The following is a 72,089-nucleotide window of genomic DNA, read 5'->3' as shown; positions in this document are numbered from 1 at the left end:
GAAATCATGTTTATCTTTTGGATTTCTAATTCTTGTTTTTGTCTGATTTCTAGTTGTGAATTTATTTTGACATTTTTTTCCTGTATTATTTTCCTGAATTCTTCCTCCTGTTTTTATCTGTGTTTTCCATGAATTTGTCTGCCTTTTCTATGAATTTGTCTATTTTTTCCTCATTTTTGTCTGCTTTTTGCTTCAATTCTTGGGTTGCTCTGAATATTAGAGATTTGAATCCCCTATCAGGTAGTTCTAGTGCTTTTTCTTCTACTGGAAAGTCATCTGGTGTTTTATTTTGAATGTCTACTGGAATTATCCTGTCCTTTTTTTAAAAAATATTTTTGGATATTTTCCGCTGTCTTTGGGACATTCAGTAGTTATTTTCTTCATTTATTGATTATAGATTTGCTTGTTTCATCCTGCTTTTTTGTTTTAGTTGGTTATGTCTGAGCAGGCAGTCTGAGTGTTCTTTGTTGTTTGCTCATCTGTGGGCTCAATACTTTTCACCCCCTTGTCCAATGGGCAAGGCCTGTCACTCAGCTGTGGTGCAGCAGTGCAGGTCTAGCTGAAGGGGAGGGGCTGAGGTGGGTAGTTTGTGGCATGTAATGGGGCCGACAGAGCAGGCTGGGAGGCAGTTCAGTGAAGGTTCCGGTAGGCTGTAGCTGTGCTGCTTGGGGGTGTGATTTTCAGTGCATGGTGCTTGTAGGCAGGAAGGAGGGGAGATGTTGTGGTTATGTGGAGCTAGGATGGATATGGGAAAGAGGAGAGAGAAATAGGAGCCAAAAACAAACAAACAAACAAACAAACAAACAAAAACTGCTGAGGCAGCTTGCTCTTGGAGTGGAAAGATGAGAAACCAAGAAATGGAGAAAAAGAGAAAAGCAATAAATAAATAAAAATTAAAAAAGAAAGAAAGAAATGCTCTCAGGAATCCCACCCACAACTGAGGAAGTGGATCCCAGGCCTTGAGGCACATAGAATGATGGAGATGGTACAGAGCACAAGGTATTCAGGAGACAGGAAAACAAGGAAAGCAGAGAGAGATGAGAAACTGATAAATGAATAAAAACAAAAAGCAAAAAGAGAAAAGAAAAAATAAATAAATAAATGAAAAGAGGAAAGGCTCCCAGGGATCCCACTGACACAGCTGTGCAGACTGGGATGTGGCTCCTAAGCTGTGCAGTACAGCGTGGCTAGATGGGGAAGAGAAGGTACACAGTGCCAGGTGTTCAGGAGACAGGAAAAGAAGGTAAGTAGAGAGATGAGAAACTGAGAAATGAAGAAAAACAAAAAGCAGAAAAAGAAAAGAGAAAAGAAAAAAAAAAAGAAATGCCTCCAGGGATCTCACCAATGTGGCTGTAAAGACGAGGGAAGAGGCTCCCAAACCACGCAGTACAGCCAGGCTGGAAGGGGCTCCCGAGCCATGAAAAGAAAAAGAAAACAAACAAAACAAAACCAAAACACAAACAAACAAGAAAAGACTCCTGGGAATCCCACCAGTGTGGTGACACAGACTGGGGAAGTAGTTCCCCAGTGCAGCAGCTCTTCACAGCCTGTCAAGAAGAAGCAAAGATGGCATACGGAGCCAGGTGTTCAAGATAAAGGAGAGGGAGGAGGTGAGAGGCAGGGAACAGACCAAAAGAAGAGGAAAAAAGCTATACCAGAAACAAAGAAATGGCACTGAGGGAGCTGCTCAGTGTGGGTGGGGTGAATCCGAGTGGCACGGAGTGGTGCCTCCTTTTTGAGAGACTGAAGCCAGCTGGGAAGCAGTGGTGGCTGAGCAGGGGGAAGAATCACGGGGGCTAGGAAAGCATATATCACCAGTTACCAGGTGCTCTGTTTTGTGCTGGAAGCTCCATGCAGCTGCTTTCCCATACTCCCTGCCTGCTGATCTGTGACAGAAGTCCGAGATGGCAAATTTTTTTCTGCATTAGCTGATAGGGGAACTCAGCTCGTTTTCTCTCCTTGTTCTCTGTTCTCTGTCAGTTTCTTCATTTGGTGCTTGGCTGAGTTCTTTATCTCTTCATTTGATGGTTAGGGTTTCAAGACTGATATTTGTTCCTGTTTTACCTGTTTTTTCAGATCTTTGCTGTGGAGGGACAGTGTGGTGCTTCTGTCTATAGTGTCATGTTGGCTCCACCTCTCACTTGTGGTATTTATGCTATAGCAGCACTAGATATCTAAGACAGTCACCCTTGGTGGGCAGGTTTCAGTGGAGCTTCCAGACTAAGATGGACTAGAAAGAAGGATCTGGCTGTCTACTTCTGAAAAAATTGGCTAGTGAAAACCTTATCAATAGCAGTGGAACACTGTCTGATATAGTGCTGGAAGATGAGCCTCTCAGGTCAGAAGGCTCTCAAAATATGACTGGAGAAGAGCTGCCTCCTCAAAGTAGAGTTGACCTTAATGACAGGGATGGAGTCAAGCTTTCGGGACCTTCATTTGCTGATATGGCATGACTCAAAATGAGAAGAAACAGCTACAAACATCCATAAATAATTGGAACATGGAATGTACAAAGTATGAATTTATGAAAATTGGAACTTGTCAAAAATGAAATTGAATGCAAAAAGATTGATATCCTAGGCATTAGTGAGCTGAAATGGACTCGTATTGGCCATTTTGAATCAGACAATCATATAGTCTACTATGCTGGAAATGACAAGTTGAAGAAGAATGGAGTCTCATTCATCATCAAAAAGAATATTTCAAGATACATCATAAAGTACAATGCTGTCAGTGATAGGGTAATGTCCATGCACATATAAGGAAGACCACTTAATACGACTATTATTCAAATTTATGCATCAAACACTAAGGTCAAAGACAAAGAAATTGAAGATTTTTACCAACTCCTGCAGTCTGAAATTGATCAAACATGCAATCAAGATGCAAAGATAATTACTGATGATTGGGATGCAAAAGTTGGAAACAAAGAAGAAGGATGGGTAGTTGGAAAATACGGCCTCGGTGATAGAAACTATGCCAGAGACTGCATGATAGAATTTTGCAGACTAATGACTGCTTCATTGAAAATACCTTTTTTCAACAACATAAATGGTGACTATACAAGTGGACCTCACCTGATGGAAAACACAGGAATCAAATCAAATACATCTGTGGAAAGAGACAACAGAAAAGCTCAGTATCATCAGTCAGAGCAAGGTCAGGGGCCAACTGTGGAACAGACCATCAATTGCTCATATGCAAGTTCATGTTGAAGATGAAGAAAATTAGAACAAGTCCAAAAGAGCCAAAAGACAACCTTGAGTATATCCCACTTGAATTTAGAGACCATCTCAAGAATAGATTTGACGCGTTGAATACTAATGACCAAAGACCAGACAAGTTGTGGAAAGACATCAAGGACGTCATACATGAAGAAAGTAAAAGATCATTAAAAAGATAGGAAAGAAAGAAAAGACCAATACGGATGTCAGAAGAGACTCTGAATATTGCTCTCGAATGTAAACTAGTTAAAGCAAATGGAAGAAATGATGAAGTAAAAAAGCTGAACAGAAGATTTTAAAGGGCAACTCAAAAAAACAAAGTAGAATATAATGAAATGTGCAAAGAGTTAGGAAATCAAAAGGGAAGAACACGCTCAGCATTTTTCAAGCTGAAAGAACTGAAGAAAAAAGCCTGAAGTTGCAATTTTGAAGGACTCTGTGAGGAAAATATTCAATGATGGAAGAAGTACACAGAGTCACTACACCAAAAAGAATTTGTCAACATTCAACCATTCAGGAGGTCACATATGATTAAGAATCAATGGTATTGAAGGAAAAAGTCCAAACTGCATTGAAGACATTAGCAAAAAACAAGGCTCTAGGAATTGATGGAATACCAATTGAGATGTTTCAACAAAGGTATGCAGTGCTGGAGGTGCTTACTTGTGTATGCCAAGAAATTAGGAAGAAAGCTACCTCACCAACCAACTGGAAGAGTTTCATATTTGTGCCCATTCCAAAGGAAGGTGATCCAACAGAATGCAGAAATTATCCAACAATATTATTAATATCACATGTAAGTAAAATTTTGCTGAAGATCCTTCAAAAGTGGTTGCAGAAGTACATTGACAGGAAATTGCCAGAAATTCAAGCCACATTCAGAAGAGGACACAGAACCAGGGATGTCATTGCTAATGTTAGATGGATCTTGGCTGAAAGCAGAGACTACCAGAAAGATGTTTACCTGTGTTTTACTAACTAGGCAAAGGCATTCGACAGTGTGGATCATAACAAATTATGGATAACATTACAAAGAATGGGAATTGCAGAAACACTTAATTGTGGCCATGAAGAACCTGTACATAGACCAAGAGGCAGGTGTTGGAGGAGAGCAAGGGGATACTGCATGGTTTAATATCAGGAAAGGTGTGTGTCAGGATTGTATTCTTTCACCATGCTTATTCAATCTGTATGCTAAGCAAACAATCCGAGAAGCTGGACTATATGAAGGAAGTGGCATCAGTATTGGTGGAAGACTCATTAACAACCTGTGTTATGCAGATGACATAACCTTGCTTGCTGAAAGCAAAGAGGGCTTGAAGTACTTAATGATGAAGATCAAAGACTACAGCCTTCAGTATGGGTTACACCTCAGTATAAACAAAACAAAAATCCTCACAACTGGACCAATAAGCAACATCGTGGTAAATGGAGAAAAGATTGAAGTGGTCAAGTATGTCATTTTACTTGAATCCACATACAACTTCCATGGAAGCAGCAATCAGGAGATCAAAGGACATATTGCTTTGGGCAAATCTGCTGCAAAAGACCTATTCAAAATGTTAAAAAGCAAAGATGTCACCTTAAGGAGTAGGGCATGCCTGACTCAAGCTATGATATTTTCAGTTGCCTCATATGCATGTGAAAACCGAACCATGAATAAGGAACCCAAAGAAAAATTGATGCCTTTTAATTATGGTGTTGGCAAAGAATACCGAATATACCATTGGCTGCCAGAACAATGAACAAGTTTGTTTTGGAAGAAGTACGGCCAGAGTTCTCACATACTTTGAACATGCTATCAGGAAGGACCAGTCCACACAGCAGGCTTGGTAAAGGAGAGGGATAGTGAAAAAGAGGAAGACTCTTGATGAGATCGATTGACACAGTGGCTGTAACAATGGGCTCAAGCATAACAACGATTGTGAGGACGTTCAAGGACTGAGCAATGTTTTGTTCTGTTGTACATAGGGTTGCTGTGAGTGGAATCTTACTTGACAGCACCTAACAACAACAACAACATCAATGGCTAATATTGTGGAGCATTTCCTCATGTGTCTGTTAGCCACATGTATGTCTTTTTTGGTGAACATCTTTTTCCGTTCATATCCTTTGCCCATTTTTTAAATTGGAATATTTGTCTTTCTGTTGTTGTGGTGTTGAAGTATTTTATAGATTTTAGAGATTATACCCTTGTTGGATATGTTGTAGCGAAGAATTTTTTCAGTCTGTAGGTTCTCTTTTTACTCTTTTGGTGAAGTCTTTTCATGAGCACAAATGTTGCAGTTTTTGGAGTTCCCAATTGTCTAGCTTACCTTCTGGTGCTTCTGCATTGTTAGTTATGGTTTATATTTTCTATGCCATACATTAGGGGCCTTGGAGTCTCTATGAGTCTGAATGGACTCAATGGCAATTAGTTTGGTTTTTGGTTTAGTGTTGTCCCTATTTTTTCCTCCATGATCTTTTTTTGTTTTAGGTTTTATATTTAGGTTTTTGATCCATTTTGAGTTTGTTTTTGTGTAGTGTGAGGTATGGGTCCTGTTTCATTTTTTAACAGATGGACATCCAGTTTTGCCAGCACCATTTGTTAAAAAAGACTCTTTTTTCTCTTTAATGGACTTTGCTCCTTGGTGAAAAATCAGCTGACCATAGGTGGAGGAATTTATGTCTGGGTTCTCGATACTGTTCCATTGGTCAATGTGTCTGTCATTATGCCAGTACCAGGCTGTTTTGACTACTGAGGCTGTATAGTAGTTTCTGAGATCAGGTAGTGTGAGGCCTCTGTCGTGGATTGAATTGTGTTCCCCCATAATATCTGTCAACTTGTCTAGGCCATGATTCCCTCGCATGATTGTCTACCATTTTATCTTCTCATGTGATTTTCCTGTGTGTTGTAAATCCTATCACTACGATGTAAAAAGATGGGTTAGTGGCACTTGTACTGATGAGGTGTACAAGATTAGGTAGTGTCTTAAGCCAATATCTTTTGAGATATAAAAAAGAGAAGTGAGTAGAAAGACAGGGGACCTCATACCACCGGGGAAGCATTGCCGGAAGCAGAGAGAATCCTTTGGACCTGAGGTTCCTGCACTGAGATGCTCCCAGACCAAGGGAAAACTGATGGAAAGGACCTTCCTCCAGAGCCAACAGACAGAGAAAGCCTTCCTCTGGAGCTGACGCCCTGGATTTGGACTTGTAGCCTACTAGACAGTGAGAGAATAAATTTCTCTTTCTTAAAGTCATTCACTGTGGTATTTCTGTTATAGCAGTACTAGATGACTAAGGCAGCCTCCTACTTTATTCTTTTTTTTCAATAATGCTTTGCTTATCTGGGATGTCTTCCCTTTCCATATGAAGTTGGTGATTACTTTTTTTCATCTCATTAAAGAATGTGGCTGGTATTTGAATTGGGATTGCATTATATCCATAGATCCCGTAGGTGGAATTGACATTTTCACAATGCTGAGTCTTCCTATCCATGAGCATCATATGTTTTTCCATTCATGTAGGTCTTTTTTGGTTTCTTGCAGTAGTGTTTTGTAGTTTTCTTTGTATAGATGTTTTACATTCCTGGTTAGATTTACTCTTTTTTTTTTCTTTTTTTTGTGCTTTAAGTGAAAGTTTACAAATCAAGTCAGTCTCTCATACAAAAATTTATATACACCTTGGTATAGACTCCTAGTTGCTCTCCCCCTAATGAGACAGCACACTCCTTCTCTCCATCCTGTATTCCTGTGTCCATTCAGCCAGCTTCTGTCCCCCTTTGCCCTCTCATCTCCCTTCCAGACAGGAGCTGCCCACATAGTCTCATGTGTCTACTTGATTCAGGAAGCTCGCTCCTCACCAAGATAATTTTCTATCTTATAGTCCAGTACAATCCCTGTCTGGAGAGTTGGCTTTGGGAATGGTTCCTGTCTTGGGCTAACAAAAGATCTGGGGACAATGACCTCTGGGGTCCTTCTAGTCTCAGTTAGACAATTAAGTCTGGTCTTTCTATAAGAATTTGAGGTCTGCATTCCACTGTTCTCCAGATCCCTCAAGAATTCTTTGTTGTGTTCCCTGTCAGGGCAGTCATCAGTTGTAGCTGGGCACTATCTAGTTCTGGTCTCAGGCTGATATAAAAAAAAAAAAAAAAACCCACTGCTGATATAGTCTGATATAGTCTCTGATTAATGTGGCCCTTTCTGTCTCTTGGTCTCATAATTACCTTGTGCCTTTGGTGTTCTTCATTCTCCTTTACTCCAGATGGGTTGAGACCAATTGATGCATCTTAAATGGCCACCTGCTAGAGTTTAAGACCCCAGATGTCACTCACCAAAGTGGGATGCAGAATGTTTTCTTTAATAGATTTTATTATGCCCATTGACCTAGATATCCCCTGAAACCATGGTCCCCAAACTCTCATCCCTGCTACTCTGGCCTTCAAAGCATTCAGTTTATTCAGGAAACTTCTTTGCTTTTGGTTTAGTCCAGTAGTGCTGACCTCTCCTGTATTGTGTGCTGTCTTTCCCTTCACCTAAAATATTTCTTGTCTACTATCTAATTAGTGGGAAACCCTGGTGGTGTAGTGGTTAAGTGCTGCTGCTGCTAACCAAAAGGTCAGCAGTTCAAATCCGCCAGACGCTTCTTGGAAACCCTGTGAGGCAGTTCTACTCTGTCCTGTAGTGTCGCTATGAGTCAGAATTGCCTTAATGGCAATGGGTTTGGTTTGGTTTTGGGTACCTAATTAGTGAATACCCCCTCCCTCCTTCTCTCGCCACACTCGTAGCCATCAAAGAATATATTCTTCTCTGTTTAAACTATTTCGCGAGTTCTTTTAACGGTGGTCTCATACAATATTTGTCCTTTTTCAACTGACAAATTTCACTCAGCATAATGCCTTCCAGATACCTCCATGCTATGAAATGTTTCACGAATTCATCATTGTTCTTTATTGTTGTGTAGTATTCCATTGTGTGACGGTACCATAATCTATTTATCCATTCATCTGTTTATGGGCACCTTGGTTGCTTCCATCTTTTTGCTGTTGTAAACAGTACTGAAATGAACATGGGTGTGCATATATCTGTTTGTGTAAAGGTTCTTATTTCTCTAGTATATATTCCAAGGAATGGGATTGCTGGATCGTATGGTAGTTCTATTTCTAGGCTTTTAAGGAAGCACCAAATTGATTTCCAAAATGGTTGTACCATTTTACATTCTCGCCAGCAGTGTATAAGTGTTCCAGTCTCTCCACGACCTCTGCAACATTTATTATTTTGTGTTTTTTGGATTAATGCCAGCCTTGTTGGAGTGAGATGGAATCTCATTGTAGTTTTGATTTGCATTTCTCTAATGGCTAATGATCATAAGCATTTCCTCCTGTATCTACCTGAATGTCATTTTTAGTGAAGTGCCTGTTCATATCCTTTGCCCATTTTTAAACTGGGTTATCTTTTTGTTGTTGAGTTTTTGCAGTATCATGCAGATTTTAGAGATCAGACACTGATTGCAAATGTCAGAGCTAAAAACTTTTTCCCAGTCTGTAGGTAATCTTTTCACTCTTTTGGTGAAGTTTTTGGATGAGCATAGTGTTTGATTTTTTGAAGCTCCCAGTTGTCTGGTTTCTCTTCTGGTGTTTGTGCATTGTTAGAAAAGTTTTGTGTACTGTTATGCCATGTATCAGGGCTCCTAGCATTGTCCCTATTTTTTCTTCCATGGTCTTTATTGTTTTAGATTTTATATTTACGTCTTTGATACATTTTGAGTTAGTTTTTGTGCATGGCGTGAGGTATGGGTCTTGATTCATTTTTTTGCAGATGGATATCCAGTTACGCCAGCATCATTTGTTAAAGAGACTGTCTTTTCCCCATTTAACTGACTGTGGGCCTTTGTCAAATATCAGCTGCTAATATGTGAGTAGATTTATGTCTGCATTCTCAATTCTGTTCCATTGGTCTATGTATCTGTTGTTGTACCAATACCAGGCTGTTTTGACTACTGTGGTGGTATGATTGGCTCTAAAACAAGGTAGTGTAGGGCCTCCCACTTTGTTCTTTTTCAGTAATGCTTTTTTTTTTTTTTTACTTTACTTATTTGGGGCCTCTTTCCCTTCCATATGAAGTTGGTGATTTGTTTTTGCATCTCATTAAAAAAGTCATTGGAATTTGGATTGGAATTGCATTGTATCTATAGATCGCTTTTGGTAGAATAGACATTTTTATAATGTTGAGTCTTCCCACTCATGAGCAAGGTATGTTTTTCCACTTATGTAGGTTTCTTGCCGTAGTGTCTTGTAGTTTTCTTTGTATAGCTCTTTTTCGTCTCTATTCAGATTTATTCCTAATTATTTTATCTTCTTGTGGGCTACTGTAAATGGTATTGATTTGGTGATTTCCTCCTCAATATTCTTTTTATTGGTGTACAGGAATCCAACTGATTTTTGTATGTTTATCTTGTATCCTGATACTCTGCTGAACTCTTCTATTAGTTTCAGTAGTTTTCTAGAGGATTCTTTAGGGTTTTCTGTGTATAAGATCATGTCATCTCCAAAAAGAGATACTTTTACTTCTTCCTTGCCAATTGGATGGCCTTTATTTCTTTTTCCAGCCTAATTGCTCTGGCTAGGACTTCCAGCACAATATTGAATAAGAGTGGTGATAAAGGGCGTCCTTGTCTGGTTCCTGTTCTCAAGGGGATTGCTTTCAGACTCTCTCCATTTAGGATGATGTTGGCTGTTGGCTTTGTATAAATGCCCTTTATTATGCTGAGGAATTTTCCTTCTATTCCTATTTTGCTGAGAGTTTTTATCATGAATTGGTGTTGGACTTTGTCAAATGCCTTTTCTGCATCAATTGATAAGATCATGTGGTTCTTGTCTTTTGTTTTATTTATGTGATGGATTACATTAATTGCTTTTCTAATGTTGAACCATCCTTGCATACCTGGTATGAATCCCACTTGGTCATGGTGAATTATTTTTTTGACAAGTGTTGAATTCTATTGGCTAGAATTTTGTTGAGGATTTTTGCATGTATGTTCATGAGGGCTAAAATGAGGGATATAGGTCTGTAATTTTCTTTTTTTGTGGTGTCTTTACCTGGTTTTGGTATCAGGGAAATGCTGGCTTCATAGAATGAGTTAAGGAGTATTCCATCCTTTTCCATGCTCTGAAGTATCTTTAGTACTAGTGGTATTAACTCTTCTCTGAAAGTTTAGTAGAACTCTGCAGTGGAGCTGTCAGGGCCAGGGTTTTTTTTTTGTTGGGAGTTTTTAATTTACCTTTTTGATCTCTTCTTTTGTTATGGGCCTATTTTGCTGTTCTACCTCTTTTTGTCTTAGTTTAGGTAGGTAGTGTGTTTCTAGGAATTCAATCATTTCTTCTAGGTTTTCAAATTCGTTAGAGTACAATTTTTCATAGTAATCTGACACGATTCTTTTAATTTCAGTTGGGTGTGTTGTAATATTGCCCATCTCATTTCTTATTTGGGTTATTTGCTTCGTCTCCTGTTTTTCTTTTGTCAGTTTGTTCAATGGTTTATCAATCTTGTTAATTTTTTTCAAAGAATCAGCTTTTGGTCTTGTTAATTCTTTCAGTTGGTCTTCTGTGCTGTGTTTCATTTAATTCCAGTCTAATTTTTATTGCATGCTATCTTCTGGTGCCTGAAGCTTCCTTTTGTTGCTCTCTTTGTATTTGTTCAAATTGTAGGGATAGTTCTTTGATTTTGACCCTGTCTTCTTTTTGTATGTGTGCGTTTATTGATATAAATATAAGCACTGCTTCAGCTAAAAAAAGAAAAAAAAAATTTTTTTTTTCAGCTGTGTCCCAAAGGTTCTGATAGGAAGTGTTTTCATTCTCATTGGATTCCAAGAACTTCTTGATTCCATCCTTCATGTCTTCTATAACCCAGTCATTTTTGAGTAAGGTATTGTTCAGTTTCCAAGTATTTGATTTCTTTTCCCTGGTTTTCCTGTTATTGATTTCTACTTTTATGGCCTTATGGTCAGAGAAGATGCTTTGTAATATTTTGATGTTTTGGATTCTGTTAAGGGTTGCTTTATGACCTAATATGTGGTCTGTTCTAGAGAATGTTCTGTGTGTTCTGGAAAAGAAAATGTACTTGGTTGCTTTTGGGTGGAGTGTTCTGTATATGTCTATGAGGTCAAGTCAGTTGATTGTGGCATTTAGATCTTCTGTGCCTTTATTGAACTTCTTTCTGGATGTTCTGTCCTTCACTGAAAGTGTTGTGTTGAAGTCTCCTACTATTATTGTGGAGCTGTCTATCTCACTTTTCAATGCTGTTAGAGTTTGTTTTCTGTATCTTGCAGCCCTGTCATTGGGTGCATAAATATTTAACATGGTTATATCCTCCTGGTTTATTGTTCCTTTAATCAAGTGTCCTTCTTTATCCTTTGTGGTAGATTTAGCTTTAAAGTCTATTTTGTCAGAAATTAATATTGCTACTCCTCTTTTTTGATTGTTGTTTGCTTGATATATATATATTTTTCCATCCTTTGAGTTTTAGTTTGTTTGTGTCTTTAAGTCTAATATGTGTCTCTTGTCGGCAACCGATAGATGGATCGTGTTTTTTTTTTCCATTCTTCCACTGTCTGTCTCTTTATTAGTGCATTTAGTCCATTTACATTCAGTGTAATTATGGTTAGGTATGAGTTTAGTGCTCTCACTTTGATGTCTTTTTTTTGTGTGTTGTTGACAATTTTCTTTTTCCCCACTTAATTTTTCTTCTGAGTAGTTTGTCTTTATTGTCTTTTCCTCTTATTTGTTGTTGTTGATTTTGTTTTTGCTGAGTTTTTATTCTTTTCTTGTATTTTATTTTGATGAGCAGGATTGTTAGTCTCCTCTGTGGTTACCTTAATATTTCCCACTATTTTTCTAAGTTTAAACCCAGCTTTTATTTCTTTATATTGCCTTGACTTTATCTCCATATCAAAAACGTCCCCCTTTATTGTTTTAATGTTGTCATCTTTTACATAATGACATCACTGTTTCCCTGTGTTAATCATCTTTTAATCTTGATTTGTTTTTATGATTTCCCTGTCTGGGTTGGCATCTGGTTGCTCTGTCCTGTGTTCTCGTCTTGTGTTGATATCTGATTTATTGATTTTCTAACCAGAGAATTCCCTTCAGTATTTCTTGTAGTTAGGGTTTGGTTTTTACAAATTCCCTAAACTCCTGTCTATCTGGAAGTGCCATAATTTCACCTTCATATTTGAGAGACAGTTTTGCTGGATATATGATTCTTGGCTGGCAATTTTTTCTTTCAATTCTTTATGTAAGTCATCCCATTGCCTTCTTGCCTGTGTGGTTTCTGCTGAGTAGTCTGAGCTTATTCTTATTGACTCTCCTTTGTAGGTGACTTTTCATTTATCCCTAGCTGCTCTTAAAATTCTATCTTTGGTTTTGGCAAGTTTGATTATAATATGTCTTGTTGACTTTCTTTTGATATCCACCTTATGTGGATTTTGATGAGCATCTTGGATAGATGTCTTTTCATCTTTCGTGATATTAGGGAGGTTTTCTGCCAACAAATCTTCAACAATTCTCTCTGTATTTTCTATTATCCCTCCCTGTTCTGTTACTCCAATCACTAGTAGGTTATTTCTCTTGGTAGAGCCCCACATGATTCTTAGAGTTTCTTCATTTTTATATTCTTTTATCTGATTTTTCTTTGAATATATTGGTGCCAAGTGTTTTATCTTCAGTCTCACTAATTTTGCCTTCCAGCTCCTCAATTCCACTCCTCTGACTTTCTATTGAGTTGTCTAATTCTGTAATTTTATTGTTAATCTTCTGAATTTCTGATTGCTGTCTCTCTATGGATTCTTGTAGTCTATTATATTTTTCATTTTGTTCTTGAATAACCTTTTTAATTTCTGCATATGCTTTATCTGTGTGTTCCTTGGCTTGTTCTGAATTTTGTCTGATCTTGTTCCTGATGTCTTGAAGAGTTCTGTATATTAATCTTTTGTATTCTGCATCTGGTAATTCCTGGAAGACACCTTCATCTGGAACAGTCCTTAATTCTTTGTTTTGAGAGCTTGTTGAAGTGATCATGGTCTGCTTCTTTATGTGATTTGACGTTGACTGCTGTTTCCGAGCCATCTGTAAGTTATTGTATTAATTTTTGCTTGCTTACTGTATCCTATCTTCTTGCTTTGTTTTGTTTTATTATGCTCAAATAGGCTGTTTGAGTGAGCTAGCTTAATTATTTTTGCCTTTTAAAATCTAACTTCCTGTTACCAGATGGCTAGATGTGTTACCAGGTGTAAGAGCCTAGGAATGCATTCACTTTTCTTGTATGGATTCAGCTCAGGTGTTCAGGTGGTTTGTTGTCCAATGTGTGTTACTTGCTGTGTCCTACAGTCTTAGAGGGGCAGGGGTAAGTTGTGTAGGCACAGGTATCTGGTTGGAGCAGGGGATCATGCTCTGAGCAAGACAGAGGGCTGACAACTGCCCCCTGAATGTTTGTGAGGAAACTGCATACCTGTTCCCTGCAGCACACAGGGAAAAAATGAGGTGAGTTCTGCAGCTGGACTATGGGCATCCAATGCTTTTGGTTGCAAGGACTGGGACAGACCACTTATCCTTGGACCCCTGTCATGGGTGGCTAGGTGATGTGGGTGGAACCACCAGTCCTTAGGCCCCTGATGTGTGTAGGTGAGGACCCTGTTTAATAGGCAAATTGGTGTCAAACATCAAAAACCCACCTCTCCACCACACAGCTAAAACAGTTGCAGTCTGTCAACAAGGGCTTATTCTCCTGAAATGGACACATACTGGTCCATGCAGGGGTGAAAAGTATACAAAGTCTGTGGACTGTTTGTATGTGGACAGGAGCAGCTTCTGTCCTGAGCTCCCCAGCTTAGTGGAAATGGTAGTTTATCTTTTCATCCAATTGTTAGTTTATTCCTTCTCCAAGGCCAGGAGAATGGCTCAGGGTGTGCAGCAGGACTTATCTCAGGCCCAGGGAAATCGACAGCCACTGAAGCTGCCTTGGGGGTGGGGGTGCGGTAAAATAAACACAAATAGTTAGGTTTCGCTGAGAGTACTGTTCTTCTCTGGTTCTGGAATTGTCAGTAGGCTGTGTGTCTTGCTGTCTCTCCCTGAGGAAACAGCATCCCTAACACTACCGCCAGCCCTGCCATGTTTGCCCCAGGGGAACATGCCTGAGAGTTGCCATTTTCCACTGATTCAAGTCTGGCAGCTCCTCGGTGCTTCTGAACTGTCTCTCCTTCCCTCTGCCACTCAGTCCGTTTTCTAACTTTGCCTTTGATGTGCAGGGCTCCTAGCTTGTCATATATATACTCGTTTCACTTTTTTGGGGGGGTCTTTGTTGTAAGAGGGATCACTGGAAGCATCTGACTACTTGCTATCTTGGCCCCACCTAGTATTTTATGTTTTTAATGGCTCTTACAAATTATATTGTTTTCCTGAGTTCCTTTTCAAAGTTCTCTTTGTTGGTGTTTAGGAATCCAGTTGATTTTTGTATGCTGATCTTGCATCCTGCTACTATGCTGAATCTTTTTATTAGTTCTGGTGGTTTTCTTGTGGAATCTTTGGTGTTCGGTATGTATAGCATCATATCAAAAGTGAATAGGAGTAGTTTTCTTTTTTCCTTTCTAATTTGGATATCCTTTATTTCTTTTTCTGGCCTTATTGTCTATCTAGGACATCCAACACAATGTTAAATAGGATTGGTGAAAATAAAACCCTCAGTAACGAGGTTACTCAATGATCAACCTAGTTAAAAAATACATACATCCAGAAAGCTTCAAAGGTATAATTAAATGGTAGGGGATTTTAGTAACCTTGGAACAGTGGTAGAAAAGAAATAACATTTATTTAATTTCATTTATTAAATATCTGCTGTGCATAAGGTTGGAAACTCTGGTGGCTTAGTGGTTAAGAACTATGGGTGCTAACCAAAAGATCAGCAGTTCTAATCCATCAGGTGCTCCTTGAAAACCCTATGGGGCAATTATGCTCTGTTCTATAGGGTCATTATGATCTGGAATCGACTCAAAAACAATGGATTTTTTAAAATGGGTGCATAAGGTCCACTACCCATCTATCAGCTTGCTGTACTGTGGTGGCTTGCATGCCACTGTGGCCCTAGAGCTATGCCACTCGTATTTCGCATATGAGCATTGTAACTTATGATGGACAAGTTTCAGCAGAATTCCACACTAAGACTAGGAAGAAAGGTCTGATGATCTACTGCCAAAAAATTAGCCAATAAAAACCTTATGAATCACAGAAAATGTTCAAAACTTTGACTCACTTACTTTGGAATGTGTCGTTAGGAAGGACCAATTGCTGGAGAAGGATATCATATTTAGTAAACTGGAAGGCCATTGAAGGTAAGGGAAACCCTCTTTGAAATAGATTGATATAATGGCTGCAACAATAGTCTTGAGCATACCAGTGATAATGAAGATGGCACAGGACCTGGCAACATTTACTTCTGTTATATGTTGGGTTGCATGAGTTAGAGTCCACTTTACAGCAACAAACAACAACAACATGAATAAAGTAGCATGCTAGACATTGTAATACAGAGACGAATGGAACAGGATCCCAAGTTCTCCACAGCCAAGTTAGGGAGACAAAAAAGCAAACAAAAACAGTTTGCAGATCATGAAATTGCAACTTCTCCTGAAGTCAGTGAAAAATCACTGAATGACTTAGCAGAGAAGCCCTGTGATTGAATCAGTCGGACGGCTGTGTGGGAGATGGCTGGGTCATGGTGGGAGGAGGTGCTTGAACTGGAGGTATGATGATTACTTAGGAAGGTTTTGAACTAATTTAGGTAAGAAAAAATGAGGGCCCGACCTGTAGTGATAAAGAGGAAAGGAAAAATCTGAGTGCTGCTCAGGATATAAATTGATTGTTCACTAATTGAATAACCCATTGCCATCTAGTTGATTTGGACTCACAGCAACCCTATAGGACAAAGTAGAACTGCCCCATAGGGTTCTCATGGAGTGGCCAGTGGATTCAAACAGCTGACCTTTTGATTAGCAGCCAAGCTCTTATCCACTGCACCACCAGGGTTAATGAATGCAGGGATAGAAAAAAAAAAAAAGGAAGGAGTAATGATGACTCATGGATTTGTGGTCTAGAAAAGTACGAGAGGATGATGGATAGTCAGCTTTTCATCTTTCATGATATTTGGGAATTTTTCTGCCAACAAATCTTCAGCAATCTTCTCTGCATTTTCCATTTTCTCCTCTTCTTCTAAAATTCTGGTCATTCACAAATTTTTGCTCTTGATTGTGTCATATGTAATTCTTATGTTTTCTTTATTTTTCTTCATTCTTTTCTCTGATTTTTCCTCAAAGTGGTGTCCATGGATTTGTCTTCAATCTCATTGATTCTGTCTGCTGTTGTTTCAGATTTCCTCCAAAATCCTTCTATTAAGCTGCCCATTTCTGAGATTTTGTTATTTATCGTTTGGATTTCTAGTTGCTGATTTTGTATGATTTCAAAGTATTTTTTTTTTTTTTGAGATTTGTTCTTATATTATTTTCCTGAATTCTTCTGTTTCTTTGGCTATGTCTTCCTTGATTTGGGCTATGTTTTGGTTGGTTTTATCTGTGTTTTCTATGATTTTGTCTATTTTTTCCTTGGGTTTGTCTGTGTCTTACTTGATGCCTTAAAAAAAAAAAACTTGGAGATCCCTAAATATTAGTCTCTGAATTCCATATCAAGTAGTTCCACTGCCTTTTTTTCTATGGGAAGGTTATCTTATACTTTGTTTTGGTCACTTTCTGGAGACACCTTGTCCTGGTTTTTTAAATGTTTTGATATAGCCTGCTGTCTCTGAGGTATTAATGGATTATTTTCTTTCTTTATTGATGGCTTTTTTGCCTGCCTTTTTTTTTTTTTTATGTTAGGTAGGCAGGTGAGGCATGCTTTGCAGCTTGCTTGTCTTGGGCATGATAGCTCTCTCCACCTTGTCTGGTTGGGCAGGGTGGCAGCAGGTAGGGTCAGCCCACTTCACTAAACAGTGGTGTAGTGAAGTGGCTGAGGGCAGACTGGGCGGGTGCTGCCTGCGTCCTGACACTAGTCCAGTAGTGTGAAAGCGTTCACAGCCCCTTGCCAGATGGGAGTAGGTGTCAGATGGGTGTAGTAGGAGCTTGATTCCCACTGTTCAGCAACTAGTTGTGTGGCAGGAGGGGAGGGGCTGTGTGCACCTGGTATGGGAGTGTGCCTCTGTGCTGGCAGCGCTCTAGTCATGGTGGCATGGCTAGGGCTAGCAAGAAGGGGGAGAGGTGGTGTATGGGTCTGTGTGGGATGGAGAAAAAAGAGAGAATAGGGAAAAAGAAAAAAATAGGATGGCACAAAATAGTAGCCCACAGGTGGTGGCTGGGAAGACCCAGGGGCCAGTGGGAAGGGGAGGGAGGTGGTTTACTCTTCTACATGGAAGAGAGAAAGAAAAGAAAGAGAAATATAAATTAATAAAAAAAAAATGCTGTGCAATGGGGACTGGCATATGCGGAAGGGTGGACCTGGGGCAGTGGCATGTCGGTACACTTGTGGCATTCTGTGGTGGCACGGTGGAGGCTGGCAGGAAAGGAGGAGAGCTAGTGTATATGGTTATATAGGGGAGAAAGAATAGAAAAACAAGAAAAATAAACAAGGCAGTATGGTTGGGGTAGGTGGGTGGAGGAGGGGCACGCCTGGGGCAGTGACGGGTTACAGCTGTGTGACAGATGCTGGTTGGAAAGAGGGGGAATTTGTATGCAAGGCTAAGTGGGAGGGAGAAAGAACAGGAAGTTAGAGAAAAAAGGAAAAAAATGGTGGTATGGTGGGGGCTGGCAACTGGGGATAGTGTGGACCCTGGGGTCAGTGGAAAGGGTAAGTGATGGGAAAGCATGTTTCTCTGGTTACCAGGTGTTTTGTCTCCTATTAATGGCTCCCTGAAATGACCTTTCCATACTCCCTGTCCAGGATCATTGCTGGCTGTGTTCCAAGATGGAGATGCTGTACCATGTTAGTTGCAGGGGACCTCCACTCCGTATCTCTCCTCTTTCTCTGTTTTCTGTCAGTTCTTCTTCCTCTTGGTGTTTGATCTGGTTCCTTGTTCCTTCATTTGATGTGTAGCGTTCCAGGATTGATATTTGTATCTGTTTTACTTAGTTTTTCAGGTCTTTGCTGCAGAGGGATGGCATGGTGCATCTGTCTATGGTGCTATGTTGGCTCCACCTGGTGAATTCTTTTGATAAGCATAAGTGCTTAATTTATAGGAACTCCCAGTTAAATAGTTTATCTTGTAGTGTTTGTGCATTGTTAGTTATGGTTTGTATTGTATTTATACATGTATTAGGGCCCTGAGCATTGTCCCTACTTTTTTCTTCCATGATCTTTATCATTTTACATTTAGGCCTTTGATTCATTGTGAATTAGTTTTTGTGTATGGTATAGGATATGAGTCTTGTTTCATTTTTTTACAAATGGACATCCAGTTTTGCCAGCACCATTTGTTAAAAAGACTGTCTTTTCCCCATTTAATGGACTTTGGTCCTTGGTAAAAGATCAGCTGACCGTAGGTGGAGGAATTTATGTCTGAGTTTTCAGTTCTGCTCCATTGGTCTATATGTCTGTTCTTGTACCAGTACCAGCCTGTTTTCAGTACTGTGGCTGTATAGTAGGTTCTGAGATCAGGTAGTGTGAGGCCTCCTACTTTGTTATTAAGAAAATAATCTTTAAAAGAAGAAGGAGAAGGATAAAGAGGAGGAGAAGAAGTACAAGAAGGAAGTTAGAGGGCTGACACTACCTGATTTCCATGCTTACTATAAAGTTACAATAATTAAGGCAACATATTCTTGGTGAAAGAATAGACAAATAGATCAGTGGAACATATTAGAGAACCCAGAAATAGACCCATACAAATATAGCCAACTGTTTTTTTTTAATTGAGCTTTAGATGAAGGTTCACAGAGCAAGTTAGTTTCTCATTAAACAGTTAATACATATAATGTTTTGTGATATTGTTGGCCAACCCTGTCACATGTCAACACTCTCCCTATCTTGACCTTGGGCTCCCCATTTCCATTGGTCCAGCTTTCCTGTCACCTCGTACCTTCTCGTCCTTGCCCCTGGGCTAGTGTGCCCGTTAATCTCATATACATGGTTGAGCTATGTGTATTATTGTTTGTTTTATGGGCCTGTCTAATCTTTGGCTGAAGGGTGAACCTCAGGAGTGACTTCAGTACTGAGTTAAAATGGTGTCAAGGGGCCATACTCTCAGGGTTTCTCCAGTCTCTGTCAGAGAGTAAGTTTTTGTTCTACATCTTTCTCCAGCTGTCTGGACCCCCTATTGTGATCGCTGTGGGAGTGGTTGGTGGTAGTAGCTGAGCACCATCTAGTTGTGCTGGACTTAGTCTGGTGGAAGCTGTTGTAGTTGTGGTTCATTAGTCTTCTGGACTAATCTTTCCCTTGTGTCTTTGGTTTTCTTCATTCTCCCTTGCTCCAGATGGAGCGGAATATCTTAGCTAGCCACTTACAAACTTTTAAGACCCCAGATGCTGCTCAGCAAAGTAGGATGTAGAACATTTTCTTTATAAACTGTGTTATGCCAGTTGAGCTAGATGTCCCCCAAGACCATGGTCCCCAGCCCTCAGGCCAGTAATTTGATCCCTCAGGGAGTTTGGATGTGTTTATGAAGCTTCTATGGCTTTGGCGTGGTCAAGTTTTGCTGACTTTCCCAGTATTGTGTACTATCTTACCCTTCACCAAGTTACCACTTATCTATTGTCTCTTTAGTGCTTTTTCCTCCTCACCCCTTTCCATTCTCATAACCATCAAAGATTGTTTCTTTCTCTGTGTAAAACTTTTCATGAGTTTTTGTAATAGTGGTCTCATACAGTATTTGTTCTCTTCTGATTGACTTCTCTCAGCATAACGCCCTCCAGATTCATCCACACTGTGAGATGTTTCACAGATTCATCATTGTTCTTTATCGTTGCATAGTATTTCATTGCGTCTATGTACTACAGTTTGTTTATCCATTCAACAACACTTAGGTTGTTTCCATCTTTTTGCTATTGTGAGTAATGCTGTAATGAACTGGGTATGCATATGCTTATTTGTGTGATGGCTCTTATTTCTCTGGGATATATTCCTAGGAATGGTATTGCTGGATCATATAGTATTTCTGTTTCTAGCTTTTTAAGGAAACTCCGTATCATTTTCCAAAGTGGTTTTACATTCCCACCAGCAGCGCATAAGAGTTCCAATCTCCTTGCATCCCTGCAGCCTCTCCAACTTTTGTTATTCTATTTTATTTTATTTTTTGATTCATGCCAGTAATGATGGGGTGAGATGGTATCTCATTGTGGTGTTGATTTGCATAATGCAGGGGTGAGATGGTTTCTCATTGTGGTGTTGGTTTGCATTTCTCTAATGGCTAGTGATAGTAAGCATTTCCTCATGTGTCTGTTAGCCACCTGAATGTCTTCTCTGGTGAAGTGTTTGTTCATATCCTTTGCCATTTGTCTTTTTGTTGTAGTGATGTTGGATTTTCCTATAGATTTCAGTGACTAGACCTTTGTTGGATATGTCATAGCCAAAAAATTTTGTCCCAATTTGTAGGTTCTCTTTTTACTCTTTTGGTGAAGTCTTTTGAAGAGCATAAATGTTCAATTTTTAGAAGATTCCAGTTATCTAGCTTATCTTCTGGTGTTTGTGTATTGTTAGTTATGGTTTCTATGCTATTTATGCTGTGTATTAGGGCCTTTAGTGTTGACCCTTTCTTCTATGATCCTTATAGTTTTTGGTTTTATATTTAGGTCTTTGATCCATTTTGAATTAGTTTTTGTGTATGGTGTGAGATATGTATGTCCTGTTTCATTTTTTTTGCAGATGGAATCCAGTTTTGCCAGCACCATTTGTTAAAAAGACTTTTATTCCCCCATTTAATGGACTTTGGACCTTTGTTGAAGATCAGGTGACCACAGTGGATGGATTTACATCTGGGTTCTCAAATCTGTTCCACTGGTCACTATGTCTGTCTTTGTATCAGTACCAAGCCATTTTGACTACTGTAGCTGTATAGTGGGTGTCTTAGGCTAGGTTCTCTAGAGAAGCAAAACTAGTAAAGCATATATATATATATATCTATATATCTATATATATATATACAGAGAGAGAGAGAGAGAGAGAGAGAGGTATTTATATCAAGGAAATGGCTGTAACTTCCCAAATCTGTGGGTCAGGATAGAGGCATCTCCTGATTCATGTAGACCCAGGGGCTGCTGAACCCATGATTGGCAAGTCAAAAAAGCAGGGCTCTTGCTCACAGGCTGTGAAGACTGATGAATTCCAAGATTGGCAGGCAAGACTGCAGGTAAGCTGCTAGCTCAAGTCCCAAGAACTGGAGGTCAGATGAACAGGAGCCAACTGCAGGATCCAGAGCAAGTAAAAGCCCATGAGCCTTGCCAGAAAGTCCACTTATTTTCAATGCAGGCCACATGCCCTCAACTGATTGGCTACTCACAGGAGATCCCATCATGGAGGTGTTCACATTATATCAAATCTCATCATGGAAATGATCACAACATCATAAGATTGCCAAACTACATCATAACTGCCAAACCACTGAGAATTATGGCTCAGTCAAGTTGACACACAACCTAAACCACCACAGTAGTTTCTTAGGTTAGGTAGTGTGGGGTCTCCTCGTTTATTCTTCTTCTTCAATAGTGCTTTACTTATCTGGGGCCTCTTTCCTTTCCATATAAAGTTAATGATTAGTTTTTCTATCTCATTAAAGAATGCTGTTGGTATTTGGATCTGAATTGCTTTGTATTTGTAGATTGCTTTGAGTAGAATTGACTTCTTCACAACGTAGAGTCTATCTATCCATGAGCATGGTATATTTTTCCATTTATATAGGTCTCTTTTGGTTTTTCGCAGTAGTGTTTTGTAGTTTTCTTTGTATACATCTTTTATGTCCCTGGTTAGGTTTATTCATAAGTATTTTACTTTTTTGGGGCCTATTATAAGTGGTATTGTTTTCCCGATTTCCTTTTCATCATTCTCTTTTTTGGTGTATAGGAATTCAACTGATTTTTGTATGTTTATCTTATACTTTGCTACTCTGCTGAATCTTTCTATTAGTTCCAATAGTTTCCTTTTGGAGTCTTTTGGGTTTTCTATGTATAGTATCACATCATCTGCAAATAGGGACAGTTTTACTTCTTCCTTACCGATATGGATGCCCTTTATTTCTTTTGTTTGCCTTATTGCTCTGGCTAGGACTTCCAGCACAATGTTAAATAGGAGTGGTGATAAAGGGCATACTTGTCTTGTTCCTATTCTCAGGAGGAATGTTTTCAGCCTCTCTCCATTAAAAAAAACTAAAACAAACCAAACCCCTTGTCATTGAGTTGATTCTGACTCATAGTGACCCTGTAGGACAGGGTAGAACTGCAACCTAGGGTTTTCAAGGAGTGCCTGGTGGATTTGAACTGCCAACATTTTGGTTAGCAGCCATAGTTCTTAACCACTAGGCCACCAGTGTTTCCAATTAGATGCCCTTTATTATGTTGAGGAATTTCCCTTCTATACTTATTTTATTGAGAGTTTTTATCATGAATGGGTGTTGAACTTTATTGAATGCTTTTTCTGCATCTATGAAGATGATCACATGATTCTTTTTTCTTGTTTATGTGGTGTATTACATGATTAGTTTTCTAATGTTAAACCATCTTTGCATAAAAACAAACATTGCATAGCTGGTATGAATTCCACTTGGTTGAGTGTATTATTTTTTTTATATGATGCTGAATTCTATTGGTTAGAATTTTGTTGAGGATTTTTGCATCTATATTCACAAGAGATATTTGTCTGTAATTTTCTTTTTTTTGTGGTGTCTTTGCCTGGTTTTGGTATCAAGGTTATGCTTAGCCAGCTGATTTTTGACAAAGGAATAAGTCAATCTATTGGATTAAGAATAATCTTCTCAACAAGTGATTCTGGAACAATTGGACACCAACATGCCAAAAGAAAAATCTATGCAGAGATTTTACATCTCTCAAAAAATTAACTCAAAATACAATACAGATCTAAACATGAAATGCAGAACTATAAAACTTATAAAAGACAATGTAGAAGAAAATCTAGGTGACCTTGGGTTTGGTGATGAGATTTTAGATACAATGTTAAGAAAACCATCCATGAAAGCAAAAATTATTGAATGGTATTTCATTAAAATTAAAAACTATGAAAGACACTCCTTGGTATTTATACAAATGGGTTCAAAATTTGTCTACACAAAACCTGCACATGAATGTTTATTGCAGCTTTATTCATAATTGTTAAAACTTGGAAGCAACCATGATGTCCTTTAAGAAGAACACATTAACAGGCTGTGATGCATCCACAGAATGAAATATTATTCAGTGATTAAAAAAATTACCTATCAACTATGAAAAAACATGAAGGAACCTTAAGTGTATTTTGCTAACTGAAATAAGTCTGAAAATACTACATACTGTATGATTCCAACTATATGACATTCTGGGAAATGTTAGTAGTTAGTAGTCTATAAACAGTGATAGTATCACAAGTTATACTTAAGTGCGTAAAAGATAATAAATGTTGGATGTGTTTTGCACCCACATAACCATATTTCATTTTGATATAACATTTTGATATATCAAGGTGGCTAAGAGTATGACCTCTGGAATGAGACTACCTAGGTTCAAATTTCAGCTCTGGCGCTTACTAGCTGTATGCCTTTAGGCAAGTCACTTAACCTCCCTGTGTTCCAGCTTTCCAAAATCTTGAATAGGTATAAAATAATACCTACCTTATCAAGTTATTGTGATGAACATATTGTTAATTTATGTAAAACATTTTGGGCAGTCCCTGGCACATAGTATTATGTTAAGTGTTAGCTACTATCACATGGAGTGGAAATTTTACCATCCTAGGAACATATTGAGCAGTGAAATGAAGGAGTGTTATCTTATGATCAAGCATTGCACTCCTAGGTATAGTCTCAAGTGAAATGAAAACATATTTCCATGCAAAAACCTGTACACCAATGTTCAGCACAGCATTATTCATTATAGCCAAAAAGTGGAAACAATCCAAATGTCCATCAATTGAAGAATGGATAAATAAAATGTGGTATATTCATATGTGGTAAGCAGAATAATAGTCCCCCAAAGATGTCCATGTTCTGAAACCTAGAACCTGTGAATATGTTACCTTCCGTGGCAAAGAGGACTTCGCAGATGTGGTTAAGTTAAGGGTCTTGAGATGGGGCAATTATCCCATTTTCACAAGGATTCTTATGAGAGTAGGAAGAGTGTCAGAGCCAGAAAAGGAGGTGTGATGATGGAAGCAGTGGTTAAATGATGCAGGGTCACAAGCCAAGGAATGCAGGCAGCCTCTAGAAGCAGGAAGCTCATTCTCCCCTAGAGTTTTCAGAGGAAAACACATTCCTGCCAACACATTTTAGACTTCTGACTTCCAGAACTGTTTTAAGCCTCTATGTTTGTGGTAATTTGTTACAGCAGCAATAAGAAACAAATATACCACAAAATGGAATATTACTCAACAATAAAAAGGAATCAATGTCACTGAATTGTTTCTGAATTGGTGTATGTTTTGTTGAGTATATTCTCAGCAACAACGAAAAATAAAATAAATTATAAAAAAAAGGAATGAAGTACTGATACATACTACAACATGGGTGAAACCTGAAAACATTATGTTAAATGAAAGAAATCAGTCACAAAAGGCCACATATTGTATGCTTCCATTTATTTGAAACGTCCAGAATAGGCAAATCTATAGAGACAGAAAGTATATTAGTGGTTGCCTAGGGATTGGAGGGTGTTCACAGAAAATGGAAAGTGACTGCTAATAGGTACAGGGTCTCTTTTTGGGGTGAAGAAAATGTTCTTTTATTAGATTGTGGTTATGGCTGTACAACCCTGTGAATATACTAAAAACCACTGAATTCTACACTTTAAACAAGTAAATTGTAGAGTGTGTGAATTATATGGAAACCCTGGTGGCATAGTGGTTAAGTGTTACAGCTTCTAACCAAAAGGTCGGCAGTTCGAATCCACCAGATGCTCCTTGGAAACTCTATGGGGCAGTTCTACTCTGTCCTATAGGGTCGCTATGAGTCAGAATTGACTTGACGGCAGTGGATTTGGTTTGGTTTTTTTTTGTGAATTATATCTTAAACTGGTATTTTAAAAAAAAATCACATAAAACTTCTCTATGTTTATGTGTAGTTTCTTCCGTCCAGTTATGTGTCAGGAAGAATTCATGCCTGCCTTGGTCATAATTTAGATAATGTGGCAAGCTACATTTTCTATAATGCATGAGTTGTTTATTCTAGTTAACATTTTTAGGGGAAAGTTTTTATTTAAGGAAAACAGAGCTAATGTACTTTTAATTGATCCAATGGAAGTAGTTTAGTTAAGAGAAGTGAAAAAAATTAAGACGTTAATACCTGGAGCACGAGAAAGCACAGAAAATCCCAAATATCTATTTCTAAAAGCACATATATTTCAATAATAGAAAATGAAATTCTGATTTTTTTCATCAATGTACATAATAACTGTGGTAATCTCCTAATTTGTCTCCAAAAGGACAGTTGTGTTCTTGGAAACATATCCTCCATATAGTCATCATAGAGAACTATATAAAATGCATGTCAATCATATTGCATTCTTCATTGTATCCAAATTGCCTGTAGAATAAAGTTCAGTCATACAGAGATGTCCATCATTCCTGTCTCATCCTTCAAGATCAAGGAATATGAAATTGATTTATACCCAATAGCATCACCTTAGTGTTTGTCCTCAACTCTCAACACACACGTACACTGAATTTCTCATATGTTATAGAATTCCTTTCTTCTGCCTCAAATTCTCAACTCCTTCCTTTTACCATTAAATGCATTTGAGTGGTGAGTTGTGTAGGTTAGACAGGATACCATCAAATTTTCCTAGAAGTATGTTTTTCTGGTGTCCATCGACTCCCAGCCCCATAGGATTGAATATACTTCCCCCATGCTGTCATAATGCCCTGTACTATATTTATTACTAAATTTAATGTATTACTTAATACTTATAATGTAAATTCTTCTTCTCTGAGTAGGCTGTGATATCTTTAAGGTAAGGGATAATTTCTTATCTTTTTATACGCAAGTGTAACACAATACCTGACAAATACAAGTGCTCAATAAATTTTGCTGAATAAGTGAGTAAATAAATAAAAAATTTTAGGTAATTTATGCCAAATACATATCTGAAATTGATAAGAGGTGGAAAAGAAATGGGAAGTGACTCAATGGCATGTTTCCACAAGATAGTTGGAATGCTAGAGGAAAGCATATGTAATACCTGGGTACTGAGAAAGGATTAAAAATCAGTCTGCATGTAAGATTTAGGATATTTAATTATTTAGTAGACTCTAATTGAAGCTTGGTATTGAATTACTTTAAATATTTTTTTGATGCTGTTTTCCCTTTATGTTAATGTAAATGGGTAATGGATTTTTTGTAAAAATATGGACTTTCAATATAGCAGTTGCATTTATATAGAAAAGACATCATTGATATATTCATTTCGGTTTCAATTATGCTGTCTCAAGAAATGAGGAATTGAGCTATTTGCATCCTTACCAAATATTGCTGGGCATTTTATGTCAGCGACTAGAATTACAGTGTGAAAAAGCAGTTCAAGAGTCGATAAGAGTTATGTCTTGTAGAGTTAATCATATATTATTAACAGAGCCTCCCATAATCGTTCACTATCCCTTTTTTAAAAAAAAGAAAAAGAAATCCATTTCGATTTGATAATAAAAATTATGATTTTAGACAAAACAAAACTTATTTTACACAAATGAAAACATTGTCTTTGATGATACCTTAAAAACATTGGAATGCCCATTCAGACATTCATAAAATCAAGAGCAATCTTTTAGGGTAAACTCAAACCAGCAATATTCTTTTTTTATTTAATCCCCTTGAAAGACATATACAACATTAAGTAGTGACATTCACCAATGTTTTGAAATTCAGCAGCAGTCTTTGGCATACTAGGAGACAAAGGGCTCCATGGCAACACAGCTGTAATCTTCAGTGAACTAGGTGGATTCTTGCTCCATTCAACAGTCCAGGTCTTCACCAAGGTATCTTAAAGGCTGAACTGAAGACATGAATAGATAGATGTTATTTTTCTCTTCGCACATATACACATGGACGAAGGCATTACATTATAGCTCACACACACACACACACACACACGCACAGAATCTCACATATATTACAAGAGCATACTACTTTCTTGAACTGAAAACTTAAACGCAATGACTTTCAGACTTCAGTGTGTGTAAGAATTACTTCTATTCCATAGGACTACAATGGAACTCAGGAATGTCATTTTTTAAAGCATCCCCATGTGATTCTGAAGCAGTGATTCAGTAGTAATTATTCTTTACGGAAAAAAGTAGTTTAATCATTATTTATTATAGCAGAATAATATTTGTATGTTTGAGATCATGAAATCTCATAACATGAAAATCAGCCAGTTTACACTCCCCTGCTCTCCCTGCTAACTGGCCCTCCCACAGTTTCCCACTGCTTGCTTCAAAGTAGTCAGTAGTTCCTAAACCCATGAAATAAAGTGTACTCCACATTTGGACCCTGCTAAAAACTGAGCCCAGGTCCGTTCACACTCTCTGATTCTCCCCTTCATCTGCAACCATGTGAACTCTGTGTGCGGCCCTCCACAGTGCTCCCTTCCAGAATCTGTGAAAAATAAACTGTCATTTCCTCACTTTGGTAGATGAATATTGAAGTGTGGCTTCCCTTCCAAAAACATCCCTCACCCATGCAACTGTTCCCACCAGCTGACCCCTCTGGGTTGCCGTGTATTCCTCCTACAGTGGTGTCTCATTTACCCATTTATATTTCTCTAATATCAACACAATACATATACCAAAAAAAAAAAAAAAGTTACCATCCATGATGACCCCATGCATTTCAGAGTAATGCTTCACTCCATAGGGTTTTCACTGGCTGTGATCTTTCAGAAGTAGATCACCAGGCCTTTCTTCCAAAGGCACTTCTGAGTGGATTCAAACCACCAACCTTTTGGTAAGTAGCCCACCATTTAACTGTTTGTACCACCCAAGGACTCCTTTATACATGGATGTAAGCATTATAATTATATTTGATAACATGATCACATAAATGTAATCATACTATTGCATTTCTATGGATGATTTTTCATTTTTTGATTGGCTGCACCATAATTGGAGCCCTGGTGGTGCAGTGGTTAAACGTTTGGCTGTTAACCAAAAGGCTGGCAGTTTGAATCCACCGGCCACTCCTTGGAAACCCTATGGGACAGTTCTTCTCTGCCCTATTGGGTCGCAATGAGTAGGAATCCACTGAGGGCAGTGGGTTTGGGTTTTTTTGTTTGGGCACCATGATTTTTTCCAACCACGCCTCATTGACTAGCATTCACTTTATTTCTAGCTTTTGGCCACTGTGAACAATGCTGCCAAAAAAAAAAAAAAAGATTCCTTGTGCATTGTGATCTTAGATACTGACAGCTTTATTTGTATGGAAGAAATTGTCAGTTGCTGGGTCTAAGGACCCCTGAAGGCATATTTTATTTAATTCAAATGCAGCTGCCAGATTTCTTTCTAGAAAAGCTACCACACCTCTCATTTCCAGTAACAATGTCTGAAATTACTTTTTTCTCTATTTCCACCAGCAATGAGTATTGTTTTTAATATCTGTTAGTATGATTTCTATAAAGTGATATTTCATTGTTAACTATAATTTGAATTTCCCAGAAATTTGAGTAGTGAATTTGAGCATTCTTTTTCTTTTGTCTACAGGTCATTTGAAATTCCTTTTGTGGGAATTCTTGTCGTATCCTTCACCCAATTATTCACTGAATTTTTGTCATTGTCTTAACAATTGGTATATTAGGTATATCACATATATCCATATCTAATTATTAATGTATATATGTAATTGTATATACATAAATAATCTTCTCATGTGATAAACAATTTATAAAAGCTCCATGTAGATATATTTTGGATATTAACTCTTTGCATGTTATAGATATTAACACTTTACATTTTACATACTTTTAAGAGTTTCAATATTTATCCTTTGCCTCTATCCGCATTTCTTATTGTCACATATAATATTACTACAATAAAGATGCATACTTTTGCTATATAAAATTTATAAGAATACAGTCCTCCCCAAAATAATTCTAAACAAACAGAGAAATGTATCTGCTAACTCGTTTCACCATATTTTCTTTTTTGGTGAAAAGCAAATTTTCTTGCTTCGTCCACTTTTTAACTTTTTTCTTTTGTTACACTTGCCTCATAAAAGCTAATTTTAAAATACAAATTTGATCGTGTCTTGCTCCTGCTTAATCTTCCAAAGCCTACCTAAAATAAAATATGAACATGAAGTATAGTAGATAAAACCATTTATTATAGGGCCCTATGCAGTCTTTTCAGCTTCGATTTTCTTCACTCCTGAATCCACACAACCTTTCTTACTCTCACCCATAGACTGAGATCTTCCATTGAGCAATCATGTCTTTGACACTAACGCTTTTCATCTCTGTATCCTCAGTGCTAAGGACACTACTTGTCGCCATAAATATGTTCAATATATGTTTTTGAGAGGATAAACTGTTCCCCAAAGTTGTGGTTCATCCCGACGCCTCTGTATTTTGTACATGCTGTGTTCTTTCTGTGGAATGGTCTTTCATGCATCTTTAATGTTTAACTTGAACATCATATCTTCTTCACAATCTCCCCAAACTTTCTTAGGCAAATGTAGCTACTTCTTTTTCTGTATTCCTATAGCATCTTGTACATCTTTACCTTAGTATACAGATATAATTTTGGTCTGTTTGATAAAATTACCCCTATAATCTCTTAAAAAGATTTATTCATATTTAGTCACCCATTTTCTCCTTAGCTCCATGGTATAACATTGTTGTGCCATTGTTATTGCTTAAAATATATATGAAATAAAGAAATAATCCAGGTTTATATTTATAAAAAGTGGCTATATGTTCTGAATATGGATATATATAAAAAAATAAAAATTTTATTTACACACATATAAATATTCAGTTCATATATGTATATTTGTATATACATATGCACCTATGTATATAGGAATATATATGTATAAACATTTGTTCTTTCCAATATTTCTCCCAAATTATATGCACTTTTGGAAGACCAATTTTGTCAAATGTTTCTGAGTCATAAACCTCAGCACGGATTAATAGTAAAATATATTGCATGTTTTAATTGAACCCATTTAAAAAAATAAATATTTAATAAATATTTTATTTTGTTCTAAAAATAGATTCACTTATTTTCCAATCTGTGAAAAAATTAAGGATATTTATCTTTAATAGATGCATGCATAATTTGTAATTATTGTATGTATATTTACTAATTTGATTTACCTGTACTTTTTTCCACAATACTTCTCTTGAATTTCCTTTCCGAAAATGAAAACTCGTTTGATAATAATCTCCTGGTTTAATCAGATATTTACATCATTATGTGTTATTTTCTGCATATCAGCATATTACATGCATCTGTCATCTCTAAATAACTGGACAAATGAAGTTATGTATTTTTATAACTTCTGTGTTGTTATTAAAGTCTTAAAACTATTATTATTCAGTGGATGTTGATGGAAGTATATAGGTAAGTTTTGACCGTCAAGTCAAATTTTTAATATCAGTTCACTTAATGAAGTAGTTCGTTGATGTGTACACATGTGGAAGCTATTGAGTGTGAGCCTTAAATATTAGTTTGATGTTTGGCATTATGGTTCTTTCATTATTTTGCCAGCAACTTATATGGAGGGGCATGATAATTAGCAGTTATAAGAAAAACTTCATGTATTTAATCTAAGTAGACTGTGAGATTACTTTTAACTACCTTAGTCTGTGTCCCAGTAATGATCCTTGGAGAAATGTCTCATATTTCAATATTAGAAATTATTATCCTCTGCTCTTCTGATTTAATGATTTCTCATTATCCTGTGGCACAACACTCAAGAGTCAATTCCTCACTTCTCAAATACTCCTAACCCAAAGGCACTGTGTAACCAGTGTGGCCTAGAACTTCAGGCAAAACACTGAGTCGAGGCTAGCGAAGCTCTCGGGAATGTATCTGTTTTGAACAAAGATAATGAATAAATTCTGTCACTTACCTCGCTGGGTTATAAATTCCCATTTTCCTTTTCAGTGTGCCTCAGGATGGCCCCCTTTTTCATTTCAGAAATATGAAGAGATTTAGACACAGAAATTAGTCCAGCAGCATTAAAACCATCTGACTCATGGGGATCTTCTAAATGGAAGAAAATAATTACTGGAAAATAAAGCAGACCTCCCCTCACAGCACCCCAGAAGCTATATGAGCATCTAACAACGCTGCCAACTATTAGGAAGGGAAGCGAGTATGATTTAAGAGGCACAGAAAGCCTTTCCCCATCCATTAAATATGTGTTCCTGACACAGTAGCAGCAAGTACCAAATTCCTTGGGTTGAAGAAGAATGGTAGGCTCCACTCAGAGATAAGTAGCATTGAGAAGACATCAAGCCTTCATGAAGTAAAGACAGTGGCTACTGGGACATTTTTCTTCCACCCTAGAAGAGTTATGTTATCCAGAGGCAGGATTAGCCTGTTGGTGCTAAATAGAAGTCTGAGAATAAAGAAAGAGGCATGAGATGCAATGGGAACTAAGGCCAGGCTTATGAATAATGATGGCTTTTGATGGGTTAAAGATGTAGAAATTTTAAGCTTTTAGACTCTTAGGAAAAATATGATAAATATCATGTGAGAGAAAGGGTAACAGGAAATGGGAGTGGAAGAAATTGTTAAAAATATATGCAAGGTAAAAATAACACTGAGGGTAGCCTTTTAGAAGATTAATTTCTGTTTTGATAAAATGAAGCCCAAGTTATAATATTCTACGATATGGTTCCTTGTCAGAAATGATCATAGGCCTCTTAAGCCAGAGGCCTCACCATGAGTGCAATTTTTATGTTCTCTAAGAATAACTTTTAGTTCATCCCTGCCTTTCTTCTCCCTTTCATGTGTCATAAGCTTCCTATGACATGCTTTTAGATTTATTTCCATTGTTAGGCAAAGTAGAATGCCTTAGCTTCAGTTGCAGCAACTGGTGTGAATCCCAGAGCTATAGACCCTCAAAGAACCCGCAGACCTGAGGAATTCAGAAAGTCCAGGTCATCTGCCTTCAGGGAAGAATTCATCTCCCGGTATTGAATTTCGTGGACAGAATTTTCTCCTCTTGATGACACTGATAAGAGAGGTCTTAGGTTAGGGATCAGCACACCATAATGCAATTTTCCCTCCCTTATGTGTGCTTTTTCCCCCCCGCACTGCAAAAATACTGACTCTTTATCCATGCTATTGGCTTGTTTCTATCCGGTCCCACTACAAAGCTTTCCCTTACACACCCAAATGAAATAGACAGGTGGCTAAACCGTCCCTATTGCCATCATATAGCAGCATAATTTCTTCCTTCAAGGCAACCAGCAGTCTTCTCTAATTTACTGGAGCTTGCTAAAATCTTTCTAAAATTTATCCTCTCCCTCCTTTCCTTCTGTAGTTAAAGTCCTTTTCACCTTTCATCTTGACTATTTCAAATTGCTCTCCCTGTCAATAATGTTGTCCTTCTTCAACCCCTCCTACATCCTGTTGCCAAAGAGACCTTTCTAAAAGACATCGTGACCTTTTCTCTCCCTTATACAATGCTCTGATGACTGACTATTTATCTTCTACCATGGAATGTATTTGGTTCTTCCCTCTTCTCTAGCTTTATCAATAGCTTCTCTCCTGACACTCAATTTTTACTCCCCTTCAAAAAACAGCAAATGTACCATCCTTTATGCTTGTTCATGTTCTTCTGTTTCTCTATAAGCATCTTACCCAGACTTTTGAACTCCTATCTTCAAAATTTGTCTCTAAAGCCTCCTAGCAGCCTCCTATACTCTCCTGCCCCTTTCAGTTAATTACTATCTTCTTTGATTACTTTGTTATTTATTAATATTTAAGGTGTAATAGTATATTGCAGTTATTTGTTTGCATATAAATCTCTTCCTCTAGACTTGAAGCTCCATGAAGATTAAAGTTTCTTATCCATGTTTATATCTTCAGAGACTAGCATATTGCTTGACAGAATGGTAAAATCAGTGATAATGTAGTTAGTGCGAATAGAAGTTTGGGCAATTAGCCACATATAGCATATTCATTCTGAGCTATCAATTCTATAACAGCCCAACTAAATGTGTTCATTCTGAGCTATCAATTCTATAACAGCCCAACTAAATGTGTAGATAAGGTACAGAACAGGGCCCAAAGCCCCTGTTCTCCTCTGAAATCATGTTTTCTTTATGCTGAGAAATTGTTCAAACCTCTTCTACGTTCTTCTTTCTGGACATTTGATACTTGAATCCAATATTTTTTGTTTTTTATCCCAAGAACCCCTTTATCCTGTAGACACATTATGTTGTTGTTGTTAGTTGCCATCAAGTAGTCTCTAACTCATGACAACCTTACGTATAACAGAACGAAACACTGCCTGGACCTGTGCCATCTTCATGATCATTGGTATGTTTGAGTCCATTGTTGTGGCTGTTATGACAACCCATCTCATGGAGCATTTCTCTTGTTGTTGCTTACCCTCTACTTTACCAAATATGGTGTCTTTTTCTAGTGATTGGGCTTTCCTGATGACATGTGATGGTGTGTAGACACCATCACATGTTGTTAAAAACCGAAAACCAAACCCACTGCTGTTGAGTTGATTCTGACTCAGAGTGACCCTGTGGGACAGAGTAGAACTGCCCCAGAGGGTTTCCAAGACTATAAATATTTACAGAAGCAGACTGCCACATCTTTCTCCTGTGAGGTGGCTGGTGGGTTTGAACTGCCAACCTTTTGGTTAGGAGCCGAGGGCTACATAATGGAGACACAACTTGACTCAGACCTGTAAGTCGCTGTCTCTGTCTTCGCTTCTGAGTCCACAAGAGGAGTGCAGTGAGAAGGGCCAAGAGGATGACCCCCAGGATCCCCAGTGCAATGAGGGATGAGTGACCTAAGCAAAAGGGAAACCAAGAGAGATGGTATAAAATCTTAGCTAAAGACCCAGGGTCCTAGTTACTAATTCTCCCTTAGGTAAGATACAAGATGCCTGGAGTAAATCCCAAATCCTCGAAACTTCTTTGGACTCAAAGTCTCTAAACAAGAGGAATTCCAAATAATGCAGAGAAATGGTCTTGTGTTTATAAACTCCATAATGTACCTGTGGAATTTGGTGATTGTTTGGTCACTGCAATTCCTACAAGAGAAAAGAGAAAAAAGACTTAATTCTGGAAATAAGATATAAATGAAATATTTCTATTTCCTTGTCTGAGCACTTAGTGCTTCTCAACTAAAGAAATCACTTCTTCCCACCTAAAACTAGAATTTCTTAATCTTTCTTTCCTCTCTACAGTGTTATCTATATCTATATTCATATTTATAGGTTTATATTTTACCCATATATCTATATCCATATCTATATCGATCTCTCTATATAACATACTTTTCCTTGGTGAAGGTCATGTATAATAAGATTTTTCATCATTCTTTCAGATAGAAACATCACGATTCTCTCCCCATCAAATCCCTGAGTTGATATTTCCAGTTTTTATGCAATACACTTTTTTGCCCTCTCCTTCACTGCTGCCAGAGGTTCCAGACTTAATCAGGGCTCCTGACACTCACCTGAGCACCTCACACCAGCATCCTCCTTGTGTCCACAGTCACTGTGCCCCCAGGGTTTGGCAGGACAATCCCACAAGGAAGACTCATTCCCTTTGCACTTCACTTCATTGAGCCAGATGGGCCCAGTGCCCTGACCAAATTCTGCTTCTTTTAGTGCAGCCAAAGCTGAGCCACAGCCCAGCTGTTGACACACCACCTCTGCATCTTTCAGGTCCCAGGAGTCGTCACACACTGTCCCCCAGGAACCTCCATACCAGACTTCCACACGTCCAGAGCAATTAGTCGTTCCTTCCTGAAGTCTTATCTTGTCTGAAAAATCATAGATACCTAGGTTATTTCTCCATATGAGAAGATAAAAGCTTCTAAGAGGTCACAGAGGAAGAGAGACTTGAAATCACACACACAAAAAAAACTCTACTTTAAAACATTGTTTTTTTAATGTGCATATTAAAAATATATTTTTACAACTTTATCTTTTATGAAAGTATATATATATATATTCTGGGTATATTTCATCCTGGACATGAGAATCATAGTGTGACTCAGGAAATGACAATTGGATAAAGTTAACATTGTAAAACATATACGATTAAGTCATCTCCAATAGGAAAGAGGCTGAGAGAGATTGTCGGCTAAATAGAAATCTTCTTCCAGTTGAAGAAGATGGAGAATAGGGAACTATTGAGGGATGGATCTTTCTGACTGCTTCTTTCCTTATATTAGCATAGCAAGATGATGTTGTTGTTGTTAGTTGCCATGGAGTTGCTTCTGACTCATGGCGGCCCTGTGCGTGCAGAGTAGAACTGCTCCACAGGGTTTGCAAAGCTGGGGCCTTTCAGAAGAAGATCACCAAGCCTGTCTTCCGAGGCGCTTCTGGGTGGGCTTGAACTGCCAACCTTTCAGCTCGTAGCTGAGTGCTTAACCATTTGCACCATCCAGGTATTACTAGCAAGATGATATTTAAAAGAAAAAGGTAAAGGTAAGATATACTACTCAACAGTTCAAATACTCAATCTCATGTTCTCAGCTCTTCATTTGTTCACAGGGAAAGCAACTGAATTAAATTTTCAAGCAGACCATGGGGAAAATGGTATTCCTTGGAATAATGATCACTGATCTTGAATCCCTACAGGCCAAATGAAATAAAACCAATTATGCCATCCAGGTGAAATAGGTATTAACCAGAGGTTTCCCATCCCTACTTAATTAGCTCTAACAATTTAACTCCCCTGGAGAATAGGAAAATAAAACCTAGTGTGTTTTCTCAGAAGACTACAGTGGAGCTGCAAAGTGGAACTTCCATATAGGCCATTGGGTACTCACTGGCACATGTGATCCAGGTCTCCTCTGAGGGGCTGGCCAGTCTCTGCTTCCATGGAGATGATGGGCACTGCCATAATGTGTCAGGTCCTTTTGGACACTGAACTTGGTCCACCCACATGGGCCTGGACAATGTCTTATCTGAAGGTGCAGGATCAATGCTCCCTCTGTCTGCACATCCCAGTTGCCGGCATACCACTCCCACTGTGGTTGGAGACATGCCACTCCTGCCAATGCTGCCCCAACCTCCATTGTAAAAAACTTCCAGACGTCCCGCACAGGTCTTTCTGCTGGTCTCACTGGTCAGTCTCAGAGACATGAACTCTGGGGTGAAATACAGTTCGTAGTTGCACATCTGTGAAGCCTCAGAGGACTCCCACCCTTTACTTTGATATGACAATGGTTTTAAAAATAGGTACAGTAAGTCAATTACTGGCAATTCTTTAGTAACTTCGGAACAATTTAGTAAATTTAGTAAAAGCTAGTATTTATTCTATAAAATAACTTAGTCCTTTCTAGTCCCAGGTTTTGTACTCAGGGACTGCTTTAGAACGTCATCAAAAAACCTTTTTTTTTTTTTTTATACTGATGATAAAAAAAAAGAAAAAAAAATTTTTTTTTATACCGATGATAATTTCCAGATCTCATTCAAAGGCTCAGAGCCTTTTCCAATTGAATAGTTTGGATTTTCTCCCTAAATTACTCTTTAGGGAGTAATTTTAGCTTCAAGCATCTTACTGTGTTCTTTTTTTTTCCTTTCAACTTACTTTGGCAGTTAAAATTGAGCCAGCAGCAGAAAATAATGAATATCCCCCATAAGTACTGTGTTCCTTTAAAAAAATCATCTATATGAGACCAAACAGTCAACAATTACTATAAAACAAAGATGTGAATGTAAAGAATCAGGGAAACTAGGTTAACAGAAATAGAACAACCAGAACAAAAATAATGAGAATGTTCACACACTGTGAAGAATGTAATAAAGGTCACTGAACATGGGTGGAAATTGTTGAATGGGAGCCTAAATTGTTGTGTCAACCTTATATATATTTTTTAAATTGACTGAGCAGGTATTAAGATGCCCAGGCACTAAAACCAAAGTTTTGTGTGCATTACCTTAAAAAAAAAACTCCTTTGGAGTGAAATTTATTAACATATTTGCCAAATGTATTAAGATTTGGCCTCTGAAGAACACTTTTTCAGTGTTGAGTTATCTTTACCTTAAGATTTAGAAATCCTTTAGAATATTACTAATTTGAAGACCTATCTTGACATCCTTTTGGGAAGTTAGATTACCATGGATTTGGACAAAGGACAGCAAAAGGCTTTTCATGTAAAAATTAGCTTTCTCTAACCCTGTCTTTTTTTCCTTCCATTTTTCTAGTTTTGCTTCATCACTTATTAGGATAGGCTAAGCTAAGTTTGCTGCGTTGCTAGCATCCTAACATGACAACTTTCTTGAAATAATTGTGAATAGCATGATTCGTTTCTAGCAGAGGCTGAGTTTCAGACAGCAGCTTCCATTGAAAAGTCTTTCCGTGGCGTGGAGAGCATTTTAATGCCTTCTTGGCTCACATAAACAACATAGGGACATATCTGCTATGAAAATCCCTGAAGTTTTCAGGTAGTGCCCTAAAAACAATTTTATATGCCTTACTGGTGGTGGTTTTTAGGGTTTTCCCTCACTTGACTTTCTCATTGTTTACTACTAGTAAAAGCAGCATTGCCAAATAATCTTGAGTTTTCCACTAAAAATAATACTGAAATGATGTTAAGCTTCTCAGCAAGTTTTTAGGTTAAACCTACTGTTGTTAGATGAACTTCTAATGTATTTGTTTCTTCCCTTTATTTGGAATGTGGTAGTAGCTTTTTTTTTTTTTTTACTGTCTTTAATCCTTGTTAAATATAGTGACTTAAAATTTGAGAGCTAAACACTGGGATTTTTGAGTAACAGACTGAGAGTTTTGTTTGCATAACTATAATTGGCATTGTACATAGAAAGAATATGGCTACCTTTTGTTAAATCTGCACTTTCTAAATATCAAAAAAGGGAAATGGAGTATAAATCAATTTTTGTATAATTTGTTGGAAACCTGAGTTTTATTTGTTTACTATTAGGGCTTTGCCCTTTTTCTGTAAGTCTCTTGGGATCCTGTATAGAAGCTGTTATCATTAAACACCAGTTAAGTCCATTCTCTGGTACTAGCTACAAATTCAGCTTCATATTCTACTTAACAATTTAAATAAACTGAAATATTTCTAAAAAAAAAAAAAATCTCCTTTCCTGACACTTTACGGTTTTGCTGTGCATGTCCTCTACTAAATTTATGTCATTAAATAAGAATGATACCAGAATCTCTTCTGGCATATAGAAATTATTTACTTCCCTAAGTTAGTGAGTCATAGTATCGTTTTTCCCAATATTACAATGGAATACATTTTCCTACACCACAATAGTTTCTAAAGCTTGCCATACATACAAAACAAGAGTAGTGGTCTTTTAGGCTAAGGCTTGCTCTTATGACAGATAAGTTTCACTTGTTTGCCATGGAAAACTACTTGGGAATGGTAATCATCTTTCTCTCTGAAAAAGATAAACTGAATGTCTTCCTTCTCTTCCTCCCTAAATCTACTTCTTTATTAGTGTTATGATTATCAAATGGTGCCACTGAACGCTTGTCCAGGATCCAGCTCCATAGTTATTTATAAAAGAACTTCTCATTGTTGACTATGTTCTCATTTTCATGACATGCAAGCCCATTTCTGGATTTTTCTCTTTTGAATATCATACTATCTTGCATATGAGGTAACACTAACTCATCAAACCCACACTTCTGAGATTCTGACTCCTAAAATCATTCCCTTTGACCTGCTTTTCAAGGGATTTTCTCAGATTAATATCCCTGAGTACCCTTTACCCCATCTCAGTCCTTTCTTATAGAATTGTGCCCAGAGGGTACATGTAGAATTTACCTGAACAGATAACTCCTGCATCTTCCTTATGCCTACAATTGTGCTGCCCCCAGCCATGTGAACGGCATTGCCAGATATGAGATTCTTTTCCACTGCAGTCCAGCTCATCCAGCCAGATGGGTCCTGTTCCTTCTCCGAAATAAGCAGAACCAGTGGCATTAACGGCCACTCCACAGCCCAGCTGTCTGCACACCACATGAGCATCACTAAAGTCCCAGCTGTCATCACAGATGGTGCCCCAGGAGCCTTCGTGGTAGACCTCCACTCTCCCAGCACAGCGACCTCCACCATTGACCAGGCGAAGTTGACCACTCCCTGAAAAGAGAATAGAAAATATCAATAAAATGTATTCCTAAGGCTTGAGATCATTTTCATAGATTGGTCACTGATTCTCACCTATGCAGGCAGCAGCACTTTCTTCTGGAACGGGAGAGCTTGTTGGATCCGAGGAAGATGAATTGCACAGGGGTATTGTCTGGGTCTGGTTTCCTGCAAACACCAAACTGCTCAGTCATACAAGCCTCAGTGTTAGAGTGAAGAAAGGAGGTCAGATGGAGTGTTATACAAATGAGCTGGAGACAGCCATAGCTTTAGAGAGAGAGAAAGATGGAAGAGTCAACCAGACTGGGAATGAAAAAGGTGCTTTGAGGAAGGTTTAGCGTGTAGTTAAGTACTAGATAGCTATGAGATCCATGAAAACTAAGTTCATTACACTTATTAAAAGACAAGTGAGGGTAATATTCTGGCACGCTTGTCAAGATCTCTCGAAATCGACCGTTTCCTTTTCCTTTTGTTCTCCATCGCTAACAGTACAACTATTCTTAAGTCACAACCATCATGGAAGAGTTTCAATCACTGGCTGCCCTTCATCCTCTTACCTGAGCAGATTACAGAGGCCACTTGCTCTGCAGAACATAGCGATGCCCCTAGAACAGTTACTGGACAATCTCCCAAGTGCTGTTCAGTCCCAGTGCAGTGGAACATGTGACTCCAGACCTTACTACTTCTTTTCCCAAAAGGTGCTCCTCCTGGGGTAGAAAGGGCAACTCCACATTTAAGCTGCTGGCAAATGACATGGGCATCTTCCATGTCCCAGTGAGAGTTGCAAAGGGAACCCCAGACGCCAAGCGTCTTGATCTCCACTCTTCCCTCACATGAGGTCTTGCCATTTACCAAGCGGATTTCTGTGTATCCTGGAAGGAGACAATGCTTTAGGAAAAGAAGGCTGTGGCTACCTACCCCAGCCCTTTCATGGTATGGGAACAAATTGAATATGTTCTCTGGGTCTCACTTGAGCAGATGACTCCAACATCCCTGCTGTGGCTACAAGTCCCGTCTGGGCGGGGTGCTACTGGGCAGAGCGAGAGATGGGACTCGTCACCCGCACACTGAAATTCTTCAGCCCAGATCTGTCCATTTCCTTCTCCAAAGTGAGCTCCCCCCAGGATAGAGACGGCTGTGCCACACTGTAATTCCCTGCATAGCACACTGGCAGTTTCAAGAGAGAAGTCCGAATCACAGACGGTGCCCCACGTGTCTCCATGTTTCACTTCCACACGACCAGAGCAAGGAATGTCCCCTCCAACCAATCTGGGTTCCCTGTGGGCTGAAAAATAACACTTCGGTGAGAGAGAACATGATTCCCAGGTCTTCCCTCTTGGTAAGGAAAAGAGTAAAGAGCTGAAAGAGAGACCAGGGTGTCCTTGATTTTCCATACTTGTTTTTGGCTTTTCTGCCTAGAATTGGGCATAACAAATTCTAGACCTCCTCACTCCTCATTGAACCAATCCATCCAAGAGAATTCTAGAACTTTGCCTTCTGGGACCAACCATCCCGAGAGTCATGATAACAGCTCATTATTTCCAGTGTTTCACTTGCATTGTTCACAACATCAAAGCCACAGACAACGTGTACCCACTGAGTCTACCCCTTAGTTCTGGACTCAGTCTTTCACTCACTGCAACCTAGGTTCTGCCCCAACCATTCTGAATGGTTCTGTATAAACTTTTTCAAGGTACTTCCAGTTTTAAAAATGAACATCAGGCCCTTTCTTTCCACTTGACACCTGTTGCACTTGCTATATGTGGCCCTCGTCTCTCCTATTTCTTCCTCCTTTCAGCCTGACAGTGCCTTATCGGAATCCTTCACTTATTCCCAAATCCAAGGATCTGTCCTCAACCATCTTGTCACAGAGCTCAGTCTATCAGTGAAGATAAATAATAGCAATAATAATAATGATAATAGTTGTTATTAGTTGCTGTCAAGTTGATTCCGACTCATGGTGACTGCACTGTATAGAGTAGAACCCTGCTCCACAGGGTTTTCAGTGGCTGATTTTTTGGGAGTAAATTGCCAGGCCTTTCTTCTAAGGTGCCTCGGGGGGGTGGGGGTTGAATAGCCAACCTTTCAGTTCGCACCACTCAGGGACTCAATAAAAGGTGTAGTAGCTATCATTTATTGATCACTTACGTGATTCCTATGAGGTAGCCATTATATTATTCCCATTTTTCTTTTGAGAAAACCACAGCACAGAGACCATTAGTAGCTTCCCTAATACCATTCAGTTATCAAAATTAAGGAGTGATGATAAATACTAATTCATTAGCATACTTCATGATCTTACCTTAAAAGCTTCAACATCTACTACTTCACCAATTGCACCCTATGCCACAACCTAAAGATCCTTGGGCATGCTATATGTTTTCATGCTTCTGTGCCTCTTCAGAAAATTTTCTATTTATAATGTATTTTCCTACCTTGAGTACCTGGAAAAGGCTACTTCTTTTCAGGGCTGCTCAATTTCTCATTCTTGGCCCTCTCACCCAAGGACACACAATTTAGTTTAAATACTAATATTCAAATAATAATCGGTTAAGTCCAAAAATAGAAATATGTGTTAGATACAAAACTAACAAATAATGGAGTCATCAACTCCATTTGGGAGCATATAGGAGAAAAGCACAATCTGATCTGAGTTTTACAAAACAATGAAGGCTTTGACTCTGGCAAGCAAACAGCATGTGAGATAGCATTTAAAGAACACAGCTATGAAATAAATAGCATGGTGTAATTGAGGAATTTTAAGTAATTTGGTATAGCTGGAATTTCAAATGTAGAGAAAAGAGATGCCAGAGATAAAGCTAAAGAAATGGGGCTCAGATGGTGCTCAGAAGGGCTCTTATGCTAAGAAGAGGAACACAATTATCCAGATAACTAAGAGTTTCTTGTAAAATAAAAACCAAAAAAACAAACCTGTTGCCATCGAGCCGATTCTGACTCGTAGGAAACTTAAAGGACAGAGTAGAAGTGCCCCACAGGGTTTCCAGGGCTGTAAATTTTTACGGAAGCAGGTTGCCACATCTTTCTCCCACAGAAGAGCCAGTGGCTTCGAACTGATGACCTTTTGGTTAGCAGCTGAGCTTTTAACCACTGCACCACCAGGGCTCCTTCTCTTTTGAAATACTCAAAGGCAATCCAAATTGTTTGGGAGACACAAACTATTTCCTTTAAGTTTTTTTTTTTTTTAACAAAAGAAATACATTTGAAATTGGACCTCGAGAGGTGTCTAAGCCTTTGCAGGTGCCTGCCATCAAACATCACTAATTCTTATGATCCTTTGGCATTACTATCGACATGATACAAATACCTGTTAAACCTTGACAATTTTCTAAAATCTCTAGGAAATGTTTCAGATATGACTACCTTCTGTATCAGAGCAGTGTAGAACGTCTTAGCATGTCAAAATTTCACCCACTTATCTATTAAAAATGTACAAAGCAAGTCCTCATACAAATTTGAGATGAAGAGCATGTGGTTTTCTAAATACAGCTGAGTTGAAAACAAAAAATGCCTCTATAACACAAATAAAGACCCTTGGCTTGGAAGGTCCTTAATTTCTTTGTGTCTAATCATTATTTGAGCATGAAATTCCTCTAAGATATCACTGATTAGTATTCGTATAGTCCCATCCCACTTTTGGACAGCCCTAAATCTTTACATAAAGACAGTTTCTTAGATTAAGTCCAATTCAGCTTTCCAGTAACCTCTGGCTCTCTCACCTGGATCTATTTGAAACAAAATAAAACAAAACACAAGCAGAAGAAAAAAAAAAAAAAGAAAGAAAAGGCAAACAAACTGTTTACTCTTCCATGTTGAAAGCTGTTAAACATTTGAAAACAAATTCCTTCTATAAATATCCTCTTGGTTCCTTGGTTCCTAAAATATTTGAGTCCAGGGCAAAGGGGAAGTTCTCCCACTCAGAAAGTGATGGCTAGGGGAATTAATCCACTTCTCTTCCTAAGCAATAGGGCCTTGGAGACTCCATCCTCAACCAGCGTTTAATCCATGAAACTACTAGAACGATATTGATCTACACTATGAACTGGGTTCCTTATATCATTTGCTGCGCATACATGGTTAGAATATTGAAAATCTAACCCTTTAAAAGGCTTTTTCCTTCTTAATCTACGACTGCATTTTTACATAAGAGCCACTAAATGAATTTTTGTGCCTGGATTTAGCCTCTTTTATCAACATGTTAAGCTTTTCCCTGCATAAGTAACTAAATCTGTATTAATTTCTTAAGAAATAATTAATTACAATTACTCCTTTTTGTTTAATAATAGATAAAACTTACAATATGATTTAAAGAAGCATTAATACATTTTCACTTTGAAAGTACTTGAAAAGTACAGCTTGTTCTAATCCCAAAATTATTGCTAACCAAAGAGTCAGCAGTTCGAATCTGCCAGGTGCTCCTTGGAAACTCTATGGGGCAGTTCTACTCTGTCCTGTAGGGTCGCTATGAGTCGGAATCGACTCGACGGTACTGGGTTTGGTTTGGTTTTTGGTTTAAGTAAAAATATAGCACAACTCAAAATAAACTGTTTCTTAAGGTCAGATGTCCACTATAGCATAAATACAACAATCACCAACAAAATGGAATTCAAAGGCATTTAATGACCAATATATTCTATACCTCTTTCTGACTGGTTTGTCTAATCCTGTACCTCAGAGATAAATTGTTGCTTTATCTTTGTAATCTTCCTGTTTCATTGAGTTCTTCTGGCCCTTTCCAGCCTCATAACCTCTTGTTCAATAAAGCTATAGGAATTTTAACAGATTAGGGAATTTGTGGTTTGGACTTTGCAGGCACAGATAACATTTCCATAATTTATTCCTGGAGATCTTCTGAACATATCAAGCAAATCAAAAGACTAAATTGCAAACTCTATTTCTAGCAAAACAAGGAAAGAACTAAAACCCAGGAGCCAAAATTAGCAGAGAATCTTCTAAAAGCTACAAAAATGTAAAGAAAGCATTTACAAAAGAGAGCTAAGAAGGCACATGACAAATAGCAAACAAAAATACAGTTCTGTAAGGTAAAATGCCCATCTTAAGATGCAAACTAAAGTTTCTTCTTTGTAATGGTGGGGCAAGGCTGGCACCAGGAGCTCCCCAAGAGGCAGATCTAAATGTGCAATTGCACAGGTAGGACGTAGCAAGGTTGTCTTTGCATTATGAAAAACTCCGCAACTGCCCATCTCCATTGCTTGGGAGAAATGCAATCAAAATAAACTTGGAATCATGTGAACACATAATATGAATTATAAAACAATGATCTCTACTAGCCTGGCACATATCCCTCCAGAAAAATCTATTGCTTCTTGAAGAGTAAGGAACCAAAGGGACTGTTATGACATCTGAAGGAAGGATATCATAAGAAAAAAGAAGGATAAGGCCAAGAATTTTTTTTTTTTTTAATTCACAAGAAACGTTGTGCTAGGAAACAGATGAAAAGTGTGATAAGATCTTTCAGTATGGATTTTTAAGAACTTAGTGAAATGTTAGCCTCTCTGAAGCAAGTGTACAAAACCGAGGTAAAGGAGCTTATAGAACAGATGGCAAGACTATGAGCACATTTGAACTGTGAGCTGTCAGTCCTCAGGAACAAAAAGAGTGTAAAGAAAAATTGACACCAACACCGAAATGAAAACAACTGGAAGGAGTGTGGGCTCCTCTGAACAGAGTTTAGAAATGAGAGGATAGGACAGAGTAGAAATGAGAAAAGCAAACCAATAAAAAATCAAAATGATTATAATGTAATAGGAAGAAAATAATATGGAGACAGAGGAAATCTGGCATATGTATAAATTGAGGTTCCTAAGGCGGGGGCAAAAGGTCAGCAGTTCAAATCCACCAGACGCTCCTTGGAAACTGTATGGGGCAGTTCTACTCTGTCTTATAGGGTCGCTATGAGTCAAAATCGACTCAATGGCAACAGGTTTTTTGGTTTGGGGGGTGGGAGGAGATATAATGAAACAGAGCAAACATCTAACTACATAATTGAAAGAAATTTTCCTGCTTGAATCTACATATCGAAAAGGCATATCCTGGTCTAAAAACAAAACAAAAAAATCCAGAACCTTAAAGTAAGGCAATAAAAGAAATAAAGTTACTTAAGGGGGAAAAAAAAATCAAGATAACTTCAGACTTCTCCATAATTTCTTTACTGGGCTTAAAAGAAAAGGCAGTTAGCAACACCTACAATATTTTCAAGGGGGAAAAAAAGAAAAAGAAAGAGAGACCTAATTTTTCTATACCTAGCCAAACCAGGTGGTGGTGAACATGTTTTTATAGGTTCTTGAAGATTTTACTGGAGACAAAACTCATCAAATCAAGAAATGACTAGGTATCCATAGTAAAAAGACCAAATGGCAAGCTTTGCAATTATTTAACTGTAACATTGAAATGATAACAAATGTGAAGATTAGAGTGAAAGAACAGAATGTAAATATTAATATTCCTGAAAATGCATACATAGGCATTCTAAAAAGAAAATAAATTGGGAAACAGTGGAAAAGAAGGTACGTGGTAGAATAAGTACAACGACTTCCTTATCTTTAGTAGTTGCAGGTTAAACATCATCATATGAAGGTGAAAACCAAATAATGACGGTATGAGTATATTTAAGAGTATGGAAGTAAATATTTAAAAACATAACTTATCAATATTGACTGATTTAAGGAAGAGAGAATAGAGGAGGAAGAAAGAAAAATTATATTATTAATTTTCACATGATGTTAACAGATACCATTGAAATAAGAAACAAGCGATTACATAAATTATACAGAGTTGTAAAAGTTTTATAGGTATGGCCTACATGATATCCATCTGCTCCTTATTTCTGACTACAGAATGCTGATTTTACTATTAGCAGTAATATGCTCTTTTAAAAAACTATATTCCCCAGACTCCTTTCAGAAAGGTTAGTCAATTACATGATAACAAGGGTGACAGAGGCCTCTGGGAAAACTTTTCACAGGGTGCTGATTCCACACCTTCTTCCTTCTGACCTGTAAGGAAACTCTTAGGAAGTCGAGTTTTAGGTATGGTAGGGTGGGAAGGCAGAGAGTGCCTGAGTTCTTAATGTCCCGGGAAAAGTTACATAAGCTTCAAACTGTCTTCCTATTTTGGACTCACTTACAAGAGAGAAAAATAAACCCATGTTGTTTAAACTTACGTTATTGGGGATTTATATTATATGTAGCTGAATAGAATCCAAAAGAATTCAGAATGCATTATGGTAAATGAGGTACTCTAGTAATAAAACCTAAATTATGCTTGTGGTTGAATGGAGTTGATGGGAAAGAAATACTAATAACTCAGATATTATGGACTGGAAAACTAATGAGTCCTGTTTTCCGTAGTAGGATATAAATGGACAATTTTCCCCTTGAAAAGCAAACAATGTGCTCACTAAAGCTGCAACACTAGAGAATATAGTGGGAAAATGATAAAAATCTTTAAAACATCTGACTGTTTTTTTGACCTGGATCTTCCTTCCCACCTTTAGACAGAGGTGAACCCAGACCAGAAGTAGCCAGGCTACAAGCAGAAATGAGAGGGGAAATATCAACTTTGTAAGGGAGGCATACTCTTCCTACAGCTGCTATATGTAGTTAATTGAGAGTTTGGTAACTTGCAGAATTGGAAAGAGAAAACAAACAAACAAACAAACAAACAAACAAACACAAAAAGCCTTGTTAAATATCCTGTCACCCAAATTCATGTGGTTCCAAAGCTAAGCTTTAGCAGAAGGCAAGACTGATGCTTCGCATATGAAGGCAATGACATACCAGGAAAGACATGATTTAGGTCTTGCCTTTCCTCCCATACCTGTGGTTTTAAATGACCTCAAGGCAGTTACCAATAAGTAAAAGGAAGGGGCTGGTCACAGCACTAAGTATGTGAACCCATTCTTTGACTGTGGTTACTTTCGCATGGCATTGGGTTAAAGCAAAATAGACTAGAAGGCTACTAAGTTTTGAGGGAAATGTTTTGCAGCAAGCACCAGTCAAAATGACTACTCAATCCTTAATGCAATCCAAGGTTCCCTAAAACAATGCCAGCAGGGAGTATTCATGAAATGTACGCAAACCCCACATAGATACACTCTCCAAACTGAGCTCAGATGTGACTATGAAGAGTAATGTACTAGGAAGAATTGCCCAGAGAAGTACCTGGACCGGTGAAGAGACAATGGACAGAGAACTTCTTCTCAGAGATCAGAACCTTGTCTATCAACTTGGCTTACCAAGTTGCTCACTCATTTACAGAGTAGGGAGCCTTTATCATTCTTGTCCAGAAGGATCTGATTAGTACTGTGGAAAAACAACTCTAGGTGTTTCTTGGTGACCATGGAGCCACCAAATCATCCTTAAACTGTTTACCTATTTGGCTTATTTAAATGAGAAAAAAGAAGGGCAAAACTTTGCCTTGTTATTGTTGTTAGGTGACGTAGAGTTGGTTATGACTCATAGAAACCCTATGTGTAGCAGAATGAAACACTGTCCGGTCCACTGTGCCATCCTCACAATCACTGCTATGTTTGAGCCCATTGTTGCAGCCACTGTGTCAGTCCGTCTCACGGAGGGTCTTCCTCTTTTTCTGACCCAAAGTAAATTCACCCACTATTTTACTTTGCCTTCTTAAACCATTGTTATTTGGTTCTATTTTACATGCAGCTGAACCTAATGCTAATTAATGTAAAATATAATTAATAGGACAAAATACAAAGCATCTAAATTTAAAAGGAAATTATCAGACATATAAGTATGTTTACACAGATACACAAAGATCCAAAAAAAAGGTCATCACATATTTTTGGCTGCAACTTAATACATAATATAACAATATAACAATACACAGTATGACTAAACTAAGATTGAAATATATCTCTCATCTAAAAAAATAAATACCAACTCTAGGATGAGTATAAATGATGAACCAAAAACAAAATGATTCATAAAGGTAAAAAGTAAGAGAATAGAAAAACTTGAATAATGCAGTAGTTACGACATTGATATCAGACAAATTTGATTCAGAACAAAACCCACCCAACCATGAAATGATGAAAACTTTATAATACTGAAGACAGCAATTCACAGTGACCACAGAACAATCATATAAAAAGCTATGCCCCAGCTTCACAGAGCAAAAACACTTACAAACTATAGGAGATTCAAGATGAAACAGCAACAATTAAGCGGTAAAGCACTTTAATTCATGTCTCAATTTATGTCCAATTACATGGACAAAAAAAAAAATAAAGGTAAAGAAGATTCAAATAACGAAGTTATTTAAAAATCACAGCTACTAGTGAACTCAGCACTTTATAAGTAAATATACTGCTTCACATATTTATATTAACAAACAGGAAAGAATAAAAATTGATTAAGCACCCAGCTCAAGAAGTTAGAGATAAAAAGAAACCAAGCTTTAGGAAATCAGAAGTGAATTAATACAAAGATGAACAAATTCTAATAAATTAGAAAACAAATATAGTGCTACTTTAAAACGAAATCCAAATGCCAGTTCTTTAAAGCAAGTTTTTAAAAGCTGAACCAATAACTAATCTTATGAAATAAAGGAAATTAAAAAGCAGAAATAAACACACACAATAATAAATGATAGGAGAAATGTCATAGATACCATCGAGACAGAAACAATTATAAGACTCAGAAAGATCTTAAAAAAATACTAATACAAAATTTTAGCCAAGATATTTTACTAAGTGAAGACCTGATGTACAGATCAATCTGTACAATATGTCACCATTTGAATAACAAAAGGGGGTGACACTTGCATTTGGATTTGGATTTGTTTTTTTTTTTTTTTTGTATTTGCATGAAAGGTCTTTTAAATCCACGTATAAAAACTTCATCCATATTAAGTTGCCTGTGAGGAGGTGAATTGGATAGTTGGGGGCAGCAGCCAGGGAAGATTTTAACCTTCCCTACTTTGAAAAGGAAACCCTGGTGGCATAGTGGTTAAGTGCTACGGCTGCTAACCAAAGGGTCGGCAGTTTGAATCCACCAGGAGCTCCTTGGAAACTCTATGGGGGCAGTTCTACTCTGTCCTGTATGGTTGCTATGAATTGGAATCAACTCGAAAGCACTGGGTTTGGTTTGCGTTGAAGATTAAACCATGTGAATGTATTGCCAATCAAGAGTTAAAAAAAAAAAAAAGAATGTAACAATTTAAATGCGTGCATTAAAGGATTGCCTTTTTTTCAATCATTCCCTCACCTGGGCACACCTAGGTTGGGAGGTGCTTAGAGTGATGCTATTGGTTAGTGAACATGCAGCACATAAAAGTTTCCACCCTGTGACTAGTTCTCTACGTGTTTAACGGTTTTGCTCTTACAGTGTTTCATCTATAGTCTTTTTGCCATATTAATAAGTTATGTCACTATATTGCCTTAATGTTGAAAAGGTATCACTTTAAAGTTAACATTTGTATAGATATAATTAACATAAAAATACTAACAATTATCCACAAACTTGGACAACTCACAGCTCACTTTTGAAATTTTGAAAGAGGTTAAAGAGTGAAATATGCATGTATGTTCAGAAGGAGGAAAATTCTTTCACGGTAAAATAGAGGGAGCCTAAGCTTCAGTCATATCTGTTTATCTGACAAAATTACTTATAAAATCATTTGGTGAGCCTCCCATGAAACACATATTTAAGTCTTTTCTTAAAAATTTCAATCCTCCTTAATCTTTTTACCCTCCATTAATTTAAAAAGTACTCAAAAGAGTTGGGAATCAGCTAAAGCCAGCAAAAAACAAATTCCTTTTTGCCCAAGGTAACAAATGGATTATAAATTTACCTGAGACTCTGATAGTGAAATTTGTATAGATATTTTCTGGTTTTTTAAGAGAGATTTAGTTATAGAGACCAATGCTTCTCATAAGTTTTAAGTCTATTGCTGGAATTTTGCCCCCTTGGAATTAAATTTCCTATTAGTGGAGTTGATTGAAAGTCATACCTGAGCAGGTGATTTTGACTTCTTCATGGGGATGACAGGCAAGTCCACCCCATTGCCAATTCTTGCAGTCCCACAGAGAAGTTTCATTTCCTTCACAACTGCTTACAAACAGCCATGTGTTTGTGGCCTTGACTTTGGAATAAGCTTGGTAGGATGTTTTGAGCACAGATCCACACCCCAGCTGCCTGCAAACCACATTGGCTTCTTTCAGTCCCCAGTTTTTGTCACACGCCTTCCCTAACAATTTCTGAATCTTCACCTCCACCGTCCCAGCACAGCGGCTGCCTCCACCTACAAGTCTCAGCTCCAGATCTTGTCCATCTGCAAAAAGGACATAAACTTAGGTCATAGGCACTACACAAGCTGGCTCGCAATGGATATTTTTTATCTTGCTCCTAGCCAGACACTCAGACACTCACCTATTTTCTGGCTTTTCTAGAAACAGCCAGCAGAGACCATGAATTTGGTTAGAAATAGGATTGTAGTTTCAAAAGTTAATTAAATTGTCAATGGTTGAAAAATATGAGCAAGTCACATTTAAAAGGGTGACCTATAAATGTTTGTCTCTCCGAGCTCTGGATAGATTTAGAATTTTAAATGTGGTCTCTCACAGCAGTCTGAATAGTTACTGCAGAAAAGAGAGTCAGACAACCTTCCAAACCAAATAGTGTATCGAAAATTAAAACCCCTAAAAACCAAACCTGTTGCCATTGAGTGGATTCTAACTCATTGCAACCCCATTGGTTACAGAGTAGAACTGCTCCATAGGATTTTCTTGGTTATAATCTTTATGAAAGTAGATTGCCAGGTCTTTCTTCTGTGGAGCAGCTGGATGGATTCTAACCACCAACCTTTAGGCTAGCAGCCCATCAAAAACCACTGTGATATTTTTACCTCTCACATCTCACACCTATTGCTAATCCTGAAGAACACAGGCTCTTCCCTCTCTGGTTTTCTTTTAACTTACCAGAACACGTCACACCAGCATCTTCATTATGATTGCAGTAATGCTTTCCCCATTCGCGATGTCTGCACTGCCAGACAGTAGGTTCATGCCCCTGGCAGGAAACACTATCAAGCCAAATGGGTCCAGATCCCTCACTGGCATTAACTCGGCCAGTCCCGACAATGGCCATCGGACATCCCAGTTGTTTACACACCACAGCGGCATCACTACTGTCCCAGCCATCATCACACACCGTCCCCCATTCTCCTTGGAATTTCACTTCCAATCTTCCTGAACATTCAGTGGGTCCATCTGCCAATCTTAGGCTCAGATCTGCTCCCCCTGTGACAAGGACACAAAACAACTCAGTGATAAGTAACCAGGAAGAGACTATATATAAACTGCTATACCTGAGATGAGCAAAGGAAGAAGACAAATAAAACAATGATATACCACCACTAAAAAATTTAAAGATGGAAGGAGAATGGGTCAGCCAAGAAGGTAGGATGCTTCAGTATAGACAGCATGTACCATACAGCAAGAGTTTCTAATAGGAAATCCAGGGGCTGAATTTTAGCTGTCCTAAAACACCACCACCACAGTGGTTGCTGAGTCGATTCTGACTCATGGTGACTCCATGAGTTTCAGAGTAGAACTCTGCCCTCTTGGGTTTTCAATGGCTGTGATTTTTCAGAAGTAGATTGCCAGGCCTTTCTTCTGAGGCACCTCTGGGGGGATTCCAGCTGCCAACCTTTCCATTAGTAGCCAAACTCTTTGCAGTTTGCACCACCCAGAGACTCCTGAATTTTACCTAGAGACATGTTTATTTGACGGCTCCCCAATTTTTGTTGGAATTTACTTTTTCTTGTTAAAATATATTTGAATGTCTTTAGGTGGTGCCCACATACTCCAGTTTGCCTCAAACCTCACCATTCCCTTTTGCCTCTGACTGCATTACCTATTTATACTACCTGGTTTATGTTTATACCTGGCCCCTTTGTGACCACTTCCTAAGTTTATAAGCAGAGCAAAGAGAAAAGAGACCTTGCCACTACTACTCTTACCTTCTCCTATCCCTCAAAGAACAAATCTTGATTCAGAGTAGTGTCCTATTATAAATAAAGGTCTTATTTATTCCTCTGGCAGTTTCAGAGGAAAAAGACCTTTATTTTTTTCCACAATATATAAAGATGGGAGGAGAGTGGGCTGGCCAGGAAGACAAGATATTTCAGTATACATATTGTGGGACAATTTTGTTTTTCCCACCATAATACTTTTAATTGTGCTACCTCAGCATGGGTAAAACACGTTGAGAAGAAATGCACTAATTGAGGCTTAGATAGTTTTTGGTGGGTAAGGGAAAAACAGAAGATGCATACTGTCCTTTTCCTACCCCAAATCCCTTTCACTTTCTTCCACTAACGAAATCCATCTTTCCTGTAGGAATCCCATTCTTTGTGTTGCAGGCCATAAATGGTCACCTTGTTCCACGTGAGAAAAACTACTGTATTTAAGAAATGGAGAAAGAGATTGAACCTTGATGGCATTGTTTAAGCACTGGAATCCAGCTATGCCTGAGGCTACCTGTACCCCTAGATTTCCTAGTTATGTGAATAAGAATTCTCTTCTTTTTAAGTTAGTTTGAATTGGGTTTCCTTTGCTGGAAAAAACACCTGGTGAAGACAAGGGCACTTTTTTTTTTTTTTTAAACTCTAAATATGTTTTCCTAAATGTTCCCTGGGGTTCAAGGTCCACTAGTTATCCTTAGAACTAAGAACTTTGGGGGAAAAGGGATAGTGGTGGCTTTGCTCACACAAACCCATTGGCCCGGCTTCCTGGTCTAGGCATGGAATGTGAGAATCTCTACAGAGGCACAGGTTAGAGTCATCCCATAGCCCTAGCAGAAATGAGGTTTAAATAGGAAGCCAAAATGTGTCTTTTTTCCATAGTGTGAATCAGCGAATTTGAATTAATGACTTTGGTGGGTTAGAGGATGATGAGGTGAGTGGTGTGCTTTTAACAACTCTCCCAGAAGCAAAATTTCCTAGTTAAGCATTTTATTGCTTTTATAACTAAATTCTTCCCAAAACACTTCCTTCTACCCTCACCCTGGATCTCAGTTTCACTATTTATCTATCCTCTCCTAACCTATTTATCCTAATTCAGCTAAGGTTAAAACTCCACAGTTATAGGCACTGGAACCTGAAATGAGGTGATAATGAGGCAACAAAGGAAGCAGACGTCATTATGTTTTTAAGAGTTTGGACTTTTACTACTATTACCTATTTCTTTTGTTCTTTCATGGAGAACAGGACAAATCCGCATCAGTCCTTACCTAAGCAAATCACTCCAGCGTCCTCAGCATGATCGCAATTATGCTTTCCCCATCCTCCGTGCTTGCAGTTCCAGAGAGCTGACTCATTTCCATGGCATACAAGATCATCAAACCAGATTGGTCCAGAGCCTTCTCCAAAAGAAGATGAACCAGAGAAACTGACAGCATTTCCACATTCAAGCTGTTTACAAACCACAGAAGCATGATCTATGCTGAAGTTATCATCACACACTGTTCCCCACTGTCCTTGGAATTTGACCTCTATTCTTCCTAAACACCGGTTTCCTCCATTCGCCAGCCTCATCGTCAAATCAGATCCATCTAGGGGAGAGAAAAGAGTGGAGTTCAGGAGTGACGTTCATTCAGATGTGATTTTAGAAAACAACGCTCCTCTGGATGCTTGGGACTTGATGTCCTTGAACTGGTTCACTAATTTCGGATGCTGCCCTGCCTCTCACATTGCAGAATTTCAATCTGTTGGAAATAAATGAACGATTAGGACTTTCATCTACATCTACTTACCAAGTAAAATGCTTATAGATTAAAGTTTACTTTCTATTTTGTTTTGTTTCCATCCATTACTGGGACAGAAGTAAACACTCTTATGTAGAAACAGATAATTTAATGAAAATCATTTCTTGTAAAAAACTAGGAAAAATAAAATTGGCCCAGACCACACACTAGTAAAAATGACAAGCCAGTCATTTGTTGAACATTTAAAAACTCCATTTTAATTGTCTCTATTACAGATGGTGCATAGCAACAATGAATAATTGCCTGAGGTTGAACGAGAAATTAGAAAGTAGAAAAAAAGCAAAGGTAAAAATGCAGAAGCATACACAATATTTTGCAAAAGGACACCTGTGGTATAACAAATTCTTAACTATTGAGGGGAAAAAGCAATAGAAATAATTCACTTTTTATTCATTTTCCATTTCAACCAAAGCTTCCCCCCCACCCCCACACACACAAAAAGAAAAAACAAAAACCTGGTACCATTTTCAGCAACAAACAGCTTTTGAGTAAAATTTTTTTCTCTATATACTACCCTTAGATTTTCTGTGAGGACTAAAATAACTGAGAAAAGGAGATTTTGGGACACTTGACAAATAAAAACTGTATGTGACCTGAAAAATAAAATCGGCACGAGGTCGAAGACAATGTTTTGAAACTGTTCCTTGAAAAAAATAATTTGATTTTAAAAGCTCTAAAATCAAAAGTCAAAGGCCTCTACTTAGAAAGGTTTCTGATTATGGACTAATAATAACAGCTCATAACAAAAATATCTACACTCTGTTCCAAGTATCTGTTTTAATCTTCACAGCAACTTTCAATGTAATGTACTATTATCAGTATCCCCACTTCAGACACAATGAAACTGAGGTTAAGTAATTGGCACAGAGTCAAGCTGTAGAGCCAGGATGTAAACAGACAAATAAACAAAAAAGTAGTCCAACATCAGAATCTATGCTTTTGACTGTTCTGCCATATTGTCTCAGTGTATGTGATATTAATAAAATCTCCTAAGACATAGAGGCTGGGAGGGTTGAGAATCAATCAGGATGGAGAATCTCAGAAATGTAGACTCTACAACTTTATGGAACTAGTGAGTCCTGGAACAGCTCTGAGTTCTGCCCTGGTGGTGCAGTGGTTAAGTGTTCGGCTGCTAATCAAAAGATGGGCAGTTTGAATCCACCAGCTGTTCCTTGGAAACTCTATAGGGCAATTCTACTCTGTCCTTTGAGTTGAAATTGACTCGACAGCAACTGATTTGGTTTGGTTTAGCTGAAGTTTTAGGTGTGCAGTCTTCAGGAAGCAAATTTGATTAACTCCATGCTTATGTTAAAAAAAAAAAAAACAGAAAAAAAGAGTTAAAAGTACTACGCTGATCTTTAGCTAAACAGTCAGATCTATTAAAAAGAAAAAAAAAATTTTTTTTTTTATATAGATAGCAATAAATGTCCTAAGAGCCTGGCAAAATTGATTATGATTTTTAACATTGTGGTAGATGTTACTTTTGTTAATCCCAGTATTTTCTCCCATAGTGATTAAGAATAATAGGCAAAAGAGAAGAAAGAGGAGAAGGAGGAGAATGGAAGAGGAAGAGGAGGGGGAGAAGGGAGAAAGAGGAGGGGGAGGAGGGAAGAAGATGAGGAGAAGATACAGAGAGGAGACGTTTTCAGAGCCACGGATATAACGAGAAGCAGGGAGCCATGCGGAAACTAACATTTTCAACTGGGTATTATGTATCAGGCAGTGTACCAGTAGCTCTACATGTATTGTGTCATTGAGTCCTCTGAATATGAAATTTAGGAATATTAAACAACTTGCTCAAAATCATAGCATTAATGAGTGGCTGTACTGGAATTTAATCTAGCATCTTTTGAGCACTAGCCTGTGTCGTTCCCCTTACCCACAACGCCTGGGAAGAAATCAGCCTTTTCTGTAATCAGTCCTTTGGGGAGGTGGTTTCTACGAGAGAGACTGGGAGGTGAGAAGGCTTTGTAACGGTCAATGAAATGAGCAAAGGAGACATAGGGAAAACATAATGATAAATAGGATCAGAAATACGACCTTGGGATTTGTCATCAGAAAGGCCTGATATATACCTTTCTAGATTATTGTGAGGTCAACTGAGGTAAAACCTGAGAAAATGTACTGTGAATTAAAACCCCTATTGAAATTGAATAGTATTGAATGCTGGAAAAAGCAATTATAATGTGTAATGCATCCTTCCTCCAGCAAAGAAGGTATTAGTCTTAAGCATATTTATTTCTTGATCCAGTAAATTGATTATTAATGAATGGACAATGAAAGGTAATGATTTATGGGTCAGCGCATTAAAGCAGCATGTCACTGGGAAAGGGCACAAGGAATTAACTTAGATGTTGTGATATTTTTATCTAGGAGTAGGAGGTTACATTAAACCAAAAAAATCAAACCCATTGTTGAGTCGATTCCGACTCATAGTGACCTGACAGGACAGAGTAAAACTGCCCCATAGGGTTCCAAGATTGTAAATTTATGTGGAAGCAGACTGCCACATCTTTTTCCCATGGAGTGGCTGGTGGGTTAGAACAGCCAAACTTTTGATTAGCAGCTGAGACTTAACCACTGTGTCACCAGGAATGTAATTTTAGGAGGTTACATTGGAGTTACTGAATGCAAAATTCAATCTAGCCACTTCCTCATTGATAGTAGGTGTTCAGAATCTCTTTGGACTCCCCCCCCGCCCCCCCCCACCTCCGCCCCATGGAGGCTGCCATATGTTTTCTGCTCTCCTAGCAAGGGATTAAGTAATTTTATACTTGGACTAGATTGTTTACGTAAAAGTGGCTCCTTTTAATCTTTAACCCCTCTACACATTTTTTTTTCCACAAAGCATTTCATTTCAAGGTTTTGACTTACACAAGTCTTACCTGAACAGGTAACTCCAGCATCTTGTTGGTGAGTACAGTTGCTCTTTCCCCATCCATCATGTTTGCAGTCCCAGAGAGCTGATTCATTCCCTCGACAAGAAACATGTTCCATCCAAACGCGTCCAGAACCTGCACTGAAATTAGCCCATCCAGTGGCTTTGATAGCAGTTGGACATCCTAGTTGCCTACAAATCACAGAGACATCATCCATGTCCCAGCCTTTGTTGCACACTGTTCCCCATTCCTCCTGGACTTTCACCTCCACTCTCCCAGTACACCTGTGTTCACCAGCCACTAGCCTCAGCTCCTTCTCTGTTCCACCTGCAACAATAGGTTAAGACAGCAATTGGTCAAGGTCACAAAAAAGCAAGTAGAGAATTATTATTCTTTAGATTATTTATCTTTCAAAGACAGATTTGAGAACTAAGCCTGGCCCCATCCATGGTGCAATAGGAGAATGTTATTTCGTAGGCATTCAAATATAAATAGGACCATAGGCTTCACATTAAACAATGACATAAAGCCAGAAACACTAAGCAACATATTCTATAAATCTTTATTTTTTGCTTGATATTCTTTACAAACAGCAATTTATATGATCTCCAGGAAGAGTTTACCACTTAAACGTTACAAAATTTTATAGGGAAAAGCTATGTAAGTTTCTCCAAAATCCTAAATCCAGTAGAAAGAAGGCTGACAGTGAATTTGTGTAGTTGAAAAGATCAGTGTCCATGACTGCAAGTAATTTAGCACCCATCTATGCATATATGGGGGAACCCTGGTGGCGTAGTGGTTAAGTGCTACCTACGGCTGTGAACCAAAGGGTCGGCAGTTCGAATCCGCCAGGCACTTCTTGGAAACTCTATGGGGCAGTTCTACTCTGTCCTGTAAGGTCACTCTGAGTCAGAATCGACTCGACGGCACTGGGTTTGGTTTGGTTTATGCATGTATGTAAGATAGGACAAATTTTAGAATCATTAGCTGAAATGTGACTAAACTTACCTACTTAAATGGAAGATAAGGTGGAGATTTTTCCCTATTATACCCTACCATAGAATAATCTCTTCTTCCCCCTAGATTGTCTGAGATGCCTTCTTGTCATTTTTTAAGCTTAATTTAGGAATCTGATGGTCCCACTGGTGTCTACCTGGCTTCCCTCTTTCAATAATTTTTTTAGATAAAATTTGGCATTTGAGTTTATTGAATTGTTCCTAAAATAGTTCTGAGAATACAGCTACTCTGTATTTTTCTCTATTTTTCACCCAGACATTACTTCCAATCTTTAAGATGTATCTTTTCCTGAGAAAGCTTATTTTATTTTGAGGAGAATCATGCTAACATTTTGTACATTCGTTCGTGTCATATGGTTAGGTTCTTATTGTGTGCTTTTCATATCTGATCCTTTGAATCTATGAGGCATAATACCTAGTTTTTAAGTGCTACCCAACTTTCAGGAGGATTGTCTGCTGTTTAACAATTCTTGTCTGAGTGGTCTAAGAGGGCAAGTAAATTTTACAAAGTACTCACCAAGAGAACTGGTGACAAAACAGGCACTGAGGAGTAAAACCACAGCAATAGCAAATGGACTCGAGCGGACAAAACACCTTCTAAAGTCTGTGAAAAAAAGTAAAGAATTAGTATAATTTTCCCAAAAAAGAGATTTTGGAGAAGACAGATGTTTTAAGAGGTTTGGGATTAACAAAGAAGGTCAAACCACAACATAAAACTCTTCCTTCTAAAAGGCCAGGCAAACAAGACAAATTTATATCCAGAATCATATAGCCTCAGTGAAATTGCTTTGAAAACATTCATGGTTATAGGAGATGGAGGATTAGAAGAAAGTTCGGGGTAGAAACAAAAATTCCAAAAACAGACTTTAAAACCTGGAAAATAGAAAAGGACATCAGTATAGCCTAGAAGTCGGCAGTTTTCCCTGTAGGCACAGGGCAGTTTTCCTGAAATTTCTACATTCCTTTATCTCCTCAATATTCAACTACTAATACCCCCTTCTCCAAGCCTACTCAATCCACCCTGCAGGACTGTTAAGTTCCATGAGGGAATGATTATATTTATCATGTTTTACTGTAGTTTCGCCAGCACTTGTCCCAGTGCCTGCCAAATAGTAGCTGAGGAATAATATATTGATGTGATAAAGTGGTAATGTTTATATTTAATAAACTCAAATATCTTAACTCCAGATATAGCATGAACACTCTCAAACACTGTTAGCACTCTCATTTTTCCTTATTATTCTAACCCAAAACTAACTGAAAAGTAAAAATGCTAAAAGAGTTTAATAAATATGTCCACATAAATCACGATGCAGAGTTCAGCACCTGAGAGTGTTATTCTAAATTTCTTCTAGGCGATCAACTTTCAATCGATATTCATTCCTCCATGTTCTGTCTTTTCTAAGGACTATTGCCTTCATACGAAGTAAAGTTCAGCTACTTTCAGTTCCTTAGTTAATTTCACTCAGCAGTTTTACTAAATTGATGCCAATCCTGATCTCCATTGCATATCTTTAAATTTTGAATCTGTGATAAATTAAAGGTACTGCCATATAAGCTTAATGGCCCTTTCTCACTCATTACTCCCTTGATATCAATCACCCTTAAATTATATCCATTGACAGTCAGAATAATTCTGTACTCCATTAAAGTGCAAACGTAGAATAAATGAGAAACTTTTACCCGCAGATCCAGAGTCTTCAAGTAGCACCATCTTAGGCTTGTCTGTCTCAAGGTTTTATGCTTTCAATGATTCCTAAATTTTCTTGTATTTTTTTCCTAGAAATGTTCTTCTAAAGAAGATAACTTTTAAGAATTCTGAAATCTCCTCACCCTCATAAGAAATGGAAAGGCTGCATAACGGAGAAGGAGTCAACCAAAAAAGAGAAGTCATTAAAAGAGCTGAGGCTCTCTTTCATACTCATGTTTATTCAGTGTGGGACATGAAACAACCAAAGGAAATTGAGAAATATTCTCCACAGATTTACAAAGAATAAGGGGAAATATTAACTGATATACTGTTGTGGAATTGAATATTTTTAATTTGTGTACTTTGTTTTGGATTAATATATGGGATACAAAAAAGTAGTAATTGTACAGTTAAATAATGTAGAAAAAAACTAAAGCAAAATGGGCATAAATATAATTAAATAATTAATGCTTTGTCATTATTTTCACTCTTAATTTTATTTCCATAATTAGATATCCCTAATGAACAATTTTATGTAGGTTATCTATAGATAGCACTTGTATTTCTTTTCTAATTGAATGGAGAGCAACAAGAGAATTAACCATGAGTATAACCAGTTCCACAAATGGTGAGACAAAGATTAGCAAGATATGATTTTAGCTCTAAATAGCTCAAAGCTAAGTAGGAAAACACATGATAACAATAATGAACATTTGTTCAACATACCCGGGAAAATAAAGGACAAGATGGTCATGTATGTAAGGATTTAACATTCAAATGTCAATTAACATGACTCCTTATATTAAGACACTAAAACAGAAAAAAATTTATCATTTCAATAGGTATAATGTATGTAATAAGCCTTTGGCAAAATATAGTCCTGGTTAAAAACTCTAAGCAAACTAGGTATAGAAGGGATCTTTCTTTACTTGATAAAGGACACCTGTGAAAAACCTACAGCTAACACCATACTACCTTGAAAGACTGAATGCTTGCTTCCTACGATCAGGAGCAAGACAAGAAAGCCCATTCTCACCAATTCTATTCAACATTGTACTGGAGATTTTATCCAGAACAATCATACAAGAAAAAGAAATAAAAAGCATTCATATTAAAAAGGAAGATGTAAAACTCTATGGATGAAATAATCATCTGTTCAGAAAATATGACGGAATCTACAAAAAGCTAATAGAATTAATAACTGAGTTTAGCAAGGTTTCAGGATATAAGATTAACATACAAATATCAAGCAACAAACAATCAGAAGTTAATTTAAAAAAATTCTATTTACAATAGTATCAAAATTATGTAAGATATTTCAAAATATGTGAAAGGCTTATACATTGCAAACTATAAAATATTGCTGAGAGAAATTAAAAAACACCTACATAAACAGAGAGATATACTGTGTTCATGGGTTGGAAGAAAATATTGTTAAGATGTTAAGTTGATCTATAAATTCAATGCAACGCCAGTCAATATCACTGCAGGTATTTTTGAGTAAGAACTGACAAACTGATCCAAAATTAACTTGAAAAACAAAGCACCTAGAAAAGCCAAAGCAAATATTACAAAGATGAACAAGTTGGAGGACTAACATTACCCGATGTCCAGACTTATTATAAAACTGCTGAGATCAAGACAGTGCTGTATTAGAATAAAATAGATATATAGATGAATGGAACAGTGTAGAGAGCCCAGAAATAGACCAACAGATATACGACTACTGATTTTTGACAAAGAATAATCTCTTCAACAAATGAAACAGGAACAGTTGGATATCCATGTGCAGTTAGATGAATCTCCCATTTTCACACCATACACAAAAATTAACTCAAAATGAATCATAGATGTAAACCTAAAACCTAAAGCTATAAAGCTTCTAAATGAAAATATCAAAGAAAATTTTTGTGATTTCAGGTTGGACAAAGGTTCCCTAAGTACAATACCAGAAATGTGAATCATGAAATAACATTTTGGTAAATTGGATTTCATCAAAATTAGAAAGGTCTGTTCTTCAAAAATGACTGTTAAAACATGATTAACATGATTTATGTAACTTTTTTTAATGTAACTGGTTTTATTGAATTATACATGTGAAAAATGAACTAGCAAATGTGCTCTATATCTTTACAACAATAATTTTTTAAAAAACAGTCACTATTAAGAGAATGTAAGAAAATATTCAAAAATTGTATATCTGATAAAGGACTTGTCAGAATTTTTAATAAGTTTTCAAAATTCTATAAGCAAATAATCAACCTAACTTAAAAGCAGTCAAAAATGTGTACAGACACTTTACCAAAGATGGCAAATAAGCACATGAAAAGATGTTTAACATCATTAATACACCCAGGACAAATAAAACCCATTGCTATCAAGTTGATTCCGACTCATAGTGACCTTATAGGACAGAGTAGAGCTGTCTCATAGATTTTCCAAGGAATGGCTAGTGGATTCAAACTGCTGACCTTCTGGTTAGCAGCCCATCATTTAACCACTGACGCCATCAGGGCTCCAAGAGAGCAGTGTTGAAAATGAACCAGTTTGGTTGGTGTGCTTGGGGGGTGAACTGCGTGTGTAATTATTACTGCTGATGATAACGCACTGTCATCAGCGCTCAATTATATGGAAATGCAAATTAAATCCAAAATGGAAAATAGTCTGTCAGTTTTTTAAACATGAAACATAATCCTAAATATTCACTTAAGAGAAATGGTAACATATGTCCCTACAAAGACTTGTATATGAATATTCAAAGAAGTTTTATCTACAATAGCCTGAAACTGGAAGCAAGCAAAATATTCTTCAACTGGTAAATGGATAAACAAGCTGTGGTATACCAATGCAATGGAATATTAACCAAGAAAAACCAAACCAGCTGCCATCAAGTTGATTCTGATTTATAGCGACCCTATAGGACAGAGTAGAACTGCCCCATACAGTTTCCAAAGAGCACCTGGTGGATTTGAACTGCCAGACCTTTGGCTAGCAGCCATAGCTCTTAACCACTATGCCACCAGGCTATCCAATGGAATATTACTCATTAAAAAAGAGTAAACTATTGATGCATGCTACAACAGAGATAAATCTTATACTGTATGGTTCTATTATATATAGGATTCTGGAAAATGCAAACTAATCTAGAAGCAGTTGTTGGGAGGGGTAAAATGGAAGTGTTACAATGCAGAATGATGAAGCTTTTGGGGGTGTGTAATTGATATATTCAATGTCTTGATCATGTTGATGGCTTCACTGGTACACACATACATCAAAACTAAATGTATGCTTTAGATATGTGAAGTTCATTGTATACCACTTATGCCTCAATAATGCTGTTTAAAAAATCTTAATGAGCAACTATTGGTGGAGGATGAAGGAAAGGAAGAACCTTAATATGAGCCCCATCTTTCGGGCTTATGATGAAATGAAGTAACCAAAGCCCTCCAGTTAGGGCCAGGTATGGGGGAGCCTGAAGTTGTGAAAAGCTAGAGAGGACCTGGAAATCAGCAGATAATGTGGTAGGAAATCCGTGGCATATTTATATGGGTCTGGGCATGGGAAATGGGAAAAAGAAGAATAGGAGAGTGGTATCAGATTTTGGAACCATAGGCTTGTCAGTAAAGTCATTGTCCCCATATTTCGCATTGTATCCTTTCTCTGAACGAATTCATTAGCTTTGTCAGAGTCACCTAGTGTTTTCATAGTGAAATAAGGATCTTTGCTGCTGTGTTGACCATCTCTACGTACAAATTACAAGTGTAGAGCATGATTATATAAATGGAACAAACTCATACCTTTTCCTTACTCAATCTTCCCCCATCTGACCAAAAAGAATATCTGTGGTATCTCCCTAATTTCACCAAGGCAGAGACCCTTTGTAATGCTGAACAAACTCAGCTTTACGCTTTTTCTTTCTTTAAACAACAACAAAAAAACATTGCTCTGGAGTCAATTCCAACTCAGAGTGACACTATAGGACGGAGTAGAACTGCCCCACGGGGTTTCCAAGGAGTGGCTAGTGAATTTGAACTGCTGACCTTCTGGTTAGCAGGGGAGCTCTTAACCACTGTGCCACTAAGACTCCTTTTTTTCTTTCTTTAGACTCTACCAATCACTGAATAAGCAGTAGCATTAATTGTTCAGTCTGCTGTAGCTCACAAGAATGGTCATCTACCCCCATTGTCTTTTGCAATAGAGTGCCAGGACTTCCATACTTTCAAGTTCTTCAGCTATTATTTCTCAACCATCTGGAAAGGTCTTCAACTCTATAATCTGTTCCCCCCCCCCCCCCGAAGACCCCAGAGTGCTGTGTCTTCTGACTTCTTTATTCTCCTGTCTTTAATTAACTCAGTTTTGTCCTTTTCCCTAGATTACTAATGTGATTCCCCTTAATATTCTAGTATATGAGATATAAATTTTAGCTATACATTTTCAAACTGAGTTATTTACATTGAACATACGAAGTGTGTATGTTGGCATGATACAATATGTACTTATTGCCCGTAAATAGTTTGTTGCAGACTGCTTATTGACCAATAGTTGATTGTGATTCCAACATAGTCTGATTTTTTTTGTCCAATTCTAGTAATTGAACTTCTGCTTTTTCTGTGCCTTGTGACAAAGTCTTTGTCATGAATCAAATTCCAGTAACTTGTTCTGCATGACCTACCTATGCCTCACTTGCTATCTTGATAACCTCTCCAAACCAATGGGTGCCTCAAGACTGGGGTCCTGCCTTTCAACAAATATTCATGGAAACAGAAGTGTCTTAGTTATCTAGTGCTGCTATAACAGAAATACCACACGTGGATGGCTTTAACAAAGAGAAATTTGTTCTCTCACGGTCTGGTAAGTTAGAAGTTCAAATTCAGGACACCAGCTCCACAGGAAGTCATCCTCTCTCTGTTGGCTCTGGAGGAAGGTCTTTGTCATCCATCTTCCCCTGGTCTAGGAGCTTCTCAGTGCAGGGCCCCTGGGTCCAAAGGATGTGGTCCCCTCCTGGTTCTTCATTCTTGGTAGCATGAGGTCCCTCTGTCTCTTTGCTCCCTTTTCTCTTTTATATCTCAAAAGAGATTGACTCAAGGTACAATGTAATTTGGTAGATTGAGCCCTGGCTCATTAATATAACTGCTTCTAATCCTACCTTATTGACATCATAGAGATAGGATTTACAACACATAGGAAAATCATATCAGATGACAAAATGGTAGACAATCACACAGTACTGGGAATCATGGCCTAGCCAAACTGACACACATTTTTGTGCGATTCAATTTAATCTACAAGAGACAATACTGTTTTACCACCAGCCAGGGGCCGAATATTTTTTCCTTTACTCCAACAGTTGCTGTGGCTAAAACTACCTAATATCACAATTCTATGGTCTACCATTAACCTAGATCAACCCCTTTTTGATTGTAAATAGTTTTTCTTTAGTGTAAAAGTTTGTAAACGCCCCTAGCCCATTTATGGTCTCCCTGAAACTATCATTTGTATATCTTTCACGTGCCCTTTAAGCCAGTCAAACACAACAGCGCTCTTATGTACACTCCAAATGACATATCAAGTAAGATGAGGGCTGAAAAGAGTGTTATGGATTTGTGATGTAGTGGTCAATAATGACTTCAGTGAGAAAGCTTCAGTGAAGTGATTTTGCTTTTTTTTTTCCTCTGTAAAATATTAGTAAGTGACATAGTACAGGTTGTATGTGAGTGAGCTGGATGACAGAACTGTGGGCCCAGGTGAAGACTGAGATCATGATTTAAAATGGTTCCTATTTGCTCAGTTTTGTGATCTCCAGTAGTGATCACAGCTGGGGAAGGTAAATTAGATGAGAAACAGGAGTAAAGCAAATGCCAGCTACAATGTCTCTGTGGGTCACCCACTCAGAACTTCCCCATCATTGTGTAACAATTCATTGTTCTTACTGATTCCAGAAGCAATTATGCTGCAATCCTGCCAAGAAAAGGGCTACTTTCCGTTCTTTTTTTTTCCCATCCCACTGTATTTTTTTTTTTTTACAAGACTACTGTCTAAAGGATTTCTAGCCCCTGTAAAAACGTTCTAACATAAATGCTGTAGATGACAAGGCTACTATAATTTCCAGAAGCAGATGGTCAAAATTTGGCTGAAAGAAAACTCAGGTGTCAGTGTTTTCAGGGAGTGAAATAATATGCATTTTGTAAGAATTTCAAGAAGCTCAACTTGTTTTGACTTAGACATTAAAGAGATGGAAGATAATCTTAACTTAACCTACCATCAAACAAGTGAGTGGAGAAAAATAGCAACTTAGAGTAGATGAAAGTCCTTACATAGGTCTTCCGATCTGAGTCCTCTATAGCACATGTATATATAGCATACATGGGATCACCCAGGAGCAAGAGAGGATTTGTTGATTCATCTGGATTTTTTTTTTTGGTTAACTTTTTGGAGAAGTAAATGGAGTCGCAATGAACTTGATTTTGATTTCTGTATTTGCTAGGATGAACTGATAAAGAGGAGAAAGGAGAAAAAAAGAGTCCTGCTATTTGGCTACAGCCCTTTAAAGACCATTCAAGTTATTTGCATCTTAAGGAAACATGTTTTAAATCTATAATCATATTTGAAGTTTATAGTTAATGCCAAACCAAAAAAAACTTGTTGCCATCGAGTTGGTTCTGACTCCTAGCGACCCTAGAGAACAGGGCAGAACTGCCCCGTAGGGTTTCCAAGGAGCGGCTGGTGGATTAGAACTGCCAACGTTTGGTTAGCAGCTGAGCTTGCCGTAGCACTTAACAGCTGCACCACCTCTACAACACTCTAAATCCTTAAGCCCAGTGTATGATAAACATTATATTTTAGAATCTTTTGCCTGTTATTTTTATTTTTAATTTGGAAAAATGGTTCAACAGATTTTTATTTACCTTTTCTCTTGTTTCATCCACTTTAAAAGTTCTGTTATACATATGACAGCCACCAGTTGGAGCCAGCTCCATGGCGACTAAAAACAACAACAGAAAGTTGGCAAATCGACCATGACTTTTAACTTCTAGTCACTTTTTTCCAAAGCATTTTCTACAACTTATTTTATTCCTACATAAAAAATTTTCAACACTTTTTGCTGGAATTACTTTCAGGTATTGAAAACCTCTCCTTTGGGTGAGAAGATATTTACAAAATTTAACTATCTGGATTAAATGACTTTTGAAATAATGTATCAGATTTTATCTTTTCATATCTAAGGGTAAAATAGCACCACGGGCTAGGGAAAACTATACCTGAATTAGGAAATATGACTGGGATAAAACCTAATGAGCTGATTCAGAGATAAAAATGAAAATATTATATCACAGTAATATTATATGAGCTAATTAAAATATAAAATGTCAAGGCAATTCCGACCCATGGCAACCCCCTGCATATCAGAGTAGAACTTCTCTCTTTATAGAAGTAGACTGCCAGGACTTTTCTCTGCAGTGTCACTGTTGGGTGGATTCAAATCACCAACTCTGTTGGTTAGTAGCCAAGCACAAACAATATCCACCACTCAGGTACCTCACGAGAGCATTCTATCAATAATCTAATGGAGATTTCTTTACCAAATAAGTAGCTAAAAGCATGTGAAACTCTCAGGGAAGGCAAAGAAAGCCATTTTCTAAAGAAGTCAGGAGTTTGGAATGAAATCTAAGGTCCCTAGGGGTTACTGCAAGGGATAGAAACTACCAATAGACACCTATAAAGTGAAACCTAGAATATAATGATAAAAAACAAACTATTTTTACAAAACACTTCAAGGGGTAAAACTAGAAACCACTTCCTACTTCAGTAATTTTTATGAGCCTGGTACGTAATATTAGCACTGAATTAAAAAAAAATGCTGAGTAAATGAGTAAAGCAAAGTTGACTTGAAGTACTTGCTGATGAAGATCAAAGACCACAGCCTCCAATATGGATTGCACTTCAACATAAAGAAAACAAAGATCCTCACAATTGGACAAATAAGCAACATGATGGTAAATGGAGAAAATATTGAAGTTGTCCAGGATTTCATTTTACTTGGATCCACAATCAATGCTTATGGAAGCAGCAGTCCAGAAACCAAATGACACATTGCATTGGGCAAATCTGCTGCAAAGACCTCTTTAAAGTGTTCAAAAGCAAAGATGTCACTTTGAGGACAAAGGTACACCTGACCTGAACCCCCCCCAAAAAAAACCCCAAAAGCCAAACCTGCTGCTGTCCAGTCGATTCTGACTCATAGCAACCCTCTGCCCCATAGCGTTTCCACCGAGTGCCTGATGGATACTAACTGCTGACCTTTTTGTTAGTAGAGGTACCTCTTAACCTCTACACCACCAGGGTTCCTGTGCCTGACCTAAACCATGGTATTTTCAATGGTTTCATTTGCATGCAGCAGCTGGGCAATGAATAAGGAAGACCAAAGAAGAAGTGAAGGCTTTGAATTATCTGTCTTGGAAGGAGTAGAGCCAGAAGGTTCTTTAGAAGCAAGGATGGAAAGACTTCGTCTCACATACTTTGAATGCGTTATCAGGAGGTACCAGTACCTGGAGAAGGACATCATGCTTGTTAAAGTAGAGGGTCAGTGAAAAAGAGGAAGATCATCAATGAGATGGAGTGACACAGTGGCTGCAATAACTGGCTCAAACATAGTAACGATTGTGAAGATGGTGCAGGACTGGGCAATGTTTCGTTCAGTTGTAAACAGGATTGCTACGAGTTGGAACCAATGCAATGGCACCTGACAACAATACCAACAGATGAGTAAAGGGATATATTGTAGTTTAGAAGTATTTTGTTTAAAAATGTTTTACACATAACTGCTCATCTGAGTCTTTCTCTAAGCTAAAATCTAGATCTACAAAGGAGAAAATTTTCACTTAATGGACCCATTAATCCATTAATTCTTTAACTTAGTTAATGCAATCTAATGTATGCTAGAAATTGTGACAAGTGAAAGTAACAAAATAAGTCCAGTCCCTACCCTCAAAGAATTTGCTGATTTGTATCCTAAACAATTACGATGTAATAAGTCTTGCAATAAATTTATATAGAAAATGACATGAATGCATAAAAAAAAGAGAAACACTAACTCTGTTCTTGGTATTCTACTTAGGGGTTCAAAACAAATTCCAGTTCAGTTAAATGAAGTGACCCAATTTTAAATAATTATATGAGTAAATAAGTGCTGCAGTGAAAGAAAAACTGAAAATACTGAAGCTGAAGACGTGATTGTATTAGAAGTTGCTCCCAGACACCCTCCCAAATGATGGAGTTTCCCTGCAATTCCAAAAGTGTTTTTTGAACTAAATGCTTTGCCTTTAAACCCTGAATTATAAAAGGTCTAAGTTGTCTAAATTGCACACAATAATAGGTTTAATTTTTAATTCAGTTCCATAAATAGATATATACCATATGTGTATGTGCGATTTAAGGTTAAAAGAATAAAACTGTGCTACCAGGGCTCTGATTTTAAAAGTAGATCCAATAAGTAGTAAAGGAATTAGAATAACTGTTTGGGGCAAAACAGGCTGATTCAATAACAGAGACCACTTAGAACTAAGGACAGAGCAAGTGTTCCCTTGAGTGCTTAAAATAGTAATATAGGATGTGAGGCAGACATGAAGCCCAGTTGTAGTAATCAGTGAAGAATGCAGGACAAGATGGCTCTAGCCTTGGTTTATCCAAGTACTTTGGATGTATATGCAAATGTGCTAGGTTGTACAAGAAGGCAGGATTATCAGTGAGAGTGGGCTTCAGAATATGATATCCAAGAGTGAAAACAGACATTACAGAAGTCTGTTAACTTCTTACAGCATCATAAGATCTGGAAAATGGAGATTCAAATTGGAAAGAATGAGAGCTTTTCTTCAAAAATTAAGAAAAAAGCACTTAAAAAGTCAGAGATGGAACACGAGGAAGGAAAACACATTCTCAGGAGCAAAGAGGAAGGATGAGCACTAAATTCTGACGTATAAAAGAAGAAAGGAAAGAAAATTAAGTCTTCTGTGAAAGTCAAGCCAACCCTGTCTACTTATAATCACTGAGGATCCATTCTTTAATCAGGTGAAGTGTTTTTACATTTTCAGGCAGTCTGCCTTATTTAATCTTTCCAGCCACCTTGTGTTTGTGAGATCAGTAATAATTTTTGCAGTTTGCAGATAAGAACTGAAGCTCGAATAAGAATGGCTTACCCAACATTGTATATTATGTAGAAGAAAAAAGGATTGAAACAGTAATATTCTTACTCCATGCCCATTTTTCTTTCCATTTAAACATATTCTATCTCAGGATTAGAAAGCTCTTTTCAACTCTTTATATAAAGATCCCCCAAGCCCCCAAGACAATGGAAATCAAATTGTGTAATGAAGAACACAACCCTAAAGACCAGAAACTTTCATTTAGACTAAAGAAGTTAGGGAGAAGAAAAAACCTGATAACCCAGCAAAACTTAAATCCTTTGTGAAAATATCAATACAAATGGACGGAGTTAACTTGGTGGTGTTCAGATTTATTTATATCTTTATTGTCAGTGCTCCAGATGTGAGGATGTTGTCACATATTTATAGTAATCAAAATCTTTTCTCTTATTCCTTGTATGTAACAATCAAATTTATTCTTCCTACTGAATTCCAAAAGTGGTATGTGAAATCTATGTTCATTCTTATAAAATTGTTTTATATTTTGTCAGCATACCGATGAGTGTTTTCATAAATGGATTTTTTTTTTTTGGAGGAGTGTAATCTTCCCTTTTTGTACAGCAGCTGTTTGCAAAAACCAGGAACTTGCTGAAAACCTCAGCCTTTTATATCCACGTCAAGAACTGAGTACAAAATGTACACGGCATAGACTGTTCTCTCTTATGGTTATTACTAAATCCTTACATCAAAGATATTTAAGAATTCACTTGAAGGCGTAAACAGTAAGGAAACAACTGGGAAAGTATGAAAAAGTAAATACTCTGGTTATTAACTAGAGTGAAAATTTTTAAACAAGTGTGTGTTGAATAACAGGAGACAGTTTTCAATAAAATATAGAACATCCATTCAATGGAATATTATGCAGCTGTTAAAAATGACAATGTAGATCTCTATGTAATGGTGTGGAAAAATCCATGCAGGTCATAGAACATTATAATAGAATATGATTACATTTTATAAATATCTGCAAATTTTTACATCTGCACACATATGTATGCACATATTAAAAGGCCTAAAGAGATAAATCAAAAATTGAATTATACTTTATGAGTATAAATATGTGACTATATTATATTCTATGTATCAAAAGTAAAGCAGTAATTTTTTAAAACAGGATATAGCTTCCCGACTACTATAATATATTTATGTATTCAATTATTTACTTAGCAAATACTTACTGAATACCCAATAGATGCCAGTCTCTGAGATAGGTGATATGAATTTATAGATGAACAAGACATCACAAGCAAAAAAATCAACAACTGTAATTGAGTATGACTTATGTTTTGGTGGCAATGTGTGTGGGTACTATCAGAGCACAGATAAGTAGCACCCAACTTAATAAAGGGGTCGAGAAAGCTCTATCTTGTGCTAAATCTGAAACTGTATCAATAGTAGTCAGTCAGATAGGGGAGGACATATTTCAGTCAGAGGTACAAGTATTGCAAAGACTGAGTCATGTGAAAATATGACACATTCAGGAACCTGGAAGTTGTATGAATAAAACGTAAGTTGTCTATGGACTTAGGATTTATACTGGGTAGTCAAGAAAGCAAGACAAGAAAGTGGTTGACTTTATGTGGAAGATGTTGGAGATTTTGTGAAAAAGATTAGTCAGGGAAATAATGATCATATTTAAAACACAGATAACTTGGAAAACAATGTAGAGAATAAATTAATGAGGAACAATATGGACCGCAGGGTATATATCCCAAATGGTCACAAAATCTCTAGGCATCTAAGGTCAATTTTTCTTTTAACATTCAAATATCTGTGATTAGAGCCTTTACCCTGCGGTA

At 37.6% G+C, this 72,089-nt stretch overlaps 1 protein-coding gene across 1 annotated transcript; it reads right to left on the bottom strand.

The window, feature by feature from the left end:
- Positions 1 to 25,500: 25,500 nt before the first annotated feature.
- On the bottom strand, positions 25,501 to 60,294 carry LOC100655075 (scavenger receptor cysteine-rich type 1 protein M130). The gene is made up of 17 exons (XM_003410668.3): positions 60,085 to 60,294; positions 58,919 to 59,005; positions 57,392 to 57,712; positions 53,973 to 54,293; positions 51,659 to 51,979; positions 50,692 to 51,012; positions 40,649 to 40,963; positions 40,236 to 40,550; positions 39,754 to 39,846; positions 39,358 to 39,672; positions 36,388 to 36,708; positions 35,065 to 35,373; positions 34,601 to 34,636; positions 34,286 to 34,393; positions 32,498 to 32,593; positions 31,484 to 31,620; positions 25,501 to 27,407 (listed from the first exon to the last, which is right to left on the bottom strand). The coding sequence occupies exons 1-16, from the start codon at positions 60,113 to 60,115 to the stop codon at positions 31,493 to 31,495; spliced, it is 3,438 nt and encodes a 1,145-aa protein (XP_003410716.2). The 5' UTR covers positions 60,116 to 60,294; the 3' UTR covers positions 25,501 to 27,407; positions 31,484 to 31,492.
- Between the last annotated feature and the right edge of the window lie 11,795 nt (positions 60,295 to 72,089).

The sequence above is a fragment of the Loxodonta africana genome, chromosome 4 (assembly GCF_030014295.1).
Source record: "Loxodonta africana isolate mLoxAfr1 chromosome 4, mLoxAfr1.hap2, whole genome shotgun sequence".
NCBI lineage: Eukaryota > Metazoa > Chordata > Mammalia > Proboscidea > Elephantidae > Loxodonta > Loxodonta africana.
The sequence above is the reverse complement of the archived record's forward strand: the minus strand, read 5'-3'. Positions and strand labels throughout refer to the sequence as shown.

Coding starts and splice junctions, on each gene's coding strand:
- LOC100655075 (XM_003410668.3), bottom strand. CDS start 60,115: ATGGTGCTACTTGAAGACTCTGGATCTGCGG. Junction 59,006..60,084: donor TGAAGACTCTGGATCTGCGG/GTAAAAGTTTCT, acceptor TTTTTTTCACAG/ACTTTAGAAGGTGTTTTGTC. Junction 51,980..53,972: donor CGCTGGAGTGATTTGCTTAG/GTAAGGACTGAT, acceptor TCCTTGTCACAG/GGGGAGCAGATCTGAGCCTA.